The 50,819-nt window shown below is 37.0% G+C and overlaps 1 protein-coding gene across 1 annotated transcript; it reads left to right on the top strand.

The window, feature by feature from the left end:
- Window positions 1-3,856: 3,856 nt before the first annotated feature.
- sppl3 (signal peptide peptidase 3) lies at window positions 3,857-39,007 on the top strand. The gene is made up of 10 exons (XM_056736945.1): window positions 3,857-4,358; window positions 25,772-25,849; window positions 27,253-27,341; window positions 27,690-27,809; window positions 27,927-28,005; window positions 28,975-29,087; window positions 29,258-29,364; window positions 31,384-31,738; window positions 33,205-33,314; window positions 36,681-39,007. The coding sequence occupies exons 1-10, from the start codon at window positions 4,336-4,338 to the stop codon at window positions 36,750-36,752; spliced, it is 1,146 nt and encodes a 381-aa protein (XP_056592923.1). The 5' UTR covers window positions 3,857-4,335; the 3' UTR covers window positions 36,753-39,007.
- The last annotated feature ends 11,812 nt before the right edge of the window (window positions 39,008-50,819 follow it).

Genomic DNA, 50,819 nt, shown 5'->3' on the forward strand with positions numbered 1-50,819 from the left:
GGATCTCCTCCCAGACCTGGATCAGAGCATAAGTGAGCTCCTGGACAGTCTATGGTGCTCCTTGATGGCTTCGGATAGATGAGATCCCAGATGTTCTCAATTGGATTTAGGTCTGGGGAACGTGAGGGCCAGTCAATGGCATCAATGAGTTCATCGCCCAGAAACTGGCTTCAGACTCTGGTCACATGAGGCCTGGCATAATAATGCACCAGGAGGGCTCTGCACTGCACCAGCATAAGATCTGACAATAGATCTGAAATTTTCATTCTGATATTTCATAGCATGTGGAGGTCTGCGAGACCCTCTGAGGATGGTCCCCCCGGCCCGCCCTTGCTGTTGCCTCTCCAGTGTACCTGTTGTCACTTTCATTTGCACCAAAAATGGTTCACAATCACTTATGCTTCCTTACCGGGTTGATTGATATTCCTGATGGTTAACAAACTTGGTGTTAAGCTGTAATGATTAAGTGTAAATTGTGTAATTTTTTTGAGCAGTGTAATTATATATTTAAGACAGTATTGAATAAGGGGATACACAACCTTTCTGACTCCATGCCCCCCCCCCAGTGTATTCAACAATATTCAAGCCCCCACCAAAAAAACTCAAAGTTTCTTCCCAATAAAATATTTCAGAGCTTAACATTAACTGGAAAAGTGTTTAATTAATATAGAAATAGACAAATAATAAGAAATATTTGTTTTTTAGTGGTTTTAAAATGTATTTCAATGTTCATTTTAAATTATAAAGTCATCTTGAGGCCCCTTTGACGTCAGCTGTTGACAACCACTGATTTCACGAGTTCACCTGCACAGATAACAGTGATGTTGATAGGGATAATGATAGAGCTTGTTTTTGAAGGTTATGCGTATTTGGCGTGCTGTCCGCCAGAGCTCGCCAGATCTATCCGAACCCGAAACACTCTTGGTACGGGTGAGTGCGCCGAGCTCGGAACCGGTCTGAGCCCAGACCACAACCCCCGGGGTTCCTGCGGGATATTGAGCTTGGGAGAGGAGCCGGGGTGGAGGAGGGCTGCTTAATCTTAGGAGATCGAGCAGGTAAGATGGTTTCCCTATTTATTAGCGAGCTCGCTAGGGCTGATTGTGTATACGCTGTTATTACTGATTATGGACCAGCCGGCTGATTATATTTTCTGGCTCCTCCCGAACTTTGTTAATTAATCATCATTTAGGGATCACCAAAAGATTTTGAGTCTTTTGTGTTTGAGTTGATGTAAAGTTCATTTTTTACTTAACTTAAAGACAAAGTTATGTAAAGAAATATAAAAAAAGTTAAATGGTAACAATGACTAACTATTTGAGTGAACTCAGGGCAGCAATAGTTGATAAATATGCTGTACATCTGTCAGATAGGACATAGTAAACATTTTGAAAGCAAACTTTTAATATACTTCATATTATTTATATTTATAATGTAATATAACAATGAAGATAAATCTCTCTTATGCTAGGGTTTTTTTCTAGACTTTTGCAGTCCCACCATATAGGCCACATTTATTTGTCAGGAACTAACGATTTATTAAGGATGCTCAATTTTAGTCTTTTACAGGCACACCATCTAGTGGTTAGAAATTGTATTGTGAAAGAAAGAAAGAAAGAAAGAAAGAAAGAAGAAAGAAAGAAAGAAAGAAAGAAAGAAAGGAAAAGGAAAAAGAAAAAAGAAAAAAGAAAAAGAAAGAAAGAAAGAGAAAGATAGCTAGATGGATAGACAGATAGATAGACCGATAGATAGATAGACCGATATATATACCGATAGATAGATAGAAAGAAAGCATGTATAATCTAATTTATATTAATTTATCCATATCATTATATCTCTGCTAATTTTGGAATAAGTTATCACCTGTGTTTTTTATTTATTTTATTTATTTATTTATTCTATTTAATTTAATTTCATTTTATTATTTATTTTATTTATTTATTTATTTATTTATTTATTTATTTATTTATTTATTTATTTTATTTTATTTTATTTTATTTTATTTTATTTATTTATTTTATTTTATTTTATTTATTTTATTTTATTTTATTTTATTTTATTTTATTTTATTTTATTTTATTTTATTTATTTTATTTATTTATTAGTTAAATTAAACCTAAATTCTGCCCAATGTTGTTCCATTGCCAACATCCATTCAAGTTGATGACTTTTATTGTAGATAAATTAATTACCTCGGAAATGCCTTGCACTGCAAAAGGAAAGCATAAATCTTACAGTTACTCTTTCTCAGGATTAAAGATTTGAACATAACCATAACGCTAAGCATGAAACATTGCAGTATAACTGTTTGTGTTGAACATGAATGATCCAAATTGGGTAGCTTGTTGAGACCCTTTGGATAACGTAATGTGCAAAAAATGAAAAACCTTACTAGGAACCTGAGCCATCAGACATGAGTGTTATTTCTTTTGATCTGGACCAATTAGCAACCATTTTGAACACTACACAACCACATAATAACATGATATAACAAAATATATCACAGATCAATGCCATGGCAACCACATATAACACTCTTGCATCATGGCTGCAATGTGCATGGCCAAGCAAGCAACATTTAAAATGTGAAAATGTAAAAATCCAGACTAACTGCTTTTTCCTTTTATAGTAATGGCTAAGTGAGTTCAAGGTCATGATCTCGGCAGGATGAGAGATAAATCTGTGAAACCGTAAACAAAAGGATTGTTAACAGTGGGCAGCTTCTCCTCAAAAAGCATTTGTTGTGGTTACAGGGACAGGTTGGGAATAATCTCTGGGCACAGCAGCTCCTTACACATTTTTGTAATCCCAGGAAGAAGTCCACAGGGGGTAGAGTATTAATGAGAGTCCGCTCTACTCCTCATCCTCCTCAACTGAGCTTCTACTGAGAAAAAGAACAAGGACATGGCGCCATCTCTTATAGTTTGATTTTTGGTATTATTAGAAGCTTTTCATTGCATCCTCTTTTTTACTTAGTGATTAAATCACTAAATCACACATTAATATACCAAATGCACAATGTAACGATACCATTTTGTGACAACTTGACTTCTTTATTTTAACGTCTCTCATAAAACGAACATGGTTAACCGAATTTCAAAATATTGGCAAATAAATCCACATTTATTTATACGCACTTCCATTAAAATTATCTTCAGGTGGTGTGTAGGCCCCGTGTGCTTTCGCTTCCTTGGCGTTCTCTGTCAATTGCACACGTGAGAAACAGCACTTGAATGCACTGATGCACTATTTTACATATGAAGTAATTGTTTAATATTATATGGAAGGTAAACATGAGAGCTAATAAAAGACAACAGAAATTCTCAGAGCATGGCACTGGCAACGCCAAGGTCATGGGTTCGATCCCTGGGGACTGCACAGTCAGAAACAAAATGTATAATACAATGCAATCCAAGTCGCTTTGGATAAAAGCGTCTGCCAAATGCATAAATGTATAATCCATGCACATAATATAATACACTTACACGATACCCTATGGATATACATTGTTTATACCCACAGGCCCTTATTTAAATCATCTGTGTACTGTATTCTATTGTGTTATGGTATCTGTGTGTTGTTCCTGTTTCTGTGTGCTGGATGCTCCCGTCACCAAAACAAATTCCTTGCATGTGCAAACATACTTGGCCATAAAGCTCTTTCTGATTCTGATATTCTGACAGAATGTTTAATAGCTATTGATAAACAAATACAAATATATTTTCACCCGATCCATCAGTCCAGCTCTAGTTATATACTTGTGTTGTCAATTATGCCATCCTTATACCCACTGCCTCAGCCAATCCAGTCACATTCACGTTGAGTCTGCAATACTGCATGTCACCTATTGGCAGAGCCTGTCCCTCCATATCATCTCTGTGGGCAAGCGTGTGAACGCGCATTTCTTTGGCAGGAACGACATTTGCACGCTCCCGTGCATTCGGCATAGAAAACAAAGCTATCCGTGCGCTTCCATTACAGCTAGCGGGTCAAACATAGCACATCTATCTCTCTCTGCATGAACACCCAAGATGGGTATCCAGCTCATCTGAGGGCCTTTGATACCGGGGCATGTTTTGAGGTCGGTGAGACGGGCGGACGTTCTGCTGAAGTCAACGAGACGGTTTTTTGCGGAGCGCTTTTGTTGCTTAGCCGCCGCTAGTAGCAAAGCCCCGATCTTTGTATTTTCTGCCGCGAGCTGCTGAGGGCAAACACATCGCCATGCTGTTATCGGAGCAGGCTAAGTGAAGAAGGCGAAACCTCGAGCGTGTGGAGGAGATCATCTCGTCGTGTGAGCCGAACCTGAGCCCTCAACCGCCGACTGCCTGCTTGACTGACATGGCGGAGCCGAGCTACTCCTGGTGAGTACCAACTAATATCACCATTCGGAAACAAAACACCGTCATTCATAACGCGTTTACACACATTTAACGACTTCCATCGTTTAAAACGGTTTTCCTTTAGTACGGCTATATGCGTTTAACACGGTGATCATTTAACTCAAATTGAGGCGTATTTTGGACCCTATTTAGCACATTAGCCATCATATGAACGGGTTAAGTGCTTCGATATGAAACACGGTTAAACCAAACATCCATTTAATGTATTTATTCACATAAACATCATACACATTTCCAGGATGTTCGTTACATAAAATTGTTTGTTTGAAGTGCGATTTATTTAGTTGTAACAATATGCGCTAGCGGGCTAACGTGACCATCGTAACATGAATATTGTATAAACGTTTATGTTAATTCAGCGTCATTTCGTGGTTTATGACCAGATTCAGTAACTTAAATTCGCTCTTGTCTAATCGCACGTTTGCTCGTGGTTTATCTTATTATCTCTACTAATCCTGTCTTTGAGGAGAGCTTTGTGCTGTATATATGCAAGACATTGGCTGTGTCTTAAAATCTAGGGAGCAGTCTTTCTAGAGTCGGAAACGATGCCCTATAATGCTGCTTATGTAGTCAGCTCACTAGGTATGGAGACCCGACAATGATGTGTAAACAATGTTGTCGGCTCAGTATGATTTCCTCTTTTTAACACTAAGACACCAGGCCATTGTTAGAGCTCTAGACGGATTGCATATGCCACATTGTTGAACGTTTTAGGCCTGTGGGTCTGTACAAATACACATAACTGAAAATGTTGACAGAAATGTCTAGGCGGTCTGTCGTTTTTCGCCTTGAAGTTGTGTTTTTGACACTTTTTCTGAGGCACACAAAAGATGTTATTTTTGAGATATGTGGTTTGTGTCCACACAATGGATGTCAATGGGTTTCAGTGTTGTTTGGTAGCTAACACATATCTTGTGTTCTGCAAGAGAAAACGTCATACAGGTTTGCAGTGACATAAGTGTGAATAAATAATAAATTAACTTCTTTGATGGTCGATCTGTTTCAAATTGGAGCATGAGTGGTTTTAAAAGTTTGCATGAATAGTACAGAATGTCTCAAACCTATTGATCTGATTTGATGATTTGATTTGTACAGTTCTGAATCCTGCAATTGAATCCTTTGCAGGAATTGTGTGAACACGTGTCTGTAAACAAAGGTTCCTGAGCCTATGAGGATGAAAAAGAGAAACCTTGCAACTTGCATCTGATAAGAGTCAAATGTTTTTAAGCCTGGTGGTGTTTGTAGGCCAAAGTCTGCTTCTAACTAACTTGAGTCTTGAATTGTGATGTTATTGATATTAAGATGTTGTCCTCCACCAAGCCGCTATTAAAGCGGAAATTATCCATTCGATCAAAATGTATACAAGTAATTTTTTTTTAAATATATTAAACTTATTTTTACTTAAATAAAAAGAACAGAGAACACATTCAAAACACGTAACTTTAAAAAAAAAACGGGATGTTTCATTACAGCTTTTGAAGCAATGGCGCCGCCGTCTTGCAGCGCCATGGCATGTGACATCACCGGGTTGGTTCGCGAGATTGCAATATTATCAGATTGCAATATGACGTCCGTAACGTAAGGCGTAACGTGATCTAAACAACACTTGCCAGAGTTATATGTGCATTACATTGTGTTACTAGTTCAAAGCTACGTAACATATTTCATATTATTGACCCGCGATGACAGTTTGTTTACCTGCTGTTAATAGGGCGTTCCAGCATTTAAGAGAAAGCATTGCCACCTCCAACATGTCCCCCGTAATATAGTAAATGGCATAATATAGGTAATGTACGCACCATGGTGATCCAGAAATGGCTAGAAATAGGGATGCACCGATCCGATACTCTGGATCGGAATTGAGGCCGATCCGGGTCTTTTTTGCTGGATCGGGTATCGGACTGACGGGTTCTCTTTAGTCCGATCCGTTGCGATACCCGTGGATGTTACTATAAAGCTTCATAAAGGACTAACTATCAGGAAATTACCATAAACGTTGTCATGCACTGTTTTCGATGTCATGTATTTCGATAGCTTTATGCGAGGAATAAACCAATATAGCATAATTATAAAACTCTGACCTCCGCTGGTGCGGTAATCTGTCAATCTCAATCCAGCATGCGTGTGTCCGGGAACAGTCAGGATGTTTCTCGTTCCAATGTTTTCAATATTCTTCATAATCACTAGATAATAGAGGGTGGTTTTGTTTAAAACACATTTTGCCGGAGACGGTACTCGCTGAGTGTAATGTTATTAGATTCAAGCACTGGAAGCGGTCTATGTTATGCGTCATTCATACATAACTTTAAACTTTAGGATGGATTCAATTTTCTATGATTTAAACACATAACATATATATTCTCTTTGTGTTATAACTGTTTTGAACTTGGGAAGCAAAGATCCCCGCGACAACAGGATCATCTCTATCCGGGATGCTCGTGAGTGAAGCGGGTGCTTTAAGCGCATCATTCTGCGTCCAATGCGCATGACTTTAAATAACGTAGAAGCGAATGTATTAAGCGCATCATTTTGTGTCCAGGATGTGCATGAGCGAGTTTGGACACTTTTATAATGTGATAGCTTTGTGTAATAAACAGAGATTTATTTGTTAAATATTTTGTAAGTATCTGTGCTTTATGAGACCACATTTTTGTTTTGTTTGTATTTTTAAGTTTAATACAGCACTTAATTACATTTAAAAAAAATCATACTTTTAAGTAAAAATACTTAAGTAAAGGAAAATGGTAGATTTTAATGTACTTATGGATTTAAAGTAAAAAAAAAACAATTTATTTATGGACTGTAGTGGAATAAGTATGATGTGATTCATACTGTAGGAAAGCATTTTTTGTCCAAAGTACTCTGATAAAGTACAGATAGTTTAAAATGTACTTGAAAGTAAACATGCTTAACTATTCATCTCTGGCAATAAAAGCTAAAATATGCAAGTCTACTTTGATCATGAAAAACAGTGCTAGTATCGGATCAGAATCGGAATCGGCCGATACGCAGAATTCAGATATCGAAATCGGATCGGAAAGGAAAAAGTAGTATCGGTGCATCCCTAGCTAGAAATATATGGTCCAAACCAGCCTCCTGACAGCAGATAGACTCTAACACGGGAGGGATCGGCGCACACTATCCACACTGACACCATGTGGGTTCACAACTTCTCCCACCTCTACGGATACATTGATCTCTGCGTATTGGCTCAAATGCATAAGCAATTGGACTAATCATGTGCTCATCAGCTCGTTCTAGTTGTCTCCTTCCATTTTAGAACAGTTCATGTTCAGAAAGTTAGTAAATACTTGTTTTTCTTCACTGCTCAATGTAGGGTATTTGCAAGGCGGGTGTCTGATTTCTCTGAGCCGTTGTTGATGTTCAAATCTCCAAAACAGAAATGCCCCTGCCCCCATCTTTCGTGTCCTGTGCACCTTACTGCTGATTGGCTACAAGGTTGTTTTGGTACTCGTCTCCGACTTTGTCCAAACTAGCGTAATTTCGGAAATCGGACACCCCACCTTTAAGTGATAGTAGGTTTACTAAGTAATGTACATTTGATCGAATGGTGCATTTCCGCTTTAATACTTGTATGTTAATATGGTGCATTGTGTATTTAGTAACTCTTGCTGAACAGGTTAAAGTAACAGACTTTTGCTGATCTAAGGCAATAATACGTCACTCTGACCTGCTACTGTAGTTAATGTACTTATACGTGACACGCAACCATCATTTGTTAAGTGACAGCGAATAACAACATCAGACCAAACTGAGTATTCGGCAGTTGTTCTTTAATCTCATGGGCCATATGGGAACTCAATGTTTAATGCTAATCTGTGTAAAAGAAGGCTGCCAACTGGGTTTGGTTTGGTACCCAGCAATGATGTGTAAACGATATAGTCGGCTCAGTATCATTTTCCCTTTTTAACACTAAGGCCCAATCCCAATTCTATTTTATACCCCTTCACTTACGCCTTGCCCCTTGCAACACAGTTGCAAGGGGAAGGGCTAAAACATTCCCCTAAGAAATAGGACACCACTACTACACCTATATAGGCCTATGTCATTATAAAACGTCACTCACCGTATGTAGATGCGGCAATGTTTATCATAAACTTCCAAAATGCTGCTGTCAGCTGTGGTCATATCAGTTTCGTGGATTACAGCCTAATAATTTACCCTGAACTTTTTCGACAACAGCAGCTCACTATACACCCTCGTATATCAGAGCACATTTTGATTAACCCAGCGTTCTTCCTCTATCTGGGCGGGGAATCTGGGGGCAAACGCGAATCTGAGGGGGAGCGCGTTCTGCTTCCCCCAGTTTGTGATTGTATTCCGGAGATGGCCGTGATTACAAATACTGTTTTTGCGGTTGTGAATGTTGCAGATCAATCGTGCAAACATTAAAGAGTTACGTTTGTACAATTTTGTGACTTTTTATAAACATTTCAAGTACTCAAGACAAAAAACTGAACACAACATTCAATTCAACATAAACAAGATGATTATTAGCTGTTTAAATTCTTATTAAAGCCCAAATAAAGCCTTGCATTATACTTGCATAAGCAGCCATGTTGGGAAATTTCATAACCCTTCGTTTGAAGTGAGATCCTGAAAAATCTTAGTTTGAAGGACTATATGCCCCTTCCCCCTATCCCTCCAATCAAAAGAGAATCGAGACATCCGTTCACGTGAACGCGCTAAACAGAGGGGCAGGGGATTGTGTAGTGGTAAGGGGTAGAAATGAGTTTGGGCCTTAGCTTCAGCTTACTCATGCGGTCCATTCTGATCTAAAATAGCTTAAGTATTTCTAGTTTTTCAGTTGACAATTTTTTTGTTGTTGCTAAAACTGCATTTGGCGACACAATTGTTAATATTCAAACCATACATGCCACATGCATGTCCTTTTTAATCCTGTTTTGTCCAGTAATCCCTATTTCAACCAATGTCTTTGAGTGGACTAAGTCTCTGATCACATATAACGAATACCGCTGTAAGAACACAGTCACTCACTTGTATGATGTGATGCTTTCCAGTTTGTACTTTAATAAAGTAAAATATTATTATTGTATCTTAAAAATACAACAAATTTAAACTTAAAATTAAAACTGATTTCACAGGGCCCACACAAAAAAGTGTGACGTTGACTTGTGCATGTGTGTGTGAGATTTATGAGGGTGCTTTTGCTGCAAGCTTTGCTCAACATTTACACAAACTGAATCAGACACGCGATTCTCTGCTTCTGTGCAAAAGCATTTCTAGTGAAATGTCAATACAAATTGTCAGTCAGGTTAGCAAAAGTAACCTTAACCTATGCAAAAGTATCTGCGGTTGGTTGGAGGTGGGTGTTACTTTCTTAATGAAATTTAAAAAAAAAATTACATCCAACAAAAACTTGCCTGTTCGCATGAAGAGCTTTACTTCAGTAGCTGTTATATAGGCCTAATGATATTGTTGTAATGCAGGTTATTGCAAATAATGTTATATTGTTAAAGAATCATTACCATTGCATTAAACCAAGCTGCTATACAGAACAAACTTCAGTCTCCACATCACAATCAAAAAGTGTGTAAGGTGTTTACAGACAGATGAATGCAACTTGCAATCCAACTTTGTATGCAGATGCACATTCAGGTCTGGCTTCATTCTGGAATGGCCATATTTAAAGTGCTAGTAAAGTTCAGGGAATGCTTTTCACGACAAATATCCTGTTTCACTCAAAAATATCTCCCATTACATAAGGTTTGTTAATGCATTGAGGTAAATAAACTCAAACAGAGCACCTTGTTCTGTTTTTTATTTGACTAGAACTGTGAAATTAAAGGAACAGATCACCCAAGAATTAGATTCTAGCCATATATGGCTTTTGTGTTTCTAAACAACACGACAAGGCTGTGAAAACCTCAAAATCTAATTCTGGTATAATGATTAAAAGTTTAAAGGGGTCAAGTGACAGGGATAAAAGAATATTTTTGTTTGTTTTAGGTGTGATGCAATTTCTAGATAGACAATGATGCAATGATCATTTCAAACGCTTCCAGGTTTGGTTGCAACACTAGTTCCGACACTTGTCTAATACACACATGGGCAACTTAAAACACACAAAAAGACACGTATTCTCCCCATATGACCACTTTAATATCAACCACTAATTTCACTATAATTCATATCTTTGACATATCCTTACTCGGTCAATATAACATAAGATGTCAAGTTTATATGAACACAGAAATATGTAGGATGATTTTATTTAAAAGATATCTTTAGCTTGGTTTTCACATACTCTTGCACAAATAGTGTGTTTTTATACATGTTGAATAAAAAATCTTGGTCACTGCTTTTTATTAAATAAAACTGAATGAGCACCCAATACTATAATGATCATCAGACACTCTTACAGAAGTCTGAACTTTAGACTGTTCTTCACACAAAGCTATCAGAAAACTTTAAATATAATGTACAAATCATGTGGGATACTTTTATGGTACACTTTAGTCATGTAGGAAACTGGCCCCCGTCTTTGTTCATTTTCACCTTTTTGTTCCATGGAAGGAAAGAGCAAGTTTATAGGGCAGTATTTTTTGCACGATTCCTTTAGGAAAGAAGCACTTTAAATTTTGGACAGTTTGGCTAAACGTGTGGACTAGAGATAGTGGTAGCGTAATGTTTAAAGATGCAGACATTGTAAGCTAAAGTAGATAAAGCCTTTAGGAAATCACTTAACCCTGAATTTCTTGAGGGTGACCGGAGATGCTCTTATTGTAAATCAAATACTGTTGTTGAAAAGGGATCCGTTATGAAATATGTTCTTAAATAGGCTTTAAAGCATTTTCAAAGAAACAGTTCAGAAGAATAGTAATTACAAATTAACTTTAAAACATTTATGTTATCTATATAAGCTTTAAGATTAACCTTTTAACTAACTAAAAACTTGTGTCTGCATGTTTTGAACAACACTATTATTTACATTCATCATGATACAGGTATGATTAGGGATGGGCCGGTATGAGTTTTTGACTGTGTGGATACCTTGAGCAAAACTGTCACGGTATTACAAATACATATCTACATTGTGATATTTTCAAAGAAGAACATTCTGGAACAGTCAGGTTAACCTGCAGCTGAACAATGTTTTTGGAGACTTGTTTACTTTCTACACCTTTATTTTTCAGTCCAAGTTATAATGCTGGAATGTAAGCATGTTAAACTAGCTCAAACTAGTTCATGATGGGCTAGTTGATTAGCCATGTTATTTGCCTCGGTAGAAAGCCAAATAGTATTTATTCTGACTTGACTTCTTTTTTGAAGCTGCTGGTGTTTGTTTTGTATGGAGGACGAGAAATGGTTTAAGTATTAATAGATTTAGATAGCAAATTTTAAAAATGTAGAAATGCTTAAATAAATGTAGTAATGCATAAAGAAATGTTGAAATACATAAAGAAATGTTTTACCAAAAAAATGTTTTACAAAGTTGATATTTTTGACAGATTTATTTAGTTATTTACGCATTTATGTATTTATTGATTGATTAATTATTTATAAATATAGGCATGTATTTATCTATTTATTTAGTTAATTATGCTTCTATTTAATTATTTATTCCTGCATTTATGCATGTGCTTATTTGTTTATTTATGCGTGTATTAATGTTTACTCAAGTAATTTCTTGTCCTCCATAGTTTTACATTATAATTTGTTTTTTAAACGTCAGTACCGGCATCTGTTTATGCAGCTCAGAGCGTATGTTGTCAACTTTTCTGGAAAAAAAAACACCTTTTTTCACAGCTAACCAATGAAAGAGACCTTTTGTTTTCATAAGAACATGCGGCCGAAACGCCTATTGGAGCATAGTTTTCTATACATAATAAGTAAGATTTTCCCTTTGAACAACCTTTGAATGCATTTCTAGCGAGAACTGTATAGTAGTTTTTAAATATGTGATTAGTAACTGCAAAGACGCTCTGTTTATAATTCAAATAGACTTTTGTTACGCCGCCTGTCTGTTTCTCTCGGCTGCCTTCGTGCACAGACGTTCGGCTGCTATTTGTAACAAAAAGATACCAGCATCTTTTTACTAGAGATGAGTCACGAATTTCAAATATTCGATTCGTTTTTAAATTATAAAATTTCGAATAGTGTGTGCGATCTTAAAAAAAAATCGCAGTGTTTTCACACATAACGTGTTCATGTAATAACAACGCAGCTTAAACCTAAAGGCTGTCAATCAAGAGACAGTACAAAAAATTTCTTACAACAATTGTTAATGAAGTTACGCACACTGCATACCCGCATGGCATAACAGATATGATAAATTGAGACTATGTCAAAAATGAGTTCTGTGTGGGGTCCTTTAATAAATTGAATGAGAATAAAGTGCAGTGCCATCTCTGCAATGCAAAGCTGTCTTGACATGGATCAACAACTACGATGGACAATCATTCAAGGGCGAAGCACCCAACAGATCCATGCGGTATACCTTGGAACCGGTACTCGGCCCATGCCTAGTTTTGATCATATTGCATTCAGCCCACATTCAGCTGTTGTTCTTTCAAACATGTTTTCCTTTTTAATGAAGTACCAACAGTAGGTAGAGGGATGTGTCATATGACATCAGATCAGTTTCTGCCACTACTTTTCTGCTATAGCCTGTTCCATTATTGGTTTTGCTGACAGCGTGAGGGACATCATTTTCATGAAATTGCTAAAAGGGCCTCAAGAGGAACTTCAAGGAAGAACCTTGTTTTAAATAGCTGGCAAATATCCAGATTACAGCGCAACACGGTCTACCTTTTTTCTGCAGCCTTGGGTCTTGTCATTCATTTTCTCCACAGGGATTTAAAAGAAAGCGTAAGCCTTTAAAAACACAGTTCTAGGCCTTGAGCAAAGTCCAGCAAGCTCTGAGATGAAACGCAACAAATGGTTGAAGGTAGTAGTCATGCTTTGATTTGAAGATTTACACAGAACAGGCGAAAAACCGGCTTCTTATAATGAACTAGCAACAGCCTTGGGCCTTTTGTCATGAAAAGGGCAGCAATGGAATTCTGTTGTAGAAGTGTACTAGGCTTTTGTGCCATTTGTCATTTGCCCTTCCATTACTTGATATGGTGTATTAGAATCTGTATTTTCTGTTTGATAAACTAGTTCAATCTGAATTGATTAAGGTTTTCTATACCATCCAGTGGTGTCATAATGATGCTACTGAACATACATTGCAAAAACATTCAACAGGATCTATGTAGTCCCACTTTTGTAATAAATACTCTGGGTGTGCATTAAATGGAGGCTTTGGGGATTATTTTTCTAATCTGCATTGGCCCATTGTGCAGCAAATTAGGGCCGAATAACAGACCGGTGCATCTGTGAGCACAGCTAAGTGTTGTTGTGGAACATGCGATGTGGCCTCTTGCGGCATAACACTGTGGTGTCCCTCTCTGCCTGCTAACTTTTTCACTACCTGATAACTTCACAAGAAAATGCTGAGACTTAAATTCTTTTATCCTTGATTCTTAATCTAGCCTTGTAGATTTCATCGATTAAATATGATGCTACTTGAAAATGCGAGTAACTTTTTGAAACTCTATAATTAGCGAGCCTTCAACCATATAGTTTAGGCTACAAGTATGCATGGGTACCAAAACCTGATAATGAGCCCAGCGGCTAAATTATTACCGTAGTCCCCTTTAGAGGTCGACCGATATGCGTTTTTCGGGCCGATACCGATTATTTCCATGCGAATTACACCGAAATTTTGAACCGATATATATATATATGCTGTAAAACCGTAAATTTATATAGAAATTAAGAACACAGGCTCTGAAAAATTTGAAACATTTTTAATTCTGACTGAGAAATCTTAATCATAACAGTCATAAAAAAGGGAACACCCAGCAGAATTCTGTGAACATTTTGTAAACCACAAGCAACACAGTAAAAAACAACAAGCAACAAATGAAAAAAATGAATTGAATGTAACAAATTATATTTATTTATGGCAAAAAATATGTTCTGATGACTTTAACATTGCATACAATACTATTCAATTAATCATTTAGATCATCATTGGATTAACTAGAAAAATTTGAATTTATATAATAAGTGTAAATAATTGAATTGCCTTCATAGCTTTATTGTGTATGTTGTTGAAAAGACCGCAATATTTTCATGAAGCTATAACATTAAAAGCATATTTTAGGCACACTTAGTTAGTACATAAGCCTATTCATTGATTGAGTTGTCGGCAAGACGGGCATTTAATCACACCCATGTGTGTCTCTGAACAATTATGTGTATAAATAAGTTGCGAAATATAACTCGATCTAACATTTGACGCGAGCAGCTTGAGATTGCGGAGTGTGTGTGTGTGTGTGCTCGCGTGCATGAGATCGCTCTGACTGAAGACCGACGATCGACGATTTAAGTTCTTTATGCTTTAAAATGTCTTGTCATTTTAAGTGACGTCCATTTAAAAAATACGTGCAAAACGGCAGCTCGATCAATTACAAGAAACACGTGTGCAGTGTGCTGCGAGTAAAATCATTGTTATACTATGGATGTGTATTATATCTACATGATAATAATGCGTAAATCCCGCGGAACCTGCAGGAAACCCGCAAAGCTGCTCCGAAATTCAGGCACTAATTGTATTGAAGTGTTTTGCATCTTCAGTGTAGTGGATTAAGATTTATTTCAACGTCTGATGCTGCCTTACATCATAGAGCATGAACCCGAAGCAGTGCTTTCGGTGTGAGAGTGAAATTATCTTTCTGTTCCGCAGCCTCCCGCGTTGATTGGCCGGACTCGTGACTTAGTCCCAACAAATCAGAGGTGCAGTGGGCGGGCATTACTCTAGGCAAACGTGTTCCGACTGCTCTCGCTAAATCCTTGGCTGCGTCAGAGCCAAATAGCGCATTTCAAAATCGGCAAATCGGCTTTGAAAATGATCGATATCAATTATCGGCTAAATCCTTAATATCGACGCCGATAATCGGCCAATTCGATAATCGGTCGACCACTAGTCCCCATTGTATATCTAGATAAACTGTGACGTTATCAATACTGTTTCTGTACTGGAGATTTTCTCTCCCTGTGGGACAAGGCAACTCACTCTGCAGCCATGACTTGTTAAAAGACAAAACTTCTAGCTAAAATTTGCATGTTAACCTTCCTGCTTAAATGTGTCTGTGGGTTCGACTCTGTTTATACTTTGCATTAAGTAGGGAGGCACCGAACGTTCGGTAACCAAACCAAAAAATATATATAATATTTAATATTATATAAGATATATAATATTTTTTGGGGCAAATATTTACGGTTGCACTGCCGCTCGCAACATTCTTTGACATCACAAAGTGGTCGCGTGTACACAATTCCATATACTAAACAAAGTTTGTGCTTGTCATAGTATGTTCTGTGCCTGCCGGCCACGAGTGCACCTTCTGAGAGAACAGTGACAGTCAGCTTTTGTGGGCGGAATTTGGAGGAGAGACGTGAACTGAAATGGTCGTCAGGCAGAATTGCTTTCATGGATTTTTTTTCTTTGAAGTATTTTGCGGCGTAGCCTATAATAATCCAACAGTTTTAATTAATACATATTTATATCTTGTATTGTTGAATGCCATTTTTTAATGAAGTGTTTTGTTGTAGGGGCTAGGGATGAGACACGAATTTCGAATATTCGATTAGTTTATTTAACTAGAATTTCGAATAGTGTGTGCGATCTTAAAAAAATTGCTGTGCTTTCACGTGTAACGCGTTCATGTAACCAAAGGGCGGCGCTGCCAATAACGACGCACCTAAAACCTAAAGGCTGTCAATCAAGAGACAATAGAGAAAAATATTTTCTCACAAGAATTGCTATGAAGTTACGCACACTGTAAACCCGCTTGGCATAACGGAAACGGTAAACTGAGACGATGACAAAAATGAGTTCTGTGTGGGGGTGAATGCAAATAAAGTATGGTCTAAAATCTTTATGGCTTTAATATATTTTCTTTGATCAATCACACTGTTTTTTAGTAGGTAAGAATGAATGCTCATATTTTACAAGGAAATGTCCTAGCATTATGAGTGGTTGATTCTGATCGACGTACTGTTAATAAGTGCCGTCATTCGGTTGTTAATAAATTAATGTTTCAGCGCGTTATCGTAATGTATGGCTTGATGTAAGATTGTCTATTCCATAATACATAAAGCAGTGTGCCGTCATACGGATTTAAAGCGTAAATGTTCTCTTTCTCTCTCCGTTTGTGTGTAATACTGTAAATGCGTACATGTGGGGGAGGGGTGCGAATTTCGAATAATTTTCGAATAGCTCTCATCGATCTTCGAATATTATTTTTGCTTTAAATGCCCATCCCTAGTAGGGATAGGGGAAATGTATTTGTGATGCATGTGAAGCTAATGCAGGAAACATGTGTTTAACAGCCCTCTATCATGCCAATTGTGTAAGAATATTGTGATCTCTTGAGACCAGTCGGATCTTCTCACATCCCCAAATTATTAATATGAATTCGACTACTATTTTGTACCCTGCAATAAACACTTGCTCAATCTTTCTCAGTCAAGTGCACTGATTTGAAGAGACATGTCTTCAATAAATGTTTAATTTAAGCAATATTCTGTATCATAATTAGATTTTATGAGATAAAAAGAAATTAAATCGGCCTTATGTCTGGGCCATCGGCTGGCCTGATTTAAAAAAATCGGCCAGAGAAAAATCCCTATATGTCGACCTCAAGTATTGAATGAAAGAAATGTGACACTTTTATGTCTTTGCAAACACGCTTCTGCAAGAATTGTTTAAAAATGTTCTATCTGTTGTTGAAAACTGAAATTGTCTTATCATTTGGCAATAGACTGCATTGCATCATTGAAAGACAACTCTATTTGTTCCTCAAACTACTAAAAGAACCGTTAATGAAACAGTTAAGGAACTGGGATGACCAAAATAATCAGAACCAGAATCTTGAAATTTTTTGGGATTCCCTTTTCAGGTGTCAAGTGGTTATGTGCCAGTGTGAAAGATGATAAATGAGGTAGTGAGATCTGGAAAGAGAGAAGCTGTGACATGGCACCGCTTCTGTCAGTTTGCCGGCAATAGACTTTGTTAATTCATTTAATCACGCATGTATTCACACAAGTGAACAAGCAGAATGCTGGTGTTTAATATACATCAAATTGATTTAACAACCAAAAAAATTGTTCATAGTTTTTCATACTGTTATTGATTTATGGCATGCATGAACATGCATTTTGTGAGTAACCTAAATTACTGCTCTACATATTTAAATGTACAATCTCAACATATTTATTTTTAACTTTGTTAAAAATGAAGACACATTTGAAAAAATTAAGATACATTAAAAACTGTGCTCAAAACTTTATTCAAGTCATAACACCTGGAATTGTATTGTATCTCTTGAAGGAACAGTTAGGAACAAAATAGAGATGCCAAATTAACACAATATAGATATGATGTTACTGCCTGTAGATTAAATATAAGACTTAAAAATAAATGGCAGTCAATTAAAGGTCCACTAAGCGATGTAATTTGTCTGAAGTTGTAGTAGAAGATTTTACTGCGAGATTGCTTTAATATGGTTTGAGTTTTTACTAGGGCTGCACGATAAATCACGATTAACAAATATTGTGTAAATCGACCTGTTTACAGGGTTTTTCCTGGTTCAAAATTAGGCGGAGGTGGTGTCTTCCTTATCTTGTACACACACGTATATGTAGGCCTACCGTACCTTAAAGTGTCTTAAACAAACACTTTACATGATAAAACATTAACATTTTATGAAAATTACGATTATTAAGTTATGTAAAACAGTAGTTTTATTCAACCAAAAATAAAATTAATTTTTAAATTAAATTTTTAACCTTTTCAACTAACTTTTCAGCCCAAAATAGCCATCTAAACTAGCTCATTCACATCCTACGAATTAAACTGTTGAAACTTTTCAGTCAATAGCAAATATAAAAAAACAGTAATTTATTATTAGCAAACAAATGACTCCTTTGAACCAATTCGTTTAAACTTTAACTGGCGAACTCTCTTTGTACAGTACAACACTGATTCAATGAGCCAACTGCACAGCTTAAAACATACAATATACTGCCCCCGCTCGCTATTTCATTATCACATCACTACTAGAGCAAGCTCTTGATTGGTTAACGAGTTTCGTCAAAGTTTAGATTTTTCAACTCGCATGTTTGGCGCAAATCACGTTACGCACATCAAACGCCCCTTGGCATTGACTTAACATGTAAATAACTCTCACTTAACGCTTCATTCTTGTTTGGTGGGACACAGTAAACACCCTGTTCCAGAGCGATAATGTTTCATGAGCTGTTTGTCTGTGAAGCACGGCTCTGTGATCGGTTGGAAATGCTTGATCTAAAAGCAGTGCAAGTTTGATTTGTTTATACCATGCATCTGAAAAAGCAACACCCGTCAAATATCGTCTTAATAAATATACTTTATTGTCATGAAAATTCCTGAGGGGGCATTCTCGGGAACTACAGGTGTTATGGCACTTCTTCTGCAGTGTATATAACCACTTGATTTATTTACATGTAAACTGATGAGACTCGTATCCTTTTATTTGCTGACACCCTTCAGTATTAAAATGAGTTTATGTACTGCCTTTCTATTAAATTTCTTTGGCTATATATTTGTTAATTAAGTCACAAGTCAAAGAGCTTTTTCCTTTGTGATGAAATGACGGTGACGAAAGCTCCGGCACAGAGGAGGCTGTATCCTATTGGAACAAACTTTCATCGCCTGAACTTATGAGACACTTGCATCATTTGCTGGAAAAACAAGCCTCTGGTTCAAATCCAACAAAGGGATAACAGAAGTTGAAGATATTCACATTTAAGATGCACCTGTATATATTAGAATATTAATTTTGCTTTATCATCCATTTATCTTTATCATCCATTCCACCTTCTGAAATAGTTAAAAGAACCGCCTCTTCCAACAGTTGACTTTTAAGCAAACTGATCTGAAATGTCTTGAAATCACACCGGCTGTACCTTCTCCACTGAAATGTCTGTCTGTGGTCAAGCTTTAAATAGTCCCATTGAGATAATTACACAAAGGTTGTACATTCCATCACTACATTTTTTTTTCTTTCTAAAGCTCCGCCAGGTCTTTGTATGTCAGTGGTGCGACATTGAAACTTGGGAGGATCCAGGGACAAAGAATACAGGGACATAGAATCCTCAACTCAAGAACACACCCGTAGTGGACATCGGCAGACATTTATGAATATCACTTTACTGATGTTGATCCCCTTAGCTTAATTCATTCAGACAGTGATATCAAAAGAATAAATTCAGTAAGCCTCTTATAAAGCATCCTAAGTGGTCAACCAATTTGTTTTTTAATGGCCGATACCAATAATAAGAGTACTGTTGCTGATTGGCCAATAGGAGCACGAAATTACACAAATAAAATAAATTGTGCCCAGTATATAAATGTAACAAGTTACACTGTATTTTCTTATAAGTTATAAGGAAAATGCTTACTGTGGCTTAGGCATAACATAATATACAGTAGTATAAAGAGACGAAATTCACTACACACCTTAAAAATTAAGCATACTTTGTACTAGAGATGCACCGACATATCAGCCAAAAATCGGTATCTGTCGATAAAAGCAATTTTTTCACACTATTAGCTATAGGCTGTTAGTCCATTCGCGCTTTTCTGAGGTCGAGTATGATTTGGAAGCTGCGAAACTTACGTAGACCGTGAAAGCAAACAGTGAATCGTAGTAACATGCTCACGTTGTGTTTTAGAACTTGTCAATGACGACCTGGACTCCGCATGTCCGCGATGGCAGCGGGAAGCATGATTGTGACCATCGGTGTAAATCCAGGGGGGACGAAGGGGACACGGCCCAAATCAATTAAACTCACATTCTCTATTGTTACAAATATATTTATGTTTACCAAAACTAATTGTGTAATTACAAGAAAATACAAACGCAAAAAATGCGTTTTAAGTTTAGAAACTGTTGAGTTCTCCCTCCCCTGCCTCTCACAGTGGTTTGGCCCACTGCGTGCTCTACCCGTTCATCTCACCCGTGCATTGCCCAACACATTCAAAAGGACAGCAGACGTCACATACTGCAACTAACACGCCAAAGCTATTTCTCATGCATTGTTTTATTTTTGGCGACCTGGCATGATGTGAATATTAACAGCCACAATTAGCCACCGATCCTGCCATACAGGTCCCGTGTCACATACAGCCGCAAACATACCGGTTACAACTTTGTGACGTTGGCACTATATTTAGCGTCCACAAAAGGTGCACAGCGTTCATTCAGTTGGAGAAGGTCGTTTTCTCCGCATCTTTTTTGTGCAGTATGTGCGCGGCGGATAAGCTAAACATTCAGTTTCCTGAAACTCGGGCGATTCATCAACGAGTACAACACAGAATTTAAGCATCTGTCACTTTTACTGACTGTTTGTTTGGGTACACGAACATGAACAAAGTTTGTTGGAGGAGGCAGTGCACTACAGGGGATAATAACAACCACTCATTAATGTCATTGTACGGTGACTTGGTCAGACAATGTTGCAGTATAAATCAGGATAACATTTTTAAGTGTTTAAAAAGTGACTCATTGTTAACATGTAGTAGTAGTGGGTAGTGTGTTTTTATATTTGTTTCCTGTCTTCACAACAGAGACAACAAATATATAAATGGAAAAAAGCTTTATTGTTCACTTGTATTACAGTATGTGACAGTTCAGTTCAGTTATAATATGTCTGCATGATAAACCTATGAACCTAATGCATATTTTCGGTTTGTGTAAATACAATTTTGATTGTATTATTTGTGTCCCCTTCAAAAAATTCCTCTTGAGAAATTGTATGTGTATTGTCCCCCCCTACTGTTAAATGAGATTTACGCCCATGAGTGTGACCCGCGCAGTTGACTTATCAAACACACACAGCCTACACTGGTCGACTTGGTCACGTGAAATAACAACGGTCTTGAAAACTGATTGCAAAATGCGATTTGGTGGCCTTCTGGAGCCCTGATATAATTGTTTTTAATGTTTTGGCAGATGGCCATCCAGCAAACTAATATAGCCTCGCCTCCTGATGTCATCGTCCATTAAGATAGGTATTGTCAGATTCCAATTTTGGAAGAGATGCCCAACCCCATCTTGTCTGTCACCCATAGGCCCAAACCTAATGAATAACCTACATTTCTACATATTTAGTCCTTGTCGCTACTCAGATACACGGAGCCAGCCAAATCGGCCCATAGGTGGCGCTACAACGATGAAAAGCGCGTTTGCGCCTTATACTCCTAAACCATTGGTCGCACACCCAAGTGTCTTATATCAGTGTAATCACTGGCTCAAAACTTAAAAAACGTATATCTCCGATTTCATTTCCGGTATGCAAATTTTTTCGCTAATTTGCATTTTATGAAAAAAAAAAAAAATGAACTAGTCCCTGGATTTTTGCCCTATCGAAACCAAACCAACGTTGATGAATTCTGTGGACTGTGAATGTAAATAGTTATCGAAAAAAAGTTGAATTTTCCATTCACGGCCGCTAGGTGGCGCTAAAACGTCCAAACCGGAAGTGGCATATTTAGCTAAAATGGCCATAACTCGTGAACTGTTTGAGATATCTTCATGGGGCTTGGAACATATGTGTAGACCCTCAGTCCGGAGTCACAATAAAAAAAATGTGGCATTTTGGCCACTAGGTGGCGCTATAATTTGAATGAGCTAGAAAATGGCTATAACTACGCAACCCTTTGCCCGAATGACTTGATAATTGGTATGGTGTCTCTTTGTCTCATGCTTCATGAATATCTAAAAGGACATTGACGTATGTCAAAAAACATGGCCGCCATTGGCCAATGAATTTTGAGCGCTCATTACACCGGGTAAACGGAGGCCGATCAAAACGACACTCGCTGGGCTTATTCATCTCAAGGTCCTTAAGGTCTGTAAGAAATGTGAACTCATTTGGCCACCGGGGGGCGAAATAACGCTTTAGTAGTGCTTAAACATTTGTGTATCATGTGACACTTGACATATAACCAAACTATTTGTATTATATGATAGATCTCCTTATTCTAAACAACTTTGCCTCTAGAACAACTTCTGTCGATCAAATGGTTTGTGAGTTATCGCAGATATTGATAGAAACCTTTCTTCGCAAACTTGTCCCTGAGTTTTTGACCGATCAGACCCAAACCAATGTAGATGACTTGTGTGGAGTGTGAAGGTAAATAATTATCAAAAAAAGTTGAAATTTCCTTTCACGATCGCTTAGGGGCCCCAAAATAAAAAAATGGGCGGAGCCTATCACATTTAAATGGCCTCAAATCAAGAACGGTTTAACATAACAGCAAGGGGCTCAGGAAATATCTGGAGACCATCACTAGGATTTCACATAAAAAAGAACGTGGCGTTTGGACACTAGGTGGCGCTATAATAATAAAAATGGCATAATGCACATGTCTTTTGGTAGCCTAGACAACTGTTCGTCACGTGACATTTGAGTAATACACAAACTATTGATATCAAACGATAGATCTCCTTATTCATAACAACTTTGCCTCTTGAACCATTGATGTCTATCAAATGGTTTGTGAGATATTGGTGATGATTTAAAAAACTACTTTTTCAAACTTGTTCAAGGACTTTCAAGCAATTTCAAAATTTCCACCTCAGTTCATTTCTTTGGACTCTCTAGGTCAATAATCATCAAAATCATGTTGAGTTTTTTTTGTTTTGTGACCATAACAGGGTCCTTTATTATATTAGCGTGAAACGAGTATGTTATATGTCGATACTCCTTAATAAATAATCCAACTTACTTGCCATTTAGTACTATTATACATATTATGACACTTAACAAGCATGCAAAATGTGATGCTCATAGGAAGAGACATTCATTTCGATGGCTTTCTTATAGAGTCACCAGATCACAATGCATGTAGCTTTGCTAAAGGAACGATAAATATGTGCAGGATAAAGGTGTGTAGTGTGCGTGTGTGTTTATGGATATCATTTCCCTCTGTATCATATGAGTTTGAATGCACTGTATAGTTCTGTATGTCTTGTGTGATCGAGAGTGTGCATGTGTGTGTAATGAAATGTGTCTCACAGGAAGACAGTGTTAGAAATATAATGTATTACACATTAAACGTTGCTCCATATTTACACATCTATAAATATAGCACATGTCTGCTTGCTTTTAAGATGAGTGTTGATATATATATATAACACAGCTTTATTAGATAAAACCAGTTTAATTGCATGTAAACCCAAATTGCTACTCAGCCAGTCACATGGCAGCAGCTCAATAAATTTAGGCATTTAGACATGGTAAACATGACTTCCTGAAGTTCAAAGCAAACATCAAAATGGGGTATATTGTATTATGTGAGGTGTTTGTATAAAATTAAGCATAATTTAAATGCCATGGCATTCTAGAATATTATGAATGTGAATCAATGTATCTATTTAAGATGCTCCTGGCCTAAAGCCTTAAAAAAAATGTATACACGTCTATCATAATGTATGGCAGGTGCCATGCCACATCCATAGCAACTAAACAGGTTAACTTAGCAACCATTAAGCTAGACCTATATCTCTGGAACAGAACATCGTAGAGACATGAGAATTGGTTAATTTCACTCGTCCCTTATCTGTTTAAACCTGCATATGAGTGTAAGCATGCGTGGTCTGTATTAACCGAAATGTAACCTTCAGAACTGGTATTGGCAGGTATCACTCTGAATAAACGGCTATCGGTATCGATGGAGAAATTTAGTACAGGTTAGCAAATGAACCAAGAATAGAAACATAAAGTGCTAAAACTGTTTTCTTCCCATAGCAAATCCTTATTTTAAAACGTTTTCCCTTTATAGTATGACAAGCCATGTTAAGCATTTTATAATGTGCATCACATTACGTTTTAATCAACTCACAGGTCATAAATTTTATTGTAGCTACGTTGACGCTCTGGGTTTTCTGTCATATGGCCAGAATCACATAAAAGATAAATTGACATTTATTTACTACAGTTCACTCGAATGATCACAATAGTTATAATGTAGGCAAGTTATGAAAAAGTTATTATAATGAGATTGATTATCTATTTATCTTCTGGCAATATAATATGTATTTACAATAGGTAGACAGTCAACAAGTATAACATTGAGGTATGAATGTATGCACAAACAGTGAGAGTACAGTATATGAGTGGTGTTATAAACTGGTGTTCATGGGGTCTGTACTGTAGGTCATCTTCACTCTCTATCAGATAAGCATTTTTCTGTCTTTAGGTTTGTTTATTCTCGCGCCTGTCTTTGCACTGCGAGTCTCTGGTGACTCCACATGCGGTTCCGAAAACAGGGGTATGTCACATCAAAGCGCTCACGCGGCTAAAAAAATCTCTTTCGGTTGACATTTTATTCCGCGGTAGCGGCATCTTCCATCATTTCGCCCAGCCCTAGTGTATAGTGTTCTTTTGTTTGACTGTTTTATTGTCCGCCTGGTAAAAAGAAATCTCTGTCTCAAGCACAAATGATTAGTGGTTAGTCTTGTATGGTTTGAACAATAGCGATAGCGACGTCTAGCTTAGCAAACACTTATAATTGTGTAAATAGTCTAATTAAACCACTGGGTTTAAATACACACACATTCCTCACCCCTGTCTTTGAGCCCAAGCTAAAGGTCCAGATCGACAAAAAGCACTCGTCCTCTTCATCTCATTATGTTGGGTGTAAGTTTCTACTAATTTGTTTTTTTCTAAAAAGTATTTCTTGTGCGTAGTAAAGCGTGTCTTTTGTGTTGGAAGTCAACATACGAGCCTGCTTTTCTCTTTCGTATTTTTCCCATGTTCCTTATTCATGCAGTCAATGTGTACACAATATAGTCCACTTCTTTTGTTCACAATCACCTATTATTTATCCATCATACAGACTGCGGCTCGGTGTAATTACGTTTTAAGAGTACTCAGCCTGACCTCTTTCTCTTAAAGCTTATTTACCAAAGGGGAAATGCATGTCTTCCCAGAGAGTCACTGAAAAGGAGAACGGCGTAACGTGAGATGTTTGTTATATAGTTTGGCAACAACTGGAGAAGGCCGAGCCTTGATTCGCATTACACTCGCACGCTCGGGTCAGTAGCTGACAGCCAAATGTTGAGGTCAAACTGGGTTAAATGGAGAGCACATTCAAGTGCAGGGTTTGGCCTTAAGGGCTGTAGGTAATGACGTTCTTTGTGTACATTGTATGACTTATCCAGCCAGCCTGTCAACCTTCTTTTATTTTTTGAAATAATAATTGTAAACTTCCTTCTCTTCCTCCCCAGGGCGTATTCCCTGGTCGACTCCAGTCAGGTGTCAACGTTCCTGATCTCCATCCTCCTCATCGTCTATGGCAGCTTCAGGTATGTTCTTTTCACACCGCTGCAGTTCTGCTCAACAATAGGCTTTATGCCAAACATCACATGTAGAAACGTGAAAAGATGTCTCGTCGTATCTTTTTTTGTACGTGTTTCTTTATTCAGAATGCAGTCAATGATTATCTTAAAGAAATCGGGTTACCAGAAACGAATAATATTACTCACCCTCGTGGCATCCAAGGGATATGACTTTCTTTCTTCAGCCGGGTGCGATTTGAGTAGTTTTGAAAGAAGTCCTGGCTCTTTCCAGCTTGGTAATGGTAATGAATAATAACCTGTTTTTGAAGCTCCAGAAACGCATATATCCGTCATGAAACTAATCTAAATGACTCCAACGATACAAAAAAACGAAACAATATGTTTGCGAGTATAAAAGATTCGTATTTTGAACGTATTCAGGATGAGTTAGATGTTATGTATAGGTGAGAAAACTACACGTGTAATGGTGGCACACAGACTACATGCGTATCAACGGCAAGTTTCATTTTTTATACACGCGAGAACATATGAGACTCAGTGTTGTGATGCCATTACACGTGTTGTGTTCTCATGTATACATGTAGTTGTGCGATTATTACTCAAATTATGTCAGGCTGAATAAAGTCATTTACACCTAGGATGGCATGAGGGTGAGTAAATTATGAATTAAAATTTGTTATGGGGTATACAATTCCTTTAATCGGTTTAGATTGATATGTTAAAGCATTTTTAGCATTCGAATGTTAATATTGACTAAAACGGCAAAAATAAAAATAATCAGCTAGGTCAGCTTATCAACTTCAAAATATATAGGTTGTGCTGTTAGTTTTTAATACTGTTAACACTTTCTCCGATAAGGTGATGTAATGAGATCAGTTTTTTCTCGTTCTCTCTATAAGGATGGCCTAGTACCTAATGAAAATGTTTTGCAAATGTGGATTACAACTATTTATTTATAGATACATTTATTGTATAAGCTTTATTCAAATACATTGGCTAAAAATATGGTTTTATGTGTGTGGGCGCGATCGAAAAGTTGGCTTGGAAAACAAATTTCTAGCTGCTGGAGACAGAAAAGAGCAAAGCGACTGCACCTTCACACAAATGTTCCTTGGATTAACATGTTTGACATAAATAAAAACAAGACTATGAGGAATAGAAATGCAATCCACAATTCTGTACTAAAGTCAGATTAGCAGAGGAAACATCTGTCTTCATTTATCAATGCCTTTGAGGAATATATACGTAATGTGTCCATAACCCGTAACAGTATGGCACTATTTTGCCCCGTCCTGCACAGCTTTTAAGAATTTCCGTCCAAGTATGCAGGTTGTTTAAGTATACACCTGACATCACCTATGTATTCTGTCTGTATTTGAGTTTGTAGCTAAAAGCGTGTATTCACACAGGTCATTAAATATGGACTGTGAGAACCAGGAGAAGGATAAGGACGGAAACCCTACCACTGGCCCCTTCAACAATTCCAACACCAACAACAGTGAGTCCTGAACCCATCATGCCGTGTGTTCTAGTAGGAATTATTTTTGGTTATTTGAAGTATGCTGCTTTGCTACGGGACCTTATTTTGTTGAATTGTCCAGTTATCAAATTGGACATTTTCCTGTTAAATTCAATTATGATAATCCAAATGGAAATGTCAAAACTCATCTTTAATCCATTAGTCACATTAAGTGTGACATTATGGGATACGATAGAGTGCACTTGGCTATTTTCTTAAAGAGCATTTAGTACTCTCTGTGCACACTAAAAGGTGTTTTTAAGAACAGCATTTAAAAAAACTTATCCCAAATCCTATGTTGGATAATCAAACATATTGTTTCCACAGGTATTCAGACCATAGACTCCACACAGGCGCTGTTTCTGCCCATTGGAGCCTCAGTGTCCCTGCTTGTCATGTTCTTTTTCTTCGACTCTGTTCAAGTGGTGTTCACCATATGCACTGCAGGTACACACACACACACACACACACATTGACCTCATCCTCACTCACATACTGAGCCCATTCACATGCACCCGAGCGACGCTTGCGCAACTTCATGATTTTTTTGTATCTCTCCCACAGTTCTAGCGACCATCGCCTTTGCATTTCTCCTGTTGCCGATGTGCCAGTATGTGACCAGGCCTTGCTCTCCACAGAACAAGTAAGAACCGGAAAATTTGCTCGCTCGTCACAGGGCTTCACGTTTAACATTTCTATTCAATGACACAGGGTTGACATGTGAACCATTACACGAGTCATCCTGAAAAAAAATTGTTTGCATTGTTAACGCGTGTAAATTGTGAACTGTGTACTACATTTTAAGTGAACGTTTTTTTTTGGTTAATGCTAATATCTTTTGTCCTGTCTTTAGCATCTTTTTATTAACTTCTTGATCTAAATATCCCCTTTTGTTACGCTCAGAATTCTTTTATCCGATTTAGTTGTTGTTTGAAGGAAATTTTAAAACACGTGCACCCAGGTCAACCCTGTAACCATCAGACCTCTTCCTTAAAACAGTACTTTGTACTTTTGATTGGAAGGGGAAAACCGCGGATTGTCAACTCTGTTACCAAGCTGTTTTTATGAAATGTCAGGTTTTTATATTTCCTGTCTAATAAGCGTCTTGAAGTATCATGACCTTTACCATCGTGGCCTTATTTCGAGACCAGTAATGACTAAAAGAACGCTAATACGGTCAACCCTGTTACTCGACAAATGGTTAGATCTCCTCTCCTTGTGAAACCTAAAGGCAAATTACATTTTTTTATGAACTACAACTCGCATATCAACTTTTTCTTAGGGTACGTTTATGCAAAATTCATGTTATAAAAACTCACGCCTTTGTGTGAATAGCGTTGTCAAGAATGATTTGCATTCACGCTGATTCACAAAATCAACCAAAACCGTTTGATTTTTAAACATTGTTTTATGCATAAAGTAGTTAATGTCAAGATGTTAACGCAGTCGTGTAAATGTATCCTTACTATTAAGCTCCCTCCATATGGTGAGTTTTGGGTGGAACTGTCCTCTTTGTGTATTAACGTGCAACACCCTTAGAAATGAGATACTGAGGTGTGAAAGACTCCGGGTCGGTCATTTTTCTAGTGTGTGAGCTTCTCTTTGTTTCCAGGATCTCGTTCGGCTGCTGCGGCCGCTTCACACTGGCGGAGCTGCTCTCCTTCTCCCTGTCTGTCTTGCTGGTTCTCATCTGGGTGTTGACGGGACACTGGCTGCTCATGGACGGTATGTCACCATGCTCCTACGCTCTGATTGGACGGCCTTGTTTGTGTGTGTTTTGAGAGTGCGTGTTAAACAGAATGTAAAGAAGTTGGTTAGTTTATCTCCTGCGTCTTCATCGGTAGGGAGTGGTTTGGTTTAATTCGGCTTTCAATGTTGTGTTGTTGTCTCCTCAGCTCTCGCCATGGGTCTCTGTGTGGCTATGATTGCATTCGTGAGGCTGCCTAGTCTCAAGGTGTCTTGCCTGCTGCTGTCAGGCCTGCTCATCTATGATGTATTCTGGGTAAGCTATTCATGTTTCAAGTCATACAGGTTCATGGGGTTGGGCGGCGTGACATGAAGTCTTGCGTCGCTTTATGACTGAGAGTCATTTTACATCACTGTTTGGGTTTATGACCCCCCTTTCATGTTTCGAAGCACTCGAATGAGTATATATTGAGTATATATTTCTCATGACCAGGATGGATAAGCTCGACACACACGCAGTATATCACCTAGTGGACTCGGTCGACTAAACATTTTTCTTGCGTATGCGCTGGTGTACGTGTACTGTCCGGGGTGTCCCAATGACCGCCGACCCTCCCGATGATGAAAATTAGGTCATGCAGGTGGACTTTGGGATTGAAGCACATCCATCCATCATAAAAGAATCCAAGCGAATACTCTGGTAAATGTTTTCTGCAAAACAACAGGCTGTATGATGAAACAAGTGTTTGTTTTGAGTTTATTTGGTGAAATTACACCCGTTAGAATTCTGAATGTAAATAAGGCAACAGGTAGATGTAAATGTCATTGCGTCTCGCTTGTCCTGTGACTAGGGGTCATATACTTTGCGACTTTAGCATTTTTATGGGTTTTAGTTTAGCTAAATAAGCTCAAAATCTCTCGTTCTCTCAGAAGACATTTATTAACCCATTTATTTGGATATTAACTGATTTGCTTTTTGGACCCTCAGCATGTTAGTACATGCTGTACACATGGACATAAAATGACAAATATTCTTTTGATAGAAGAAAATAGGTTGTATACATCTGGGATACATTAGGGTGAGTAAATTACAAATGTTTTTTCTTTTTCGGTTAAACGATTTTTTTTAATGCCTTCACTATCTTCTATAAAAAAATTGTACTATCAACATGCCAGTCTCAATGGTTCTCTTGTGCCGTTGTTGAAAATCTAGGTGAGTTCTGAATCTAAACTGTGATTGGACAGCCATGTTTAAAGCCAATAAAAATAGCCATTATGTTGACACCGGTGGGCCAGTGGACTGTGTGCTGAAATGTTGCCCGAAAGCGCTGCAGGCGACCTGAGTTCTCTTGTACCTCTCTCTCTCATCCTATTGTTTCCTGTCTGTGTACACTGTACTGTCTGACAAAAAATGCTAGAAGTGTATTAAAAGCAAATATTTACATGCCTAGCTGTAGGGGAAAAAATAAAGAGACCACTCCAGATCTATTTTCAGTGTTTCCGAATTTACTATTTCTAAGTAAAATATAAATTTTTAGTTCAAACCCAACTAGTGACAGCATTTCTCACAAATACCAAATGAAATTATTTTTATTTACAGAAAATTGAAACTGTGAAAAAAGAATGCAATGTTTGTAAATCTTGAATACTGCAAATAAAACAAGTTCATGTTAATGTTTTACAGCACGAGACTAATGTGTTTACACATATTTTAGTATCAGCTCAAAGCTGAATATATGATTAAAAAAGCCTGATTTATTCAACTTCCATGCATCTTTACTGTCTTCCACATTGACGTTGGGTCACTTTTTCATTCTTGAGGTTTGTTTCTGTTGAACTTTAACAGATACTGATCTGGAATTGCCACTATACATGCAAAATGCATTTTTATCAACTGTGGCATGTTGCAACATTGCTTGGCTGTAAACGGCTACATTGCACTTTGTGCTGTGATGTGCCAAACAGTCACATTTAATAAGTTAATTCTTGTCCTGACTTGGCCCGCTCTGTATTTTCTCCAAACTCCATGTTTCTTAGCTCTCACATGTAAATAATGTGAAGCCGTCCTGCCTACTGATGACCATGCAAAGATGTCTGCTGCAGTACAGGCGGGATAGCAAAATCTCCACCATTTATGCAGTCACACGTCCTACTGCCCAACTTTAAGTTTAAATGCTTATAATTGATGCCAATGAAGGAATTGTATATAAAAACTGTAACAAAATAATGCACTTGATTAACAGCATTGCTTTGTATGGGATTTTGTTTTATGTCAATCCTGAAATGGTCAACATGTCAAATAACCCCATCTTTTCCTCCAATTCATTCCTTGTAGGTCTTCTTCTCCGCCTACATATTCAACAGCAACGTGATGGTGAAGGTGGCCACGCAGCCCGCCGACAACCCCCTCGACGTTCTTTCCCGCAAACTGCACCTGGGCCCCGGCATGGGACGGGACGTCCCACGTCTCTCACTCCCCGGCAAACTGGTGTTCCCCAGCTCATCCGGAAGTCACTTTTCCATGCTGGGCATCGGTGACATCGTCATGCCAGGCCTGCTGCTGTGTTTCGTGCTGCGATACGACAACTATAAGAAACAGGCCAACGGAGAAGTTCCCGGCACTGTTAACGCGCCCGGTCGCATGCAGCGGGTTTCCTACTTCCACTGCACTCTCATTGGTTACTTTATTGGTAAGTATTGTTTGCTTATCAAAATATATACCAATAATACATTCCTCCACCGATACCAATAGCCTATTTTTCAGTGCGATATTGATTCTGAATATTGAATTAATAATTCTTAATTTTCTCATTGTTGTTAATTTAAATGATGCCACACTGGTGACCTTTCTTAACATTTTCTATATGCATATCACACATTCAGTGCATTTCCCTGTCGTCTTTTGATTGACAGGACGTATTGGCTTTGATCATCTGCTGATAAATTGAAGGCTGAACATTAATATGACAGCTTTCAATCATTTTTTGTATTAAAGTACATGATTTTGACCATTTAAAAAATAGTGTATTCATATTTTGGCAAGGAAAGTAGATTTGCAGTGTTGCAGAAGCATAATTCACTGGTCTGTAGTCAACAGCGATCCATTTTTTTATTAGTTTTGTAATCTGATGGCATAACTACTTTATTGTTGGTCTGTGTAAACATGCTGTACCCATTTGGGTGTTTCCAGTTCATTCGTCCACATTTCCCACAGCACTTCTATCTGAAAGTCAATTGCCATTTGTCACCTGTTAAAATGTCATGTGTCCACTCTGTCAGGATTTTCCTTGAACGTTTTTGACTCCTCACTCGCAGCTAGTCTGTTCACACCCTGTTTCAAGTCGATGATTTGCATTGTGACTAATAGCTTTGATCTTTGATATAAGCGCAGTACATTTTGTTGCCTTCAGCTGTTGTCAGCACAAGTCACATGATCGAGATGTGCTGTATCTTTCAGTATCTTAAAACATACATTTAGTCATTTAGCAGACGCTTTAATCCAAAGCGATTTACAAGTTGGGTAAACAATGGAAGCAATTAGGACGACAAAAAGCATAAGATCAATAAAAACATGTCCCACAAAGCCTACTACAGTGTACACAGCCAAGTTTAGTTTATCTAAGCATGCATTTTTTTACCAGGCCAGAATATATTGGATGAAAATCATCTGTTTCTGTATTGTTTGTTGTTTGAGGCCATTGTTTACTTGTTACATTTTTATTAACTTATGATTCATATTTTTTATATTCATACATTCAGATTTTTTAAAGTGTTAAACTTGTTATTAAGAGGAAAACACTGAAGTTTTTAATCGATTTTTGTAGCAAAATTCAATAATGTGATATTGCATAGATTGTTTCATCAGCCTGGCCCGACATTAACAGTGTTTAGTTATAGTGTAACATTTTATTTTTAATTGATATGAATATTGATTTATATTTATATCTTATTGTATTTTAATTCTATAAGTCCTTAAAACTACTCAAGTTATTGATTCTTTGCGAAGGTCTACCAGAAGTGAACTTTGTACCACATAACATTTGTTTATGTTGTTGCTGCTGAAAGCGTCTATACAGCAATAAATGATCAGCAATTACTGTCTCATGCGTCATCAGCTTCCCATGGTGTCTGATGGTTCTCTCTCCTCCCGTCTCAGGTCTGTTGACCGCCACCGTGGCCTCCCGTATTCACCGTGCGGCTCAGCCTGCCCTCCTGTACCTGGTGCCCTTCACTCTGCTGCCTCTGCTCACCATGGCCTACCTGAAGGTACGTCTCCATGTCCCACACCTCAGCGTGTGAAATTCCCATTTCCAATAGCACCAATGCGGTGTCTCTTCCTTTCCAAGAATCAACGTTCACTCACATGTTCAGAAACAATTCAATAGTCTTCATTGAGTCATTGTCCAGTTATACGAGCAGGGCGTGTGGCGTATCCATAACACGCAGTTGAATTATTTATAAGCCAGTTGTGCTTACAGACACACACCTGTGGACTTTCCTTCTATTGAGGCATCGCTTACCCTGGTTTCTTTTCACTGTGGCAGATGTTTTGTCAGGCGTGTCTTGGAACATAAGCTGATAAATATTTCGTAGTCGGGTCACCGTGGCAACAACCTCCCTGTCCATAAGATCGGTGGCACAAATGTTTTCAATGCGTTTCAAGTTAGCCGTCCACAATAGAGGCCTGAAGAACCGACTTTGATGGAGGTTAAATGCTGTTATGGTAGGTACATGAAACTAGACTATTGTAATGAAACAAGACACAGGTGTGAATAGACTTATGACATCACACGGTCGCATAAATGCTAGTTAAACTATAGCTGGAAGCATTCGCAATAAATGAAAACGCATGGCTTGTTAGTTTTTTGTTAGCTTGGTTGACTTGCTACATTTTGTACATATTTTTTCTGGCTTACGTTTTGAAGGCGTTACTTTATCGCTTCGAAATCAAATCTTGTGTTCTGTAGAAGCATGCAAGCGTCTGTGGGGAAAAATAGAAATAGGGTATCTTAATTTAACTAGGGAGTTAATCCATCCAGAAAAACAACAATTTCTACAGAAGCAGAATCTGTGTGGTTTTCCATGAGGGTGTGTGTGTGTTGTTTTAATTGTGTCTGTGTTGGACAGTGCTGCTGGATTTACTTGTATTATTAGTCTAGCCCAGATTTTATGTCAGTGAGGGTGTATTGTACGAAGATAACGTCTTTTGTTTGTTGGTACAAGGGTTGGTAATGTGAAGGTTATGTGCGCACAAAAAATATGTGTGTGTGTGCTTTGTATGTATGGGTGTGACCTTCATGCTTGGATAAGCTCTAAACATAGAAGATCATGTAAGTAGAGCTGCACAGGTTTTTTCGCTGCTTACGTCAGCACTCTTGCACATTCATGCCGGACACTTTTCAAACCGTTGGGATTGCAAACGCAATAAAGGGGAGACAGTACTGTTGCATGTGAGGTTCACAGGGTCGTATGTGTGTGAACTTGAAGAAAAGATCATTGATGTTAGTACAGTGATGCAACATTGCTTGAACAATTAATTTTTGATGTTGGTGTTTTTTGGCTTGATAGGACAAGTAGTTCAATGGTGTTTCCCTGATAATGTTTGCGCTGTCCCCATCACAACAATGAGACATTATTTACTCTTGAAACGCATTTTGGTGTCTATACGGAATTCTTTCACTTTTATTGTTAAGGTTTCTTATTGAAAAGAAAAATATACAGCTGGGAATTCAGCCTTACATGGGTCATGGGTTATAAAACATTTAATAAAATAATGATCACAATAAACATCGTTGTGTTTCTTTGCCTTGAATAAAGCATAATTTTAACTTGGGAATCTATTATTTATGTATTTTATTGGTGTTTTTCTGAAATTCTCATTACCGTAACGTCCTGAGTTGTCGCATTATATAGCCTCCGAAAAAGTTAAGAAACCATTTCAGACACCTGTTTTCTGATTTTAAAATGTAGTATTTATAGGTACGTGTTTAGGTAAAATTATGTTTCATTCTGTGAACTATTAACAATATTTTTAGCTAATAAGAAAAATAGGTGATTTTGATTTGCATTTATTTGCAGAAAATACAAACTGTACAGAAAATAACAGAAAGATGCTTTGTATTTTTTAACTCAAATACTGCAAAGAAAACAAGTTAATATTCCCTTTTAAGCAATACAACAGTAATATCTGTGCAATTTATTTAGGAAAAGTCCAAATCGTTGTGTTTTTGTGCGAGAATGTTGATTATTACACGGCTCGTTGGAATGTTGGATTCTGATTGGCCATTCGCTTCATGTGCAGGTTCGTTATTCCCAGATAACAACTTCTCAAAACTTGTAACCCGGATGCAGCAAATCATTTAGACAGGTTTTTTGACTAATTAAATGTAAAGAAGTCTTTTAATAACACATATGACATTATATTTACAAACGATTAAACCAATTTGCCTGTTTGTGACGTTTGAACGTCGTTTCTTGCCTTAAAACGGAAAGTAAACGGCTTTTCCTTGCGGAAGGTCTGCATTCGGTAAAAATGAGCTAATGAAATATTTCAAATTCATGTTCACTTTTATTCTCATGTGGCAAGTAGCTGTCTAATGGGGGGGAAATACATCTAGAAATGCTGATTTGAAATGAAAATGTCGAATGGTCTCGTCATTTTTTGTGGCTGTATGTTGTAATTTAAACAAGTAAAATTAAAATATTATTTGAAAAATGGATGTTCTACTAGATGTCCTCAAATGACAAAAAAAAGCTTTGACAAATGTCCATGACTGATATTCTCATCCCCATAACAATTTCAAGAGACTGTTTAAACACACACAAAAATATATATATAAATATTTACATTAAGTTTAATTTTATGTGAAGAAACGCATCTTCCATTACCTAAATTGGTTAAAAGCTTAATATTCTCTCGTCACGCTGTATGTGCCTCCCACTACCATGCAGTGCTTTTAACAACATAATGCTTATTTTAGGCTTTGGGCATTTAAATACACATGCGTACAAGCTGAAAATACATTTGGAGTTTGTAAAATACACACTGATTTCTATGGAAACGACGATCACAATCCATGAAATATCATTTGATATGGCCAGATTTGATCTCTGGCCCGCGGCACAAATAAACACGGTCCAGCCCATCCCGCCAGCTCAAATAACGCAATCTTTATAAAAGTGTTTGATCTTCAAACAACAAAACACATTTGACAATTGGAATATCAGATATATCATGACATAGTTAACAAGTTTGTGAATATTTTGAGGAAAAAAAGAAAAATATGGGAAAGGATTATCATCAGACATATAGCTGTCACCCGACCCTTATGCGCTGACCTCAGGCTCTCACGCCATCCTTATGTTGAAGCTCTAAATATGCCAGAGATGCTGGAAAACAATCTGACGTGACATGAAGTTGTGCAGAGTGAAATGTCACAGCGATCTGTTGCTGTCATTTACTCTAATAGTCTCTGTGTGACAGCTTTTATACAAAATACAATGACATTTCTGTGGTTGTGAATGGTTCATAGTTCAATGCAAGTTCTTTGTGTTGTATAATAAATATATTTGATATTAAAAAAGACAAAGATTGACCTCATGACCTAACCATGCCTCTTGATTTTTTTACAGGGGGACCTACGACGCATGTGGTCTGAGCCCTTCCACACCAAGGCCACCAGCTCTCGTTTCTTGGAGGTATGATGCTGCACCGACCAGCACAGATTCCCACCCGGCCACCACCCACCGGAGAGAAAGAGAGAGAGAGGTCTGAAGAGAGGAACTGAACTCGTCTTCTCATCATCCCTCATTCCTGTTGTCATCCTCTAGCCAGCGGATGAACAGCCGTACGCGGACTTCACTGCCAGATGGAATCATGCGCTCCTCGTCCCCGTATTCTTCATTCCATCGCTTCTCCATCCTGTATCTGAACCGCTCAAGTCCTTCGCTGTTTTTCACTACCTCTTTCCTGCTTCCATTCCACCTCTTTCTTCAACGCTCTTTTATTTTTATTCCCCGTCATCTGCTGCGTTTTACTCAGCCACACTGCACCGGATCAGTTGTTCTGTGGACGTGACCGGAGCCGCTCCTTTTTTAACGTTCGGCAACGGATTTACAAACGGAGATTTGTTTATTTACTGCTCTGAACGAACGGCAAACGAGGGACGTGGATTCTGCCGCAGCGCGTGATGACGATGACCCGATAAGGGACCAGCACACAGTAGAGGACAGCGATGTTTCTCAAACTCCTCTTTTCTTCGTTCTCTCTTTCTCTTTCTGATAAAACAACACCTGCATCGACCTCCGCCTACACCCCTAACAAACCCCCTCACCCTTTGCAGAAACATGTATTTTATTTAGAAAGATTTTATTCTTGGCATATACAGAATTGATGCATTATAAATTGTCAGGGCGTGTTGCCCTATGTATATATGTGTACACATGTATTAGGGGTTATCATGTTGAGGTGCAAGTGTGTGTGTGTGTGTGTGTGCGTGTGTGTTTAAAGAGGAACTACTTTTTTTTTCTGGCTTTTAGGTCTCAATGGAGTTGTGGCCGAATGAAACGAAAGGCAATGGCACTGATGGGAAATGTTTTTTTCCCACATAAATGGGTTTTTGTCTAGGCTGATGGCTCTGCTAAGGTCACTTTTTTGTCTAATGTACACATAGTCTTTCATAAGACACATTGGGCTCATTTACGAAACACGAGGCAGGACAAATTTCTGTGCGTATCGCCCATAAATCCATTGCGATGGAAATTGTCCCCATTGAATTAAATGTGACGATTTGCGTAAGAATGGTTTACGTACAACACACAGGAAGTCATTCTGCTCGTGTTCTTGAATGAGGCCAATTCACAGGGTTCAAAAGAGCTGACGAGGCTTGACCATTGAAGTAAGGGACGTGTGATGTACATGTATGAATGTATGGTCGCTATCTCCACGGGGTCTGGATTGACCTTTGAGCACAAGCTCCGTCGTGCCCCCTGGATAAATTCTTTAAGGATTTTACTCAAATCTTTGGATCTTAATTGAAACTGAAATGTCTTTCATGAATATTTCATTCTTTCAAGCATTATATTTTTGTTTGTAGCCATTCCTTCGAGAAAGTCCGATCTATAAACTGGAACCGAGGATGTGTGTTCTGTAAGCTCGAGTGAGTGGGTGTGTTACACGTCGTAGAAAATAATGCATTTTGCTGACTCAGTCTGTTTGCTTTTTTTACCTGTTGTTACCTGTTTTTTAATCTGTTAGTTGTCTGGCCTTGCATGTCAATTGTACAGCGTGTCGTTCTTTAAAGCTGCGTTCCAGGGCAACCGGTTGTGCGACACTCTGAAACTCAGACACAGGGTCATGGATGAAAAGTCGCACAAGAGATTTGATAAAATGAGGAGAGAGGCCCGGGGCGATGAGACTTGGACCGTTCTGACCCCACACATGGCCTCACACAAACGTGCGTTGGCCGATTATTCAGTTTGAACGTTTGGTCCCTGGCAGTGGGACACGTTTAACTTGAGCATCACAGACTTTATCTTACCCACAATCCCACTCACTGTTCCTCTGCCACCCGTATAGACATTACGAAAAAAGAACAATACAAATCATGATCATGGTGATTGCATTGAAAAGAAATACAAATGTTCTTTTTTATGAAATATGACCTTTTTGTTTGGGTTTTTCGTTTTTTAATTCCCATCATTTGTATTTTCCCAGTTTCCTTTAATGCTGTGGAGTTTCATTTTGTACTTTCTCCATCATCCTCCCTGCCTGCAGAGGGCGCTAAGCTCAACATAAACAGCCAAGAGGGTTCTGTATAAAAGATTTTGAATAAATAAATTTAAAAGTGTAGTGAAATGTGGATCCAAATGAGCTGTACTGAAAGCATTTCGGCTCTCCTAACCTTACCTTTTTCTCTTTAGTCAGGATTCTGCTGTAAATAAACATGACTCTAACTGTATGCCCAAGAGTTTTCTTTGACTGTGTGGATATTATTTTTTTGATTATGGTGTTTGTTAAGGCAAGTATCATTTTACTAATACTGATAGTGTGCTATCACTTGTCAAAGCCGCGAGGTGAAAGAAAAATTGCAGGGGTGTGAAACTATATTGTCGGACAAGAATACCATGAAAACTGTATCGAGGGGCCAATACAACTCTCAATACAACAGATGTTTATGGTATCTTATGATAATTTAATCCTGCACTGTTTATAGATGTTTGGTGTAGTTTCAAATGGCTGCAATACACTCAGATACTTTTAAAATCTGAAGAAAAAAAAACTAGACATACACCTGCAGACTTTTTGAAATTTTCGGATAGGAACACAGATTTACTGCAACAAGCCCAGACTAAAAAAATCGTAGCAAAAGTCTTGTAGTGTATTGTAGTCCACAATCGTGACCTCTTCGTGAAAGCGTTCAAGTCCATTTTATTGTCATCCTGGATAAAAGGTAAGAGACAAAATCCTCCCTACAAATAATTTACATTAATATTATATGGACAGGTTGAAATTTTTAAGTTTGTGAGGGATGAAGTTTAAGTCAGATGTGCGTGAAATTTAAATGAATTGGGCGCCTCACTGTGTCTACAATGTGACGGAAGTTATGCAACTTAACGTTCGACATATTTTAAGAAAGGGAACCAGTCGGGGTTTCCCCCTTTATTTATGACGTTATTTTGCATCAAAAATGACAAAGTTGGTGGGGTTTCTCCCTCCTGCATTTTTCGTCTTTTTTCCTCATTTGTTTAGTACGACTCATTTTAAGCTTATTTCTCATATGTAGAGACTGGTGAGTGACAATGTGAAAATGCACAATGTGTGAAATGCTTGTTGGAGGGTGAAGGCATTCTACAGCAAAAACAATTTATAGTAATATCTATTTAAAAGAGCAAAGTGAAACCAAGTAAATAATCAATATTTGCAATAAAAATGTATAGGCATACACATATAGTTTGTGAAAAATATACAATATGTCTTTGAAATCACGGATGCATAATTCACGAAAATACATCAAATATTGATATTCAAATACGTTTTCAATCATTTTTAACGGTTTCAAACGATATGTTCTGTGTTTGTTTACGTGAAACCGAGAAGTCACGTGTTGCCTTTGAATAGCATATCTGATAGTGTTTCACTTAATAATAATGAGAAAATGGGACTTTTTGTAAAGGATACATTTGGAAGATGTATCTAAATAAATAAAAGTACATTAAATATTTCTCATTTACGTTATTGCGAATAATCACACAACTTGTAAAAGTCGGCTCTCCACAAGGTGGCAGTCTAACCCAAGCTTTCGCAACAACCGCCTTATATATTTTTTAATATATAATTCAGTATTATCTTCAGTCATTACGTGTTTGTGCGTTATCATCTTGATAACTATCAATAACTAATTCAATTTATAATGAATTAGTGCTGGAATCAAATGTAAACATGCTAAATTCAGTATTACAAGAATATATGCGGCTGTTTAAAATTGTTGTTTTAGTTTCATAGCTGAACATAAGTTTAAGGATACGTAATTTATGGTTATATGTTTTCTTTAAAAGCCAATGTTTTTACTGCCTGAATAATTCATTATTAATTGACGGTCGCGTAAACGAAAATGACGTCACTTCCCGTCCTAACGCGCTTAGGAAAAATGGCCGCTCATTGAGTCGGTGTGTGCTGAGTCAGCCGCTTTAAACAACACAAGATCACTTCTCTATAATACACACATGAGCCGTTTCACCCTGCAATATAGGTAATGATATAAAAGGTTAAAAAGATGAGAAAGTCTTATTTGTTATTTTTGATTGACTATTAAAGTGAATTAAATGTAAAGGCTGAATTAAACTCATTTGTTTCTAGAGAGGAGCACTTCACAATGTTCATGAGATCATTTATTATCTCGTTACATTTATCATATAAATAATTATTTAATTGTGTATTTATTATTTATAACAAGCGTATTAACACTTAACAAGGCTTGATTCACATTATGCTACTCATGTCAGTGTTATTAATAGGACTTACTATTATATTATTATAGAAATCATTCACACTGACTTAAAAAATTGAAAACAGCTTCAGAGTGTGGCTACTGAATAAACAAAAAAAATAAACAAACAAACACTAAACAAGCTGTTTAGTTTACACACTGCTGATGTGTACTATCATCTCTCCAGGGTGCCCAAGATGCTAATACAGCCCTCCTGTTACCCTTTATTTAGGATAACCAGGTTTGGAAAACCAGTTTTGAACATTTAATCATTTTTTGAGCCCTCATGTCAATTCTGAAGAATACTGGTAAGAAACAACATTGCCCCCATTGACTTCCATTGTATGGACACAAAACCATTTCTCAAAGTATCTTCTTTTGTCTTCCACAAAATAGTAGTTGCATACAAGTTTAAATGACATGAGGGTAAATAAAGGATGACAGAAATTGTATATTTGGGTGAACTTAGAAGATATTTTGGAATTGAAAAAATGGCATCCACTTTAAAGTAGGCGATCATTTCAGTCCGCTCACCACTGAGAGGAGATTTATGGGTAGGGTGTGAGGGGTGTTATTAGGGAGTTGTTAAGGTCAAGTAAGTGCTAGAGACACTGGAACTGTAGGAATTTCTAGGTTCCACCCCAGTTCCCTTGTTGGGCAAACGATCTTTACAGCCATACAGGATTCCACTAGAATGGTGCGGTCTGTTGCATGTTGCTGTGGGGGAAAGGGAGTTGAATTTCAATGTAAAGTGAAGTTGCTTGGGTTGTATGGAAAGAGCAGAGGTCATTTCGGCACACATATTCCAGATTTAAACAGGCTAGTGTTGTAGCAGCAAGAAATGAAAGGAAAGATAACGTCACCCTGGGGTGTGCTGTAATAAATAGCTTGAAGGGATGACACTTAAAAGATGTCAGTTTAGGTTTAAGTTGCAGTTACAGATTTAATAAGCTAGGTATAATGTATATTATGGCAGGGAATAAATTTGAGTATAGTCTCTCCGTAACATACATACTATTGAAATTAAATAAAATACTTAGAAATAAATACACAGTTTCAAAAGTAAGTATACATTCACTCATCCATTAACAATAACAATAAACCCTTATTTTTTAATGATATACAGGGTTTCACCCGAAACACGCCTGCCCCGAAGTTAACTTTGGTAATAATATAACAATTTATTTTACATTTAATTTATATTCATATTATGTAAAATTAATATTTATTATATATTCATTGAATTCAATTTCATTTAAAAGTACTTAACAATTATGGATTCATTGAGAAGGTCTTCCGGAGGTTAAGTTTGGGTCACATAACGTTTGTTTGACACCCTCTATATTGTCTGTGCAATGATAAAAGAAAATGTCTGTTTATAGAGAAAATCATAGAATTATACAGATGACAAATAACTTAAATATAGCAAAGGTGTGTTGATTAAGACACATTGTCGCCTTGGAATAATGCAGTTGTATTCACATTCTTAGCAGTTTTGAGAAATTGAGCCTCAAGGTGTTAGCATTCAATTTGATTTTGTGGTAAAAACCTGTTTGGTTTCTAAAAAAAGTCCCAAAATGTACACACACAATAGACTTCACATTATGTAAAAAAGTTGACACAGAATAGAATAGCTGTGTGAATAACCCAATTTTAACGAAAATATAAGATAGAACCTTATAATTCTAATGCGAGAAAATGTGTGACTTAATTAAAATACATTTAGATTTGTAATTGCTTTGAGACAGACACAAGCTTTACATTTATGCTTCAAAAAGCATCTGGGATGTCTTGACCTTCTATAAATCTCCATTGTAAGTGCCTTACCTTAACCAAAACCTTTAAATGAATTGAAGGAATTAAAATGCAATAGTTTGTCGTTAATAAGACATTACTCATGATAATTAATTAATAAATAGTTTTTGTCTAATTTATTTCTACAACAATTTTAAAGCAACAAATTGTGATCCACTTCATGATTATTAGCATTTATACTCTGCTAGATTAAACTATCAAAGAACATTTCATTAAATAAAGAAAAGTATGTTTGCTCTTTCAATGGTAAGTGCCTATACTGTATGACATATAAACGTCATGGGTGTAGAGTTCCAGAATGTGGAAGCTAAGATGATAGGTTATCTTTAAAGTAATGCTCAAAGCTCCTCCCTCAACCCTCAGGGCGTGTTTGAATAAGCCTCGCTTGCCCCTGTATGGGGTGGACTCCCCCTGGCCCATTGCCCTTTGACCCCCCATGTACATTCCGCATGTATTCGGCGAAATGAAGTGAGGAATTCCTCTGAAGTTTGCTGCTCTTGCTGGTCACCATTTATTCCTTTTCAACAACCTTTTTCATCCATAAGTTTATTTCAATTGATCCTGCACTGAAAAAATTGATTCTTGAGTGTTAGTAAATATCAAAATTTTACTTATATTACATAGCAAAGTAAACTATATGCTAATTTCCTGAATCTACTCAATTAAATTGAGGCAACAATTTCCACTCAATTAGATTGAGTAGATTTTATTCTATGTTTTTAAGTAAAGACCTAAATTTATCAGATATGAGTCATACCACTCTACAAGAAATTAGATAAAGTCTATCTAATACTTCTCAATATTAATTACTAATAAAAATGGAGTAATATTAGTTTATAAGAACAGTTCATCTGCTTATTATGAATAATACATTTTAAATAATTAAACACTAAATTTGATTTATTCAGAGAAGCTTGAATTGACTTAAAAATGGTCGGAAACAGGAGATCACATCAATTGCTTTTATTGACCAAATAACAAACGTCTACAAAAGCCCTTTTTGACATGAACACAAGATTCATTTGATGTCACCATTATTGTGATCCTTGTTCACTGTAGTTGATCTCTTGACTCTTACATTTTACATTTACAGATTTGGCAGACGCTTTTATCCTCAGCAATTTACATTGCACTATACTATACACTGTATTTCTGAATATGTGGAATCCCCTGGGATCAAACCCATGACATTGGTGTTAGTAGTGCCATATTTTAACCACTGAGCCACTGGAAAGCACACTCTTACAGATTAAGACTCGTTCATCTCTGAGTCTCTGACTGTTTAGATGTTTTACTGAAACCATATTTGATGTAGAGAATGACAGTCAGATTAAAGTGCTTATAGAGTAGCTGTTAAATTGTGAATTTCAGAGCGCGATTTTAGATTTGATTAGTATCACACAGATGCCCATACACATCAAGAATCACTGTATGAAACTCAGCAATGGTGACAATCAACAAAAGGATGCTTCACGCTGCTATGCATGCTGGGTTACATCATAGTACAAAACTCATTTATGACTCCAAGCATGCATTGCAGTTTACCTGAATTAGTTTGATGATTGTCACCATTGTTGAGGTGTGTTTGATTAATGTTGATCTCTAAGTGTAATCTCACACACAAATTTCTACATGGCACTTGTCATGGTAACTTTATTTTGTCATTGCATTGTAGAATCTTGCTCTAACCCATAAACACTCTTTAAATAATACTTAAATAAAAAAAATGCATTAACTTATATTACGCATCATATTATACTGCTGCAGCAAATTCTCTTGTTATTAACACAAAAGTGTGCCGCATGAAAAACAACTGTGATTGATAAAAGAGAAGTAACTTTGCGAAGTGTAAGAGTCAAGATCTCAACTAAAGTGAAAACTGATCACAATAATGGTGACATCAAATGAATCTTGTGTTCATGTCAAAAAGGGCTTTTGTTGACGTTTGTTATTTGGTCAATAAAAGCAAAAGATGTGATCTCCTTTTTCTAACCATTTGTAGGTCAATTCAAGCTTCTCTGAATAAGTCATATTAAGTGTTTAATTATTATATATTTATCATTCATGATAATCAGATGAACTGTTGTAGGTTTTATAAACTACTATTACTCAATTTTTATAAGTAATTAATATTGTGAATTATTAGGTAGACTTGATCTTATTTCTTTTAGTGTGTCATGACTCATTGCTGATAAATTTAGGTACTCTTTACTTAAAAATATAGAATGAAATCTACTCAATTTTATTTAGTAGATTCAGTAAGTTTGCATATAGTTTACTTGTCTACCTAAAATATTTGATTTGCATGGGTACTATTTACTAAAACACAAGAATAATTTTGGTGTGTGTGGTGTAACAAAGTGTGTGGTGAACAACAAATACGTGTGTATTCAATCCAGCATTTTCTAAAGTAAATCAAATGATTTTTTAAAATAGAACCAATAAACCAACTATCAACATTTCCACTAACAAAAGTATAAAACAATTATTTTGTTTTTGTTACACCACACACTTTGTTCAAAGTGTGTGGTGTAACAAATACATTTTTAACTATATTTTAGTGGCTCTGTTAATGTGAAGACAACAAAGTGTGCATATTAACTATAAAATAATGAGCAAAATGCAGTTTAAAGAACTTTAAGATGAACTTTAGATAGTACATTTTGAATATCTTTGGAAGTATTTTTATAGAGCAAGATTTTACACTTTTTAGCGCTAAATGTATTGCATGAGCAAACAGATTCATATAAAAAATGTCATTTAAAGTTGTCATTAATAAAACTATCCAAAGACTATTATAAACTATTACATTTCTGCTCTTTGAGTTTTGTCGTAAGTGTCACGCAATCCTTTAAAAACAGCTTCTGAAAGGGTGTGAACAAAAATGAACATTATTTTTGTTGTGCTCCAAATTTTTGTGTTCACACCCTTCATAAGATTTTGAACTGGAAATACAGACAGAATTCACCTATAGGAAACCCAGAGCTTATTTTAGTGATGTTTTCGGTCACGTTCAGCATTCAGAACTCTCACCCTGCCACCCATACAGCTGGAATGTCGGGCATGCACTCAGTACACCCGATTTAGGGTGGAAAGGGTAGACCACTTCTCTTAAGGCTAAACAAGGGGGGAGAAAGATTCGGTCTTGGAGGTGGGGGTTTAGGCTTAAAAAAAGAGATGAATCTCAAAGGGGCTTCGCCTCCCATCCATGTCACCACCCACTGTGATGGTGACAGAAAAATCTAATCCATTAACCTTCTGTTTTGCTCAGGGAAATTTTCAATGACTATCTATCACCGGTGTTTTTTCTTGTTGGGCTGTTCACAAGGGAAACACCAAAGAGAGAAAAAGAGAGGGAGGCAGAAGATGAAGCAGAGGAGGAAGGTTAAAGGGCAGAGGAAGAGGGGAGGAACATTTTTGGAGGAAGGGAACTGGGAAAGAAGAACAATGATGAAACCTTTACCTCCCAGGTCTCAGAGGTTTTCTATTCTCTGTTTGTACACAGTTCAGGTGTGACTGATGGAGGTTAAAATGACAACGAATGAAATGATTGAAATTACTTCAATTAACCACATTTTTTGTTTTTTGAACTTACACAAAAAATCAATTGTTTAAATTACATATAATGTATTATTTTTAAAGCAAGAATTGGTTTTGTATTGTCTATATATTCAAGTTTATTTCATCTTGTTGTTGTTAAGGGATCATTTCTGTTATTAAGGTTTGCATAATAGTGTTGTTATAGTTTAAAATATTGTAAAATTTTACATGGGATTGTAGCATCTTGACAAAATTAAAACAACCAGTTTTTATCTAGAAAGCCCCTTAAAGATAGACAGCGCTGAAAGAAGCCTACATCTTTATTCTCACACACATACAAACAATTTAATTCTGTTTATTTAGTAAACCACCTATACAGACAGATATGATGTATTAAAGTGAGATTGAAAGTATTTTATCCAAAAAAATATATATATTTGCATTTGTAAATTCTTATCAATGTCTGTAGTTTCCAATTCTTTTTTGTTAGGGTAGTCAGTTACATAATACAATTTTTATGTATTTATTTATTTTATTTTGGGAATCCATTCTCAAAATCTGTTTTTAAAATCCGTAACAAATGTTTTTAATCACTCTTTTATCAAATAATTATAATGACCACATATGTACATATAAAGAAATATTGCAAAAAAGTTAAGGTGTATTTTACACTGTAACAAGCAATTGAAACAAATTATTTGTTTTAATGTAAATTTCAAAATAATTGTTTTATACTTTTGTTAGTGGAAATGTTGATAGTTGGTTTATTGGTTCTATTTTAAAAAATCATTTGATTTACTTTAGAAAATGCTGGATTGAATACAAAAAATTACATGTCTAATTAGGCATTTGAGAAATACTGCACATTTGAGATAGTTAGTTAATATTTATTTCAATTATATTTAGTGCTTAAAAATAAAGAAACATTCGTTCTGTTTTACAGTTTTGTGTAGTTGATACATACAATTTATTAAGTGCTTTAGTTGTTCTTTTTTATACACAATTTAATAATGTTTTTAGAACGAAATCCAAAAGGGATTTTAACATGACTTTATTTGCTCTTGCTTGTTGCAAATAACATGAACTTTAGCAACATAAATGTGTTAAAAACATCTGCATGGAATATGCTTTACTGTTGAAATTGTGCATGCATTTTTTTAGTTGCACATTAACCCTTAGACAGACATAACATGATAACCTATAACCTTTAAAGAGAATCCACCTACAGAACATACCAGAGGGCTTTCTACCAAAAGTAGATTATTGTGTGTGGGTCTGCAAATAATTTACAAAATGTTATGACAGCAGTAATAACCAATTCAGGGTTTTAAATCCAGTTTGATTTCTAAATGTAAAAATTCCCTTTAAAAGCATGCTTGTTGTAAATCCAACAATTATGTGTGATAAAAAAGCAGATATGTATCTCCATTCTTGTAAATCTCCTTAGGTTACAATCACAAAACAGAAGAGAGAATACATCATCAAGTTTTTCTTTTTTCCATAAGCTGTTGAATGCATTTCTATGCCTCACATCAAACACTTTTTTACGGTGTAACAATCAAATCCCTTCAAATCGGGGGACAGCGAAAGGGGATGGGGGGAAATGGGCCCTTTCCCAACAAACAATGCCATTATTTCAGCTCCCCTGACCAAGAATGCCACATTTCACAGCCCACTACCCTCCTCCAGATGTCAATCAAAGCTCACTGAGGACCCAGGCACCTCCCCGGACTGGCCCTTCTGGTTTGGCCCACCCCTGTGGTCCAACCCACCCCAATTTGATGAATCTGTATGCTTCTGTTAAAGGTTGCCACATCAAAAATGTACTTAAAAGATAAAATCTATAATTCGAGGGAAAAAGTAAGTTTGATGCAGTTATATAAAGCTTTTGATTTTGGTTTTATAAAACAAAATTAAAAGAAAAAAAATAACTTTTTAGACTACATGTACATATACAAATAAATAGCAGTTAATCATGTTACTATCTGTTCCTATAGAAATATGTATACAGGCCTACAAGCGTAGCAGCGAAATTAACGAATTATTAATTATATTACGACACAAATAATAATAACGCATGCGATTATGCTTGTGAATGTAAATATCTCCTTTTAATGTCACTGGTTGGACAGGAAACGACGGTGATGATATGAAATTTGTGAATGGGACACACTGCGTGGCGTATTTGTTGTTCAATTAAAGTATGCAGCCGCGGTATCACATTCGCGTCCAATTACAGAGCGAGTCAGAGGGCTGAAGAGCTGCGGATTAAACCAATGGCTGATCGTACAGCAGAGACTAGCGCAGGAACGGGCCAATCAACGCCGCGCATGCAAATGAGGCGCTTGCTCCGGCTGGATCTGAATGTCAACTAGTCAAAGATGGAGTCTTTACGCTGGAAGGCCGCGAGGCCGCGCGCGTCTGTACATTCGCGCACTTATTATCTCCCGGAGACGCGCTTTACGATTCGAACCGCGCTCGTGGAAACGAAGAGTCTTAATTCACACGTCATTTGAAAAACGGGAGCGAAAAAGAAGACGTCCAGGTTTTGCACCTTTTGCTCAACTTTCTCTCTCTCTTCTTTTTTCCTCTTCGTTTTTTTCCCTCTGGAGAAGTGTCCCTCCCTTCGTTATATACCATTCATGAAATTTGGGGGTTCACTATATCCCGTCCGAGCTTCGGTGATGATTGGGCGGAAATGGCGGGAGCTGTAGGGCGTAAAGGAGAGTTTGGGGCGGATGGGACCATCATGTGCAGAATTAACCGATCGCCTCATTTTCATGCGCATCAGGACCGTGTGCCATCGAGTGCTGGGTACGAGCCAATCTTTTTTACGGTATGCAACGTTTATGTGCGTGGTGTCTGCTGTCTGAGAACGATGAACGAATCGCATTTATAGTTTTTGTATAGTTGTAAATGTACGCGCTAATGTGCGATCATATAAGGTTGCTTGTGAAACAGTGTTAATATGAGGGTAATGTGTAAACACATCAACGATATCGAATCAACTGTTTATTCGAGTCAATGCTGAGGTTTCGTTAAGATAACTTAGTGTTGTTGCATTTATTCGGAGGAAAAACTGGTGAGTGCGTTTAAAATCCGACTTGATTTGCATTATAAACGGAGTCTGTTGAATTAATCCGTTAAAAATGAATGAATGTACTTCGGAAAGTTTTTAAGATTGTCCACAGGTCGTTAAAAACGCATGTTTAGGATTAACTTTACTAGGCAACGTGTGTAAATGTGTTTCCTTTTTTAAGCGTTTTATAAAAAACGTTTCGTTCTGCGTTTCAATTTTATCGAATGCATTTTTGATCGTTTTCGAATATATAACACGTAACTTTTACTCTTTTGTTTCGATTTCATTACATTGTATATGATTAGCAGTGTGTAATATTTCCAGTCGTTACAGGAATACATCAAAGAAGTGCTGTCACACTCTGTTCTAAACTGAGAATGTCAAAACTTCTCATGTCGTCCATCTAAGTTACTTATAGAGTTCAAATGAGATAAAAGACCATTTTTTATTTACTTAATTCTATGCTACTATTAATACGTATAATGTTTGAAAAAAGATTTGTAACATTAAAACATGTGTTTAATTTTAAAGCACTGTTCCACAAAAAGATAAATCCTAAAAGAAAACATAGAAAGCATCCAGTTGTTACTGTAATACCTTGTTTTTTTACATTAGTTCAATTATTTAAACTTTTTAAGTTTGTTTAGCTATATGTGCTGTCATTTAGTTAAAGGTGTATATACACTAATGTGAGTATTTTCTTATGGCACTTGAGTGATTTACAATTTCATAACATGTCCTTCAGTCTGCTTAAAGTTAAGCTCTTTCCTATGATGTTTTTGTAATATAAATTTGAGAAATGCATCAGCCGATCAAGCGTGACACATGAAAGGAAGACTGTATGAAGAACTTGTTGATATTGACCATGTTATGTCCATTGCCCTTTTTCTGTTGTACTACTGGCCAATCAGAAGAGCAGTGCAATATTAAAAGGGCATTGGCTCATAGAACAGAGTCCTCCACCTACTCTCTATTGCCTCGACCTCTCTCATGCTTTAACGTGTAAATACAGCGAGTGGCCTTATCTTTACAAAAGTATTGCAAACAGTCAATATTTGGCCAACTTTGAAACTACCGTAGCTTTTCCGTGTTAAGCCTATGCTATTGCAAAGTATTTTTTTCTCACAAGCAGGTAGAAATTCCTTTCACTTGTTTTTTAGTTGCCGTGGCTGCATGTAATTTATGCATGTACATATATACTTGGCACTAGATGTATTTTTAGAGACTTGCGGAAAACAGTTGCGAAATTCCATCGCCTGGAAACTTTAAACAACTTTAAACTAGGGACAGGATAGGAATGGTCGTGGCTCAAAGAAGATGGCTGACCCCGTGTCCACGTGCTGATGTGCT

This window comes from Triplophysa dalaica, chromosome 22, assembly GCF_015846415.1.
Source record: "Triplophysa dalaica isolate WHDGS20190420 chromosome 22, ASM1584641v1, whole genome shotgun sequence".
Classification (NCBI taxonomy): domain Eukaryota; kingdom Metazoa; phylum Chordata; class Actinopteri; order Cypriniformes; family Nemacheilidae; genus Triplophysa; species Triplophysa dalaica.

Coding starts and splice junctions, on each gene's coding strand:
- sppl3 (XM_056736945.1), top strand. CDS start 4,336: ATGGCGGAGCCGAGCTACTCCTG. Junction 28,006..28,974: donor CCTTGCTCTCCACAGAACAA/GTAAGAACCGGA, acceptor CTTTGTTTCCAG/GATCTCGTTCGGCTGCTGCG. Junction 29,088..29,257: donor ACACTGGCTGCTCATGGACG/GTATGTCACCAT, acceptor TTGTCTCCTCAG/CTCTCGCCATGGGTCTCTGT.